Source organism: Glandiceps talaboti, chromosome 2, assembly GCF_964340395.1.
Source record: "Glandiceps talaboti chromosome 2, keGlaTala1.1, whole genome shotgun sequence".
Taxonomy (NCBI): Eukaryota; Metazoa; Hemichordata; class Enteropneusta; family Spengelidae; genus Glandiceps; species Glandiceps talaboti.
The window spans coordinates 10,027,815-10,099,903 of record NC_135550.1 but is presented as its reverse complement, the minus strand read 5'-3'; the positions used below and the strand labels follow the sequence as shown (position 1 = coordinate 10,099,903).

The 72,089-nt window shown below is 35.5% G+C and overlaps 1 protein-coding gene across 1 annotated transcript; it reads left to right on the top strand.

Moving 5' to 3' along the window:
* The first annotated feature begins 42,396 nt into the window (after positions 1-42,396).
* Positions 42,397-71,031, top strand: LOC144443881 (bestrophin-3-like). Its single transcript, XM_078133474.1, has 7 exons — positions 42,397-42,880; positions 59,947-60,101; positions 66,598-66,675; positions 67,489-67,641; positions 69,851-69,931; positions 70,287-70,438; positions 70,695-71,031. Exons 1-7 carry the CDS (start codon positions 42,397-42,399, stop codon positions 71,029-71,031), a joined length of 1,440 nt encoding a protein of 479 aa, XP_077989600.1.
* Positions 71,032-72,089: the final 1,058 nt, after the last annotated feature.

Here is a 72,089-nt window from a genome sequence, read left to right as displayed (position 1 = left end):
CATCACACATCACCAGTTTACGTTCGTTCTTTTAAACAGAATCGAGTATATAATGAAATCGTTAACGTTAGCACCGGCAGAAATGTGCAACAGAACACATCTGCAATAATCTGTAATAATCAAGCCTTCCGGTCAATCACACGCATTACATTGACGTTTCATGGGGATGTTATTTCAAATTTAACCCATCGAGACGATTCTCAATACTATGACAGACGTATAGTAATGCTTTTTGTTAAATGACTGAAATGACATTATCCAGGAGTACTTCGAGCTAAAGCTTGCATGTGTTTATCATAGCGAGAGGCGTACATATTTTTTCTCAAGCATAGATCGATTATGTAGATTTTGCCATGCATCTATCCATAAAAAATACTTCTATCGTGAACATGGGAGCACTAATCCCATCAATTCGTCTTGCTCAATGCCATCGTCTATCGACATCAGTTATTTTTTGGCATGTTGTGTTTCCATCGCAAGGGAAATTACCAACACAATGTATATCCATATAAAGCGCTATTTTTATTGTACGTGTCTCATGTTCCTTAGTTGAGATGTACGTCTGTCTGCTTCACTTGGCGTAGCATTAAGAATTGAGTGGCCATATGAATTTCTCATGTTTTCCTAACCCAACCGACCCTATAGCTATGTTATATGGAAAGCCGGTCTTAGAGGGCGTCATTTTGTTTTACCTTTTGGTGGGATAAAAAGTTTATGGCAGTGTCACTGGTGGTAAGATAGCTGCACCATAAGCATGTATCTGTATGTATACAACGTTCATTAATTGCTGAAATTCAGGACAATTGATAAATGAAGTCGAAATGGTTTGTAGCATCCATTTCACATTTCTAAGGTATCCAGAAAAGTATGCTTTTACCAATTGAAACACAGGGATTGAAATTGACTATATCTGTTTACAATTTTTTTTTTGAAAAGCTGATGTTATGCTTTTTTCTAACTCAATTTTAACATCTTCCTTTGCTGGTTTTGATAAACCAGCTTTACTATGAAAACCTTATTAAATTATTTATGAGTTAGTCCTACTAAGCGCCCTCAACTGGCGACCCTTCCAAACTGTGACCCTTCCACGTCCCACTCACCATGAGAAGAACCATGGTGAGTGGGACGAGGAAGGGTCAGTTAACATTGATTTAGAAAAAAAACACCAGCTTTTCAAGTCATTACTTTTTACATGACGAGGAAATGATTAACAAAAACAAATATCTTTTTAAAAGAAATTGTAAACAAATATGGCCAATTTCAAGACTCTGTGATTGAAAGCATCACCAAGTCTTTACTATTCTGTATTTAGATCATCTATATATTACTTTTATATATAGGAACAAAACAATAACATGAAATGTACAGGGAGTATAAATTCACATGGGATGCCTTTCTCCTGTTATGCCTTTGGCACTTTTTCTTTGATTGACAAGTGAACACCTGAGTAAAACTGGTACTGACGTATGGTTGGGTTGTTTCTTGAGCTTTGAGTCGTGTGGGCTGTGAATGTTACGAAAATGCAGTTTTCCTGTGTCATCTCCACCATGAAGCCGATTTAAAGCATTCATTGCACCAAAGTATGACTATCTTCGCCCGTGCACCTCAAGTTAGTTGAGACGTGAGAAGGGGTGATGAGGAGACTGACACCAGATTGTTATCGTTACAACACCCAGGTATGAATACAAACTAACTGCGCGGTAAACGCGGTCTCATGTAAAACCCCTTATTCTCTATATTATACAGAAAGAGTAACGTTACTGTAATTTGTTTACAGAGGATGAATATTAAAACCGATTCATAAAGTAAGGTATACAAATATAATCAAATGGTTTCAAACACACTTTTAATGAGCAACATAAGCATGAGATTAAGTTTAACGTAGTCATTTCAACAGACACGTCTCTGCAATGACCTTGTAGATAACATCTGAGGTGTACTTGGGATGGGACGGCTGCACGAATCAATGGTTTCACGAGACTCAATTAAAGATATATGATCCGTCGTAGTCATGACTTACGACAGAACCTAGATGTCATGCCCCACAATACTCTTCATAATTAGTAATCTAAATTAGTTATTTGAATATGAGTGACCGACCGCGCACAAACGATGCATGACTGCCTTCCCACCTAGATAGTGAGATTAGCAGAAAAAACCACATACTTTACGAGGTCCGAGAGGCGACGTAGAGTTTGTTCACCCGATATTCATGTCCTCGTAGTATATGAATTTATACAGCCGCGGCTTAGTCACACGGGTAGCGAGTGACGTCATTAAAACATTATGTAAATTAATGGCCTGTCAGGACAAACATGGTGATCACAGAATCTAATCAAGAATGTATCATGCTATCTGTGAACCCTCTGCCATGTATTGATATCCTTAATGTGACATCTTTAAAGGCTTTTAGTTATCCGATACCTGTTGAGATTACTCAGAGGAAACGGGAATAATTGTAGTAATTTATTGCTTTCTATACTTCCATGTTACTCCCGGAAGGGTCAGCATTTGCCTGTCAATATGATTGCATATCCCTATTCCCTATTTACAAAGCATTGGGCTCGTCACTTTGCTATGTCTGGAGACCGCCTTTCGTATGCAGGAGAAAGGACGTCAACGAACTGTACAGTTGCTGTAGAGGTCGCATTTAGGTTCCCAATATCTGCCAGCAGTGCAAAACAAATATTTAATTAGTCTTCAAGCTACTTTGTCCAAAAGTATGTATTTTAAACTCTGACCCGAGTTTTGTATATCTCATATTTATATTGCATTGAGGTTTAGTATTATAATTATATTTCTATTAATACTTAGCAGTTGAGAGACCGTTTGTTGTTGATGTGTACATATTGAAGTAATCTACTTTGCAGTCACATAGGCGTGTCCCATTTTATAACCCCTGTGCAAGGTTTTGAATAATATCAGCTCATTTTAGATTGTATTCCCCAATATTTTTCGTCGTTCAGCCAAGGAAAATAAGAGTGACCTAGGGCAGTGACAACACCCTTAGGTCACGAGTATTTTGCGGCTGAATGAAGAAAAATATTGGAGAATAACAATAATCATACCATCGCCAGAAAAGAAAGATCGGGAAAATTAATTGCAATTTTGAACGTTTCGAACACAACAGAACCAATGACGTAGACATGCGTTGTGGTAACATAGACGTGTGTTGTCATGACGTAGAACGACCAGAGTATATATTGCATATTTTTTGTTCAACTTGGTATAATTACACTTATACTGTCGTTCGAGGAGATGAAATGACTACTATTTGCCATTGTAATGTCAAAACCATGGTAGTTGCGTTCTAGCACTGGAACGGATATGTATGTCTAATTGTTCTTTTAGCTATTGTAACAAATTAATAGTGGCTTTTGCTACGAAGATGGCAACACATTATTTAAAATAGATATATGCCCTGTTAAAGGTATAGTTCATGTACATATTTCCTACAAGCCCATGTTCAATATAACGTGTGTACAAAATATCGAGAGAGAGAAAAAAACTGCTGTAAAATACTGCAAATTATCCGCGATGTGCTCGATTTCGACAAATCTGACCCTGATAGTTGAGATGAAGTCAAACATAATGATAGTGGTGGAAAGGTATGTGATAATATGGCGGTAATCTAGTAAACGAAATTAACCACTTGAATACTAGTATACCAATAGTATGTGATATGCAATTAATAGCTTGATTCTGACATTTGTTTTGGAAGGTCAAAGTTGAGGTCAGAGTGTAAGTCTTATTTTACAAGCAGATATATCACATCTGATAATATGAATATAGACACTTGAACTTGATATCTAAGCTGCACAGTTCCTAGGCTGTTGTACATATGTGGAATTGTACAAAAAATATGGTCGCAACCTTTTCAAAATTGATAGGTTCGCGAAAGCCGAGAAACTGCTTTTGCCCACTATGCACTGTGGCATGTCATCTTTGTGCCACGTTTGTGCATATCACAGATATTGCTTGACTCATCAGAAAAACGAAATGATTGCCGATAATGGGAACCCATTTTGTAAGGCGAGGGTTCCCTAAAACTACTTCTCTTCCATCCGAAATGCCAAATTGTACCATCAAATGAATGGCAAATCGACAGATTCTAATAAAATCTTCTGTGAAAACATCCGTAGAGACGGTATAGTACAGTGCAGTACCGGGGTGCTGTATTGTATTAAAAGAAACATGTCTCCTACTGTGGAGGGATGTCTGGGGTGATATTTGTTATTACATGTAAACTAAGTCAATGACATAAAGGGACGTTAACACTTGGACAACCATTATGAATGCAGCTGTGTCTATACTCATTTCCAATTCAACTATTAACACACAACTATGCATGGATATGACACCTCGAACTATGACTATAAACAACACCCTTTAGCATATACTAAGTATTCATTTTGTGTTAAACATTCTCTCCTTAGACACACCAATTGAATTATGCTGCCTCAATTTTCCATACATCAATGTAAACATTAACCGCATGTATCTCTAGACCCCAGATTTATAGGTTGGCAATATTATGCAGTGCAGCTAGTCACATCTAGCACTGCGTGAAAATCAAGTATCGAAAACAATTGCTTCACGTTCCTCAATCATTATATCTTGTTATGGGCATTTCCCTATGAATGTAATAAATATTTGATTTTACCATATTGGGAACCAAAGAGGGCGCCAGCATGACTAGCCCTATCATGACTAGCTTCAATGAGGACGAAAATGATTTCTGTCTAAACATGCAACAAATGATAATTTGAAGTACTTATGTACGATTATATAAGAAAAAAGAATACAGGATTTGAACTCTGTTGTGTTAAACATCAATACCGTGTAGGTGTCTTATTATTTAACATGCCATTACTTATAATCACAAATACATATACTATAGTGGCATAGCCACTGTTTGGGGGTTACATTTCCCACAATTAAGGAGATGTAAAGTATGAACTGTTTCTCGAGACCTGAAGAATGAATTTATCAGATTAATATTACTTACAATCGATGTTTGTTTTCAATAATGTGCTGCTCTGATCGGTACCAGTAAATGTTCTTATATGACAAACCCAACACAAATTCCAACACACATTCCGACATAGGTAATCTCTTTTTTTTCCACATCCCTTCCCCTATTGTCAAGAGGTGTTTTCTTAACGCAACCGAATGGCAAGTCCTTTAGAAGTTTAACATTATGGTCATACAATGACGCATGTAAGTACATAAATTGAAGTTAAATAAACAGTCAATGTAACTGTTTTGAAAGGTTCTATAACTTTCTGTTAACGATTTCCTATAGATAGTGGATATTCTGTGCAAAATGTCAGTGTGTGTGATCGAGATACAAGCAAGCTAACCAGAAAATATAAGACATTGAATAATACAACATAAATGCTTTCAGGAAAATAAACATGATAAAGTGGTTTGTTTGTAGCGCTCTCAAAAATAAATATGTCATTAGGAAACGTTTGGAGTGTATATGTTTGTTCAACTGTAAAGCCATAATTTTTCTTTCGTTAGGATAGATTAGCGTAATTAAAGGTAGGTAAAAGCCGACAGCACTATGTATTCCTAAGGACATTTTGATTATTAATAAAATTATTTTATGATGGTATATCTTGAATAATTAATCTCCCTCAAACAAATCGTCTACAAGATATAAATCAAACCCCCAAATGACGTCATTCATTACTAGATGGCCATACATCAAACAACTTTGCTGCATGTCGAAGACATTCACCTCTGGGGCGACCTTTCAGTTTGTAAATGTTCACGCAAAATATCTGTTCACCGGACACCCTTATTTTTAGTACTTCGATGTTTTTTTCCATTTAACATGGTAAAATGATTGGGTTCGGCTTGAAGAACTTTTACCATTTACTATGGATTTGAATTGAAAGGATGCAAATATTTGATTTGTCTATGCCAGCTAAAGCTCAAATGTGACCAGTTGATCCTAAAAACAGTTGCTTCTAAAAAGTATTTTCAGAGCACAAAATTACTATGACGAATTTGACCTTTGGTATTATATCATTAAAACAGGTAACACCACTGACACTTATGCAAATCATTACGTCTTTACATTGTCAGTGGTGCAAACAATGCAAGCCAACCGTGGAATCTTTCATGACTGATATTGTAGATGCGGATAGCATCGACCTTTACCTAAGGTCACACCATTCATAAGTGTTATTAGATGACCCAACCTATCATGTTTCTTCATTTAAAAGGGAAATTCCCTGTAACCATTATATCTCTATGTATGGTGGAAGCGTTATTGAGGATTTTAGTGTCGATTGCGTTTTCGAAGCAAGACGTCAATTGAAACCAATATACCTAATGAAACATTGGACCCATGTCTTTGAAATTCCTTGTCATCATCCATAAGTGTCTATTCTGATGATTCTACAGTTGTACGTAAGTTTCCATTCACCTAGTATACCCTGATGTATGTCATAAAAAATCATTCCTGTTAGCAAATTAAACGATACGAAATTTCTTTTAAAAAGCCATTGTTCTAAGCAAGGGTATTGTAGTGGTAATGATTTATTTCGATTTATATGCGGATCCGAAACAAATATGTAATTTTTTTACATTGATTGGTCAGCTTTGTACGCATCATGCGCCCTCTATGCCAGCATTTTGGGCAGTATTTTCTCCATAAGTCTTATGTGGCTAATGTATAGTAACGAGGGTCACTTGCACACCTGGCACATGGCCATATATGGTTATCTTGTGAATGCATCTGATACAATGTTTGTTTTCGGTTCACCCTGCATCTCAACTTACAGAGGCCACACACACACACACACACACACACACACACACACACACACACACACACACATATATATATATATATATAAAGTTCGACATCAGTAGTAGGTGATCATGATAGTTGAATATGCACGGAAAGGTTTAGAGACTGGAGTTTTTGTAACTTGTGTATACCTCTGGGATTGTAATATCTAATGGTATGATTTCTAAATTCTTGGTTGGTCAGCACTCTAGTTGCTAGGCAGTATATTTCAGTCTCATAATGTAACAGTTCACAGCAAACAACAATAAAGTTAAAAGATTGTGTACCATTTACTTTTGTAAGATGCTAAAAAACAAACAAGTACATAAAAAATGCAATTTCCTGTCCACTTAACTTTCCATGTATTAGCAGTGAATAGTCAGCAAGGAGTAGTTTCAACGTAACGGCATTCATTGTGAAACAGGGTATAAACTTGATATCACCCAATTAAATGAATATAATACATACTATCTCTTTGACATGTTGAAATAAACCATTGGCAATTTAAACATCGTAATTTTAAGTTCTACAGAACAATCCAAATTTACTAAGTTTATACTCGCAGGAAAGGTCGAACAACCGTCATGAGCAATAACAACGTCATAATGTTGGCGGTACATTAAACACAGCGATGTGATATTGAGGTACTTATATAAGTCTGAGAAGTAACATTTTTAATGTCTGTGAAGCAGTATGAGGATTAGTGGATATGACATAGTTAGTCATAAACAAACCATTCACGTGCAACATTGTTTTTGCTTGTGTGCAAAGAGTATATTTTAAACTTCATTTAGTAAAAGTTTAGAAAAGATCATGGCAATCCTTTGTGCAATTGTGCGTACGGTCGTGTGCTATTATTAGGCCACAGTCAAGCTCTAACTGGCTCTTATTTCTTTCAAGGCTGAGAGACATAGGTGACATTGTTCTGTGACCGTGAGAAAAATGTTACCTCGCTGTCCTTAGAGGACATCAAACCATTATGGCTGTGTAATATATGTACGTAAAGTAAAAGTTACGAAAACATCCAGTATTATAGAATTCTACAAATTGTAAACAGCTTTATGTGTAAACTGTTACCCAAAATTACTGCTTGCTCCAAACTTTGAAGTTTTAAATGTCTTTCTGTACTTACTAGAAAGTCCATATGAATACACACTTAATTGTTTTTTCCAACACAGAAAATTATCTTAAACACTTAAAATGTCAAGAATTACTGAAATGTGACAGATTATGAATTAGACTTCTTTATTTATTTAGGTAACATGCAGCTTCATACAATAACCTTGTTTGATTATCTACTAATTGTCGAAGCAATTTAGTGCTAGCTGTGCGCTGCGGCTGGTATTTGAAACTTGATTGAATTGTGCATCGACTAACGATAGCGGATATATCCGTCCAGAAGAATCGAAATTAAAATGACCAAATGAAGTAAATCTGCTGTAGGCAAATGAATCCCTGTTACACTCCAACAGACCTTAGCATTTTCCCAATTTTCAAATCGACGATACCAAAGCACTTTTTGACCGACAGGAAATGGAAAATGGAGAAATGCTATTTACTGCCATGAAGTTTCCATTTAAAAAGAATGTGCATTTCAGTCTACTAGGATGATTGCATGCAAATCTACATATTTGAAAAGTTTGCTATTAAGGTAATGGTGATGCACTCTACCATTAAAGGCATTTTTGCACTGACCTGGAGGGGGAAGTCGTTCTCAAAAGGCATACTAAAATGAGGTTGCTAAATGCATTTCTAACAAGGTAGATAAATTGAACGGAACAAGAATCTAAGTATTAGCTATCTATACATCCAATTTTGTCAGATTAACATGCACAGAACGAATTATTTAATGACACAATCAACTAGTTTGGATTGATTAGTAATGATAGTTGTCATTATGCCACCGACTGTTTCTGTAAAGGTATTGATTCGAAATACTTCCACATATTGCAACTCACGCTGGCATTGACATAATTCACTGTTTGGTCTAATTGACTAGTGCATTGGAGTGTGAGCCAACGTCGTGACTATTAACTCTGTTTAATGCCTACAAAATGTAATCTATAGTAGGAATAAGAGGAAAGGCACAGGGATAAGGAAGGGATAAGGGAAAGACACAGTCATCGATAGATAGATAGATAGGTAGATAGATAGATAGATAGATAGATATATATATAGATAGATAGATAGGTAGATAGATAGATAGATAGATATATAGATAGATAGATAGATAGGTAGGTAGGTAGGTAGGTAGGTAGGTAGGTAGGTAGATCGATCGATCGATAGATAGATGGATGGATATATACATGGACAAATAGTTCGAAAATTACAGAGTGGGAGAGAAAAATTTGCTGGTGTTTTATTTGTATTGTCTACTTGATCCTGACCAATAATAAGAGTGCATCATACAGCAGATTACAGTACTTGGTATTATGTGTTTTGAATGATTTTATTTAACCAAACAGAAAACAGAAAACAACTTGATAGTAATTACATTATTAGGAAAGGTGTAAGGGCATTTCATGAAGTGTCAAAACTCATTTATATACCATGTCTGGTACATATATTGTGTTAAGTGTTCGAAGTGTGAATTCCTCGATATATAAATTGAAATTCCGTAGCTAATTATATTTATATTTAGCAGACAGTTAAAACATAACATCGAGTGATAGTTTCCACCAACTCAGGCGATGTTACGTTAGGTTCTACCAATTATTTATCGACATATGAATATTCCATATTTATGCCGTACGGATTGTCATAGCAACTTCATATTGTGTGCATTAACAAATCAATAGTGAATATGCAAAATAGTGACATTTCTTCATTATATTTTCTCTGGTATGTATGTATGTATGTATGTATGTATGTATGTATGTATGTATGTATGTATGTATGTATGTATGTGTGTGTGTGTGTATGTATGTATGTATGTATGTATGTATGTATGTATGTATGCATGCATGCATGCATGCATGCATGCATGCATGTATGTATGTATGTATGTATGTATGTATGTATGTATGTATGCATGCATGCATGCATGCATGGATGTGTGCGTGCGTGCGTGCGTGTGTGTGTGTATGTGTGTGTGTGTATGTATGTATGTATGTATGTGTGTATGTATGTATGTATGTATGTATGTATGTATGTATGTATGTATGTATGTATGTTTGTATATATGCATGTATGTATATGTGTGTGTGTGTGTGTGTGTGCGTGCGTGCGTGCGTGCGTCCATGTGTGCATGCATACGTGTATATGTAGATGGATGGGTAGGTATGTGCATAGGTCGATAGGCAGGGAGCTATAGATAGGTAGGTAAGTGGTTAGGGAGGGGTGGATGGATAGATGGATGGAGGAATCGTGCTCAAGACCATGTCAGTCATCAGCGAAAACATGAGAACCTCTGTACAATGTAAATCTCAGAATATGTATTTGATCAGTCACATTCTTTATGGTTATATAATAATGACGACTGTTGTCTTGCCAACTGTTCAGTAAACGACACCTGAATCATGTAAAACAACAAAATTATTGGTCATGAGAGAATCGGTAGACAGTATACGGTATACCAAAGATGTTGACAACTCATTTAAAGATTTTGGCGTCAAGAGAGGGTCTAGATTAATATTAATATTACGTTGAAGTAAAAACAAACAAATAGGCTAATAAAAGAATTCAAACGGTCATTCTCAATGTTGGAAATTCATAGAAGTGTAACTTTGCAAGCGTTGGCATTAAATTGAGCTGTGACAGTGGACATGAAAAAAAAAGAAATTGGCTATATTTATTTTATTATTCAATTATGCAATTATCAATTACTGCAGGCGTAACTTTAATCTTATCGATTCCGGCATTCCCAATATAATACGTATTTTCGATGTATATGGTGAGAAGTAACTGATGAGTGTCACAGTACATGGTGACAATGATATTTCCAATTCTCAAATATGAATCTCATATCATGCTATAAGCTAGTTATGCTTTTACCCATACCCTGTTTCAATAGCAAGCACTTATGGAAATGAATGTAATAAAATGAGCTATAGTTATGATTATGAAAATATTGCAACTATAACAACAATGGAATATGATCTACGTGTCCGTGTAATCTGAAGCATTTCTTCAAGCATCGTCTATGGGACAAAGTATTACGTTCACCAACATCAGGTTATAAGAGATACTGATGTGTCTCTATACAGTGTAGTGTTATTAGAAGTCATTTCTCCCCTCATTTCCCGTTTATCTTACATATAATTATTTTTCAAACTACCTACGGTATACAACATATATATACCTGTGCACATTCTACTTGTTGCATCTCGGACTATAGAAAATGTTCTATAGTGGTCTGAGGTTCATTCAAAGAAAATATCATCTTGGCGAAGGAAAGGATCACTAGAAAAAGAAACAGATAGAATTTCTTTTCTATATATTAATATATGCCACGTTACGGTACTTCAAGGAACATTTTTGTCAAACGTAATCAAGAAAAAATGATGCGACTAAGCAGCAGGTACATAGAAAACGTCTATTATAAAGTAATCTTAGAGGTCAAAGTTGAAGGTTGTATACCTGAAATGCCAAGTTGTGAGCTCTAAAGAAATGATTAATTTGATATTCTTATATGCCTCTTAATATTTATATTCAAGGATTTGCATATATAATATTGAAGAATTATATTCAGAATTTGTTTCAACTGTGAGAGAAGAATTAACATGAAGGCTACCCAATTATACCGAAGTGCTTCTATGATTACTTCTGTCAAAGACATTTTGCATTCACGTGTTTATTAATTGACAAAACAGGCTCCAGTTATTTAGGCCTTGGGGATTTTATGATGTAAATGTCAAATAGTCATGAAAATAAAATTGTTGGTTATATTTCCACAATGGTTCCAGTGACCTGGAACAATGTAAATACACACATAAATGCAGTGTCTTAATGATGACATTCCTAACGTTATCCGAGTCATTCAATGTATGCATTTTCTATGCATTGTTTACATTAAATTATACAGAATTCGGCGATGCATGGATTAACCTAGTTACATTTAAAACGCTGTTAAATGTGACTACATTTCCATGGAAACGCTTACACTATTCCGATAGAAGCAATAATGGAAACAGGTGTTCTGCATTCGAAAGCATACCCTATTTCTAAATGTGCTATTGATGTCTGAAATATGGTAAAGACATCCACTGTCAAATTCATAATATGATCCGTAGCAATGTCAAATCATAACATAAAGTAATGTTAATTGACCTAAATACACAAGATGAGAAAATGGAGATCGACACAGTACAAAGCATTAATATATTGGGGCAAGGCGAATGTGAATAGACAGCTTTTCTCGAAGAATGGGGATGTTGACATGCATTTAAATGTTGATGCAATGAACAAAACATTGTTTTTTTTCATGAAATGTCTGATTGATAGTCAAGGTCAGTTTTAAACCTACGGTTCCTCTCTAAAGTTTTGCATGTACACTCTTGAATTGTGTCTATACTAATATGTGCATTCAAAAGAATGGAGTAAATTGCTATATGACCTTGAATATAAATACCAAGGTCATGGATTCCTGTCTTATCAGAAATGTTACCATGAATAATTACCAATAGTGTGGACAATTTGAATGTCGAGCCTTTAAAAAACTGCCAAAGTTATTGTACAAATTACAAAGTTATTGTATATAATATATGCATACATACCAGAGAGAAGGTAAATTATGAAGAATTGTCACTATTGTGCATGTTGAAGGTGAAAGTTAAGGTAAAATAATCAGTGTCTGAATAGTAACACTGTGGGTGTACAAATTTTAATGGTGTCTATAGGTATAAAATATCTAAACTGAACTTATACGAAGTCCAATGTCAAAGCCTTGTGTCAAACATGAAAGGTTTTCCATATAAATATAGGTGCAAACACTTGAATATGTCTCTAGATACTAAACTGTCCAATAATTTGTTATGTGACCTTGAGGATGAAGGTCATTGTTAAATTTCTAGGTATAAAATAGCCACTTATCTTTGATAATATAGGTGTAGATATTTGAATACAGTCTCTCTGAGTCTCTTGAGTTGTAGTAGAAAGACCTTGAAAATTATGTTCAGGGTCATATGTCAAGTCTCATTAGAAAGCTTACCATTGACAAGGTGTGGTAAACTCGTAAATGGTGTCCATATTAATTAAATCGTCGGATGTAAGAGGCAATTTGTGAAATTCTATTCCAAATATGGCTTTTATTTTGCCATAAAGGGCAAGGTCACGAATTCCTGTCCCTGTACAATGTTTGGTTGAAATTGAGTCATGGTTCTCAGCGATATGGCTGACCACGGACATACAGAGACACGCACACAAGGAAGGAAGGAAGGAAGGAAGGACATGGATGATTCCTATAACCCCCAAAATAGAGATAGTGGTGTCATTCTTCCTTTTTGCGCATTAAAGACGATGGCTATCAAAATGTCTTCAAAGAGTGTACCTTGCTGGGTTTAGTATATTGATGCAACCGTTACACAGTTGACATTTAATATCGATGTTTACAGCAAATTCAGAAGAGCTACGTTTTGGTTGAACTTTACAGTTAACAGTCTAAGCCATGTGCATGAATTCTTTTCGTTTTTAAACGTTCTATAAAGGAAGAAAATTCTTACGCTATATTAATAGTTGTACTTTCCCTAAATAAAATATTGATAGTAGTGCAGGCTTTTAAATTCAAGACCTAGCGAGAGAGTCGTTAATGTTATTCGCTAGACCATTATTCTTTTGTTTTACGAGAATGGTAAGTAGTCATGATGTCACCATGCAAGGAAAACTGTATTTTCTTTATGAGCTTAGTAACTTTCCAAATGTGATACTTTGGAGAAAAGTGCTTTACAACCAGTCCTGAAATTAGCGTAATAAGGAATCGCTTGAGGTAGTCCATGGCAAATGTATTTCTGTCCAGACTTAATTTTCTAGTCCTTCTTTAGCCTACAAAAATATCCACGCGTATTGTTGAAAACTACGTTTAACTAGTCACGTCCACAAGCATTATTTTAGTTATCCCTCACGTGTTTATGCAAAATTAATAACTTAAAATAAGTTCGCAAGGTGTGTAATTAAAACTCAAATAAGCAAATCATGACCAACGATGTACATCAGCTTCAAATGAAGCTCAAATGATGATAAATACAAAAGTAAATCATTATTTGTTCAGGGTAATGAACTATTTCCTGGTGACGTGACGTGACGTGACGTGACGTGACATATACTAAGATCAATTGTCAGTGCTTAAAAATCAAAAATAACTGGCAATACATTCTTTTAAATTGGGTTCATGCAACATAGTGTGACATAAAGTAGAGACTATGTGGTTTAGAAATGGCAAAGAAGGGGAAGTGTTGTACTAGGAAAACCGAACGGTCTATTAAACAAACACAGCTAAACACACCCATACCCCACAACCACATCAAAACACTTACACGAAGACGCATGTGTGTACAACAGTAACTTTTTTTTATACTAGTATAATACATTTACTGTATTTGTGACAAGCATTAACGCAAGTAATTCCCTGCAATCAGTCAATTTCGTCTTTTAATTTGCCTTACATTATAATTTACAATATGTTTGCAACTTTCGATTTCGAACGTGTAGTCGGTTACGTTTGATTATTTAATTACGTGACTAATTATGATCTTTCAGCATATATATATATATATATATATATATATATATATATATATATATATATATATATATATATATATATATATATATATATATATATATATATAGAAAGAGAGAAAAAGAGAGAAAGAGAGAGAGAGTGAGAGTGAGAGAGAAGTGCTCAATGCAATATTAGTAGCACAGCATTATAGACTTAATCCAAAAAAATGGGAGGTCATAGCTTTCAATTTTGGGATTAAGTCTCTCTTAATATGCCTATGTATTGCACAGCGCGATGTCTGTAGATGTGTTCTTTATGTGTAATCTATTTGTATTTCAAGGTGCGTATCAATGTATTAGGGTAGATTAATCAATCCAGACTGGTACACGAGATTAATGAACCCCTAAGCCTAGAAGTAGGACTAGCACTTATTGTGTGATATTTCTTATCTAACTCAAGAACGCGTTCCCACGATTTAGATATTAAGAATAAGTAAGCATGCAATCAAAAGAGGACAGAGAAAGAGACCAAACGGCCATTATAATAGCACCGTCACAAGCAGCTGTTCAGCCTGCTTTGTAGACATCTACGATATATGTGTGTGAGAGATGACGGCAATGGAATATTTCATTACACCTACTGTATGCGTGCATGTGTAATCTAGATAGATAGAGAGAGCATGGTTGATTCTTCTATGAGAAGATCTTTTCTTGTCTTGCAGCCCAAGGTACAAGAAGTCAGCAACTACTTCAAGGTATTGTTTCGCTGGAAGGGTAGTGTTTATAAACTTCTCCGGAAAGAATTTCTAGTGTTCTTTGGTGCATACGGCATAATTAGTCTTATATACAGACTGGCGCTGACACAACCGCAACGACACACCTTTGAAGCTATATGTATCTACGCAAATGACTTCAGTACTCTAATACCCGTCAGCTTTGTATTGGGTTTCTACGTGTCCGTTATTATCCATCGTTGGTGGGATCAGTTTTTAGCCATACCATGGCCGGATAGGCTGGTTTACAATGTTGCAGCTCATGTTGATGGAGAAGACGAGGAAGGGAAATTAATGCGGAGGACTATGGTGCGATACGTCAATCTGTCAATTTTGTTGCTGTTCCGTGCAGTTTCCCAAAGTGTACAGCAACGGTTTCCAACCCTGGATCACGTGGTCAACGCAGGCAAGTCTACCCATTTAACTAATTCGTAATCTTGAATTTGTGAATTGAAACTCATGGGCTAATTGATTTATTTTCGTTGATAGGGCTTCCGTCAACTAAGCGTGTTCTAAACAAACGAGTTATTTCTTGTTAAATATCCGTTGACAACTGCTGTTATATACAATGCACGTCGACTGAACAGCTGTGTCACACAAACACACACACAAACATGTACAGGAAATTATTTATTTAAACAATGTATGTAATGCATATGTCGTTGTGCTGCATAATTTTACGAAAATATTGTTATAATTGTCAACGTTTCAGTGCGTCGTTTTGACTTCTGATTGCATCAGTTAGATCCCAGATACGAAATCACTTCAATGGCCCACTCAGGTTAAATTTTAACATGCAGAGCATCATAAGTATTTAATGATGGAGTCGTAGTTCAGATAACCACTGTGTTCGTGTTGAGAACATATATATATATATATATATATATATATATATATATATATATATATATATATATATATATATATATATATATATATATATATATATATATATATATACACACACACATACACACACACACACACACACACACACACACACAATTGGTCAATATTGACGATGGATGGATTGACCTCTTTGCGGTTGTACTATCCTGTGCTCTAATGATTTGAGTATGCAACTACACGTATACGTACAACCAGATGGATGGATGGATGTACATTGTATGTATGTATGTATGTATGTATGTATGTATGTATGTATGTATGTATGTATACGGATGGATAGACAGATGGTGGATGCATGGCATGGTTGGATGGAAGGATGGATGCATACATACATGTATGTGTTCTGTGTATGTGGGAGTGTGGATTAATATAATCTAACAATCGAAAACTTATATAATGGAAGGCAACTGTCATCTGTAATTTCTTCACAACTGCATCTATCTCAGATAAATGTAAAAACGATATTGATGCAGCTATCGGATTGTTTCCCACTTCGCATGCTCAGTTTATCCTGTGTAAATTTCTGACAGGATTTTGACATGCACCGGGACGAGCACATCGGAAATAGCTAAAGACAGAACATGCTATGCACCTCTGCTATGTTTTCATATGCATTGTAATCACAGTGTTATCGGGGTGACTAAGTTCGTTGAACAACATTGAATCACACAAAACGACTTTTTCGGTCACTGTTTTGACTTTAATGTGGAGATATATGCTTCTAGAAACCCTTGCAGTGTTATACTTTGAGTATAAATCGAGAATATATTACGTGGTCGCCATGGTAACATGATCAATTATAGATAATTCATGTGCTATAAGAAGTTCAATGGCAACACCTTGTCAGAAACACTCAGTTGCTGTAGTGTCCAGCTGTTATGAATTTCTTCACTCCAGGAGTAGAAGTTAAGGTATTGATTACCATTTCTGTAATTCCACTAAATTTAACTTTATTACCAGTCTTGGCACCTTTTCGATTCCTATTCAACCGAATGGCTAACAATACAATACTGGGCCAGTTACCTGGTTTGCTCCTGATAAAGTTTTAATTTTCTCTAATTGCCAATGCACACGCTTAATTATGATTGTCTCGGCTGGTCGCATAAACAACTTTCTGGTAACGAGACACGTCTTCTTTTTTCAATATTAAAATTGTTGTTATTAACAGAATAAGAACCGAAGTCAATGTATACAGCCCTATACAGTATTATTATCAACACATATATACAAATACACGTCAAACTCATCTATACAAATGCATTGTCGAAGTGTGCCCTTGAGGTTAGGATAGTAGCATCTTTATCTACTTTGGTTGTGATGTACAGTTCCCATCAAGATTGACTCGCCCCAAGCTGTATACTTACTCCATTAAACACAGCATCTATACGCATGTTGAACTCAGGAGGGATGTTGAATTAACAAAATGTTACCCAATATTGAGTGACTCTAGCCAATAAACTGATGAACGGTTGCTATAAGAGACGGCAAGAGAAACAAAAATGTCAGCTTCTGCGTATCGCCAACACTAACCGACAATAGTCGTATACTGCGTTAACTCTATGGAAGAATAATATAGGTGAATTCCTTGAAGATAAGATGATGATCCTCTGCATTCGAAGAGGAAATGGGTCAAGGACTTGTTTAACCACCACCACCACCGCCTCCGCCGCCACCACCACCACCACCACCACCACCACCACCACCACCACAACAACAACAACAACAACAACAACAACAGCAGCAGCAGCAGCAGCAGCAACAACAACAACAGCAGCAGCAGCAACTGCTGCAGCAGACTTCTTCATTTACAAGATCATCGACGAAGGCTAAATACTATTAGTTACATTCATTAATAAAGACACATTATGATTTGATTTGAAAACTTGCATCTCGGTAACATGTCAAACGTACATGTAACTTAGACTGCGTAAGAGCTGTAAAATGTCCATTAATAAGCAAAACGGTGCATTTGCAAGGCAACGCTAGTGTCCAGATGAAACTGTGGCAAATTGTTTTAATAATTGAACTCGACATGCAATACATTTATTTTTCTATTTAAAGCGAAAAGAAGAACTGTTCGATTTAAATGTACTATCTTATTTCTCTTTATGTATGGTTTTATTCAGGAATGACAAATAACGCCCTTTAATACAAGATGATCACGAAATGGTTTGTATAATGTTAAAAAAGTATATATGTTTCATATGTAACAGTGGTATAATATATAAGTAGAATTTGGTCGACGAGTTCATAGTCTTAGGTGTGGGTCAGTATATATGCAAGTCATAAGCTAATTACAGTCACTAAGAGTGGGGGGTGGTTACAGGAAGTGAAGAGTTGGGGGAGTATTATAGTCAGTGATATGTTGTTATATCAGTGATATTCACGTATACATACATATTGCATCAAGAACGTGTGTTAATTGACATTCGAACATTCAACGTTGTCAAAAATAGGTTTGACCGAAATTACTTTGTAATTACCATATTATAAATGAAAATGACACTTTTCAAATTAAAAACGTGAATTTATGTTAAAAAGTGTAATATTTGCAATGGTTTATCATAAAGTGTAGATCATGGCTTCCCCTCCACTCCTTCTATGGATGTCCGCCCTCGCTTCCCTCGTGGTAGCTAAGGCGCCTCATTTACCATATATGGCAAACATAAGCACGGGTGATGGTCGACAGTATATTCGTTATCGAATTAAACATGTAGACGATTGGTAATGTTTGTAATGTTTTGCAATTTATTGAGTTACCAAAAAGGTGTTCTTTTACATTGAGGGTGCTAGTATAAAAACATAGGGTTGTCTTATCAATTAAAAAAAAAAAAAAATCGTCATCGATATGGCCAATTTAATCATTTTTCGAAGAACGGAAGAACACTTTTTCGTTTTGGATGCGGGATTTCATTTGACTTCGGATTTCATCAACATGGAACAATGTGACTAAATTAACAAGTTTGTATATAATGCTCCTATTCAGGAAGAATACATATCCGTATAGCATGTCCAATGGTATTCAGATTGGTTGCTATGGAGATGAAATAACATACGATTTCAGTAACGGTTTAATATCCCGGCATGTACTATTTTTTAACTTTTGTATATGAAAGCATACTGTATTAATCATTTTTCCAATATTTCAGGTGATTTTCAATTTTGCGTAGAAATTTTGTGTGTACATTATACAATGAGTTAAAATATAATTGTTGGAAGCACACACCTGCCATGGATAAAATGTTATTGACCTGGTTTAATAACCGGTACACTTACGATTTATTGTAATGAAGTGTAATTTTGGTGAACATACATTATTAATCGTTCTGAACTGTAAATGGACAACGTAATAATATCCAAGGTCTTTGTAATGTACAATATTGGTGCGCGAATTTGAAGTGTACTTGAAAGGACATTCTACCCATGTTCTTAAAGGGGTACCACTGTTATTTATCACCTACAAATAATAGACCGCCACCCTCCGGCCGCCTGCCAAACTCAAAAACACAGTATCATATTTACATCACCTGCACGCGCGATAGCACAATGTACTGCTTAACAGTACACATGGTCAAGAATGAAATACTCGGTTAATCAGTTTCTACTAATTCTTGTTCACTGTCGCTCGACGAACAGTGGGTTATCGTTGTTGTACTTCTGTTGTTGATGCACATGTAGAATTCTGATGGTGACACTAAATATATCATTTAAAATGTCATGATAGTTTGTAGCACTCGAACTGTTATTGTGAACGACTTTCTGAGTGGTTTCGAAGTTCTTTACAAGGGGAGAGACAGTGATCACGTGATACAAAGATCAAATGCATGTTTGGTGTACAAAGGATTTATCAGGATCCGAGGGATCAAAACACGATTCTTCTGACAGGTGACAGCTACATTATCTATCAGACATGTGTTGCGTTAATAATAGTGTTATCAGTGTAAATTCGGGAGAATGTTACAATTCACCTTGATCTTGACCTTCAAGGTTAAAATGCCAACATGCAGGCAGCACATTACTTTAATTTATTTAAGCCTCGAAGTCCAATGCCTCGAAAACTAAAGAACAGCAAGGGCTCATAATTGCAATGTGCATCAACGGTGCTACAAGAGCACCACCGCACTTGCTCCTTCATCCTTGCTTCCTAGTACTCACTCTCTCTCTCTCTCTCTCTCTCTCTCTCTCTCTCTCTCTCTCTCTCTCTCTCTCTCTCTCTCTCTCTCTCTCTCTCTCTCTCTCGCTCTCGCTCTCGCTCGCTCTCTCTCTCTCTCTCTCTCTCTCTCTCTATCTCTCTCTCTCTCTCTTCATCATCAACAGCGCATTTTGTTTTCGAATATCTCCTATACACACAGTTTACAAATACCCTCTCCCCAGTTCAAATAGTTTTGAAGTAACCCCCCCCCCCACACACACACACCCACCCACCCACCCACCCACCCACACACACACACACACTGACCTCTGAATGAAATTATTAATACTATGGATTATTTCAAAATTGTGTTGTTCAAGACAAATATTTCTCCTTCAGTTTTAGATTAATTAAATATGGTCCTATAATCTTTTAAATTTATTTATAGACATATTTTAATAAATATAATAACAAATTGTGGGCAATTTCTGAGTACTTTATCCTTATATATATCCATAAGAATTAATTCATCAACTGAATTATGTGGTTATGTGGTTCAATAATACGATAGCTTACGTGCTTACGACATTATTTGCGAAAAAAAGGCCACCTTCATTTATCTACACAACAAATGCACTACATCATTATTTCGTTTCATATACCCACGGAGTAACTGTTGTAGTATGGGCTTTATACTTGTAATCAAAGGAACATTGGACGTTTGGAGTTACTTTGTTACTTACAGTTTGCATCATTGATATATATATATATATTGTAGTTATCACAGTTCCTTGATTAATTCTATGTAGGTATGTCTTATGATTAATATATGTCCTTTCCTGTTTTCCATGTTGTCGCCTTTCTTCCTGGTCTTTTATACAAATAGACGTCAGTAGACTGTCTTCTTCTGAAGCAAACTCTCCTTCTACTATGTCTGAATCAGAATTACTTACTCTGCTGTCACTGTCATTACGTCTATGACTCTAAGGTATATTGCATTTACGTTGGTACAAACTTTGCCTCATTTGCATCAGTCTTTTGCATGCCATATACGATGGGCATATCATATATTCATACGGATATTTCTCTAGTTCTTGAACCTTGGCAATACCATCAGGTTATAGAAACTCACCACATTCAAAATTTCCAGATGTCTTCTCAATTGAACACGTTGGTTTCTTTCCTGTAACCTCTGGTTTCCTCTCATAGCAGTCAGAGAGTTTTGAGACATCTCTACAGGAGATGGAATCTTGATTAAATTGCTGTTTTATTTGCGCTCTTGGCTTAAAGTCATCAGGTGGTCTTTCACTGCCATCATCCCTTGTGGGTGGTGTTGAGGAGACATGCAAGTAATAACCAAGGTTTTCTAAATCATTCCGCACAATACAATTTATTTCAACGGAAGAATTCGAGACATTTTCAAGTAGCACATCCTAATCACATGGCCTCTTGACATATTCTGGAATTTTTCGAGTACTATCTCCTCAATTCTCCTGACTCCCTCCCACCCCCCAGAGGTGTTTCTGAATGCAGCCTTAGTACTGGAAACATTTTATGTATATTTTATACTCAGATATTCCAAAATTGCTGATTTACTACTACAACTGGTATGTCATGTAAAAGATTAACTTGGAAAATACAAATCAATTTGGTTTCAATTTTCCCTATGTAATTTGAGTTTCAAATTACAAGCCATGCCAACGTTATCAAGATGGAACGAATTGATTATTACGTGTGTATCTTCTGGGTTTTCTAGAAGTTTTCTAGCTTTACCCTCACCAGTGGGTGGGCTATGGAAGTTGAGTGTTGTTAATGTTTCTACTACTGCTGGCTGTTTGTTTGTTTGGTTTTTGTTTGTTAGTTTGTTTTTGTTTGTTAGTTCATTTTTGTTTGTTTGTTTGTTTGTTTGTTTGTTTGTTTGTTTGTTTGTTTGTTTGTTTGTCTGTCTGTTTGTTAGTTTTTAGCAAGATATCTAAAAACCTGATGGATCCACGAAACTATATGGAAAGCTTGACAATGAGACAATGACCTATTTATTAGACTTTGGTGATGATCAGTAGTTATGATGACAGCCCACATATGTGAAAAAGACATTTTGTTGTCATAAATGTATATACATTACATGGTTCCATGAGTCTAAATTACTGAAAGAGACAAGTACATCCCCAAAACATATTTGCTGTTGCCAGGTAACCCCAATTGATAAATATGAAATTCTACCTTTTTGCTAAACTGTGTCATAGTTACACATAAATGCCATGGGGTTTTAAGTGTTTCAAGAAATGTCTCGAGAAATATCTGCCGAACTAAATATATCCAAAAATAGAGATGGTCGTTACCATGGCAGCCTCAAGGCAAAATAAGAATAACAAACACATATCCCGGATTTATGTGATTGATTATTCATTCATCATTTTTTCATTCATTGATTATTCATAATCCAATGATATCCCTAAAATGTTCTTGTAAAATTACCATAGTAACTAAAATGTTACCTCTGCTTAAAGATGTTTTCATCCTGAGAACTGGTCAGTGTTGGTGCAGGTACGGACTCTATCGAGTACCCTCCAAGTTTACCTGTGTATTTTATACATAAGGACCAACGACCCGTATCAACTCTCTCGTACTCTCAGTACGAATACATAAAAAAGATAACCATATCCAAACGACAACTCCCACGCAATTAGTCAAAATAGCTAATCTTTTCATTATTTAGTAAGTACAGTTCATACTCGATGCGACTCAAATACAGAGGTTTTGGGATATGACGTTGCCTGAAACATTCATTAGCTAAAACCCTTACAATTTTAACTCCTCTATTTCCCAACGGTCTCATTCCGACACACAGCTGCAACTGCCATTGTTTCTTTCACCAGGGGAGGATATCATGTATGTGCTCTGGAATCTAATCAATAATTCATGACAATACAAAGCTTTCATTAAAATTAGCCATCTAAGGTTTCATCTTTGACTTAATCTCCATAAATTGTGCATGTCGCCATCTAAGCAAATTTCGTCTTGTATAGTATTGCCGTTTCCGTTTAAAAACACTGTGCATGCACAATCAAAAAAGTCAACTGACATTGTATATTTTGTCAAAGGTGTTCTTATAATTTTGTATAAAAATAACAACACGTCGTCCTTATAAATTCGACCTCGTCGTCTGCTGCTAAGTCAAGTTATGAATATTTAATTCATTTACTTTTCAATTTTTATCAAACTGTGAACTTATAACCAATATCATTTATCATTCATAACACGTCAAACGTCGGATCATTCCAACGCTTTTAGCGTTTTTTTTTTAATTTCAAGAATTATTGTATGTTTTATTCGTTTGCTGAGTTTCATAATGAAAATTGCCGTGTAGGTACTCCGAAATTGTTAATTTACGCTCATTTCACAAATGTCGGCCTTTAATAGGTGATCTTTATTTAGACTTCATAGTAAGCTCAAATAGGGAGTTAATCTACTGAAGGAAATGCAATGAAATTCATAAAAAAAAAACATTTACTGTCAAAGATCAAGGAATTTATCAGAATAGAAAGCAAACAATGGTGGGTCCCTAAGGACGTGTTCAGAATATCAAATTAGGTTTAATGTAAAATGCATGGCAATAACGGATGTAGTGGAAATATCTGCAAAGTATTGAAACGTATAATTTGGTTTCAATCTGACGTTTTGCCATTAGAATTCTCGATGTCATTTCGGGAAAATACGGAATATGCATTGTTGAGTGGTGCAACAGAAGTTTGTTTAAGCAGCCCTGAGGGATTGGCACCCCAAACCATTCATAAACGATAGAGGGAGGGGGTGGCATCACAAAAGTGTGATGTCTACTCATTGGGACTGTGGTAACACAAGCAAACAGTGATAAAGAAATGTTGGGCTACATGTCACTAGCAACCAGTGGTCGAATATCACGATGCCAACTCGTTTATCATGGACATTTGGGATTGGTGTCACAAAACTAACGCAAGCATACACCTGTAAAGTATTGATGTCACACACATAGAAAGATAAGCAACCATGGTAATCCATGTCTTAATACACAAGTGACGTTTGGAAGATTAGTGTAATCATGAAACACAGATAAGCCACAATGTCAATTGGAGTCACCGAACATTGATAATCGGCATTGGGAGTGGCAACATGAAACATTGCAGCAATTGGCATTGTTGATGCATACAGAGATACCCAATGGCACCATTGGGATTGCGGCAAGGAGACATAGATTGTAGCGCTACTACACAAGCAGAGTCATATTATATATAATCATTCTCTACCTGACGTTTTTAGAAAGCCAGTCTACTTCATCTTCTTGATGTTGATTTTCAATCGTTGGCGGGGGAGGGGGGACCTTTAAGCAATAAATGCCGTCAGGTCTGAAAAGGTGCTCCTATTCATACCAAAGTTAAACAGGATGTTTCCAGTTCGGATGGTAAAGATCAAATGTGAGTACCCTCGACGTTAATCAGTAATGCTAACAAAATTTCATTCATGTTTACTATTGCTCCAAAACTATAGAGCAACCAATGCATTAACACATTCACAGGCATGTCAAAATATACCAGACGTTGGGCTGGTATACCAATGGGTCAATAACAATACTTTTGCTTTGGAGGTCTGCGTGGAGCCTGCAGTTAACGTTGACGTGGCCCGTAAGCCGGTAGACCTATGAAGGCGGAATGAATCCTATTCACCCTCACCTGTGGTAGTGTCCAAACCGGTTTAATGTCATTGTATATACAAAACCATCCTGACTTAAGGAAACCTATACATATTTTCTGAACCCCTATCTACGCCATCCTACACGTGACTCCCACGCTTTTACTTTCCCACATGTAAGGATGATCCTATTTTTTTTTGTTTCTCATTACCCAACCGAACATTTTCAGCTCCCACATAAAAATCCAAAAAAATATTTTCGCCCACCCTTAAAGTTTTGCGTATCAGCGCCCTCTCTGGCAAGAATAAGCAAGTGTCTTGACTGCCGACGTCATCTACAGTCATGACGGTGGCAACCACACTTGTTCACGATCAGAGCATTTCTTTCATGACTCCTGACGGAAGTTATTCAAGTGGGGGTGGCGAGAACATGCCATTGTGTAGAGAAGCTTTGAAAGGACATTTTTAATACAGGAATCCAATAAAAAGAAGACAGAGAGGAGGAAAAGTAGAGGCAGAGAAACATGAAGAAGATGATATTTTGTTCTTTCACTTTTTTTTAAATCGGCCGACCGATCCATAGTAGCTATGAAAAAGTAATGATAAACATAAAAAAAATAGGAACATAACTATTTCATTGAATTTTCCTAACGGAGGACACTGGAGGTTTAGGATGTGCTTACGTGTCCATGGAGCTAGTGATGTTACCAAAATGTATTACTTGTGACAAACATTGCATACCAACAAAGAATTGCCCATACAACATCTACCAGGACAGTGAATCGTGAATGGTGCCAGATTATAAAAGTTGTCTCATTTCCTCTATTTAGAAGAGTTAAACTTCTAATACCTGTTAGAGTGTGTCATAGAGAGCAAATTGTTTCATAGTCATCAAAGATACTCCATACGTTTTGTTATATGGGAGAGGAAGTCACGTCTAGGTGACTATATTCCTATTACTGTGGTGTATTGCTAGCATGACGTTATAATGTCAGCCCAAGGGAACCAAATGACAGACGAATAGGTTAGATTGTAATAAGGAGTGGGAGATAATGGTCTTTTTAGTCAAAACGCCCCTGTATGAAAACTTACATTCTTTCCGCACAACGCTAAAATGAATATTTGATAACGAAAGAGTGCGAAAAAACCAACGAACCCTATCAAAGCCACGACAAAGAAGCTTACAATGGCAGCTGCGTACTGTACTTTGAAAGAGTAAATTTTTAAAAAGAAGGTAAGTTAATCATGGATATTGCGGATGAAGTAATCCCATTGCCCACGCCTACTTGAGTTCATACCCATATATTTTTACATGCATGATGAAACATCACATGATATATCCTTTGACGACTAATCTCTTAATATGCCCTTCGATTTGTCAATTTGAGATTTGCGATCGTTTTTTCATGTGATATGTCTGCCGACAGTGTTACTATATATGGACCCTGTTGTGGAGAGATTTGCTATAAGCAAAGTTCTGTCGACAACCCTGATAATCCACGCACTACAGCCAGATTAATGTTACCAACAAGATGCTCCAAATGGTGCTACACCTTAAGCCACTCAGACTACTAGTTTTTTTTTTAAACTTCTACACACTGTCTTAACGTTACCTAAGACCAGTACATTTGACAATAGTCTGGTGGTCTTTGTTCTGTACATCTTTAGCTTGACCGATTGATGGAAAAGCTAAGACCGATTTAAAAAAAGCTTGTAGACAATGTGCAATACTTTGACAACTAGAGATCTAAGTCCCCGCAATAGTACATTATACTTATGGGAATCAATAAATCATTGCCTTTAAAATTAAGGTTTTCCTCTACGTTTGTACATTGACATTGATATTCGGTTGCACGCTTCTTTTTAACACCATCTACGAAACGATAAGGTATATCACAACGCACATGAACATTTTACCGAATGTAGTTATCAACCAACTGTTTAATGTATACTCACTAAATGTCACAGAAACACGTTTGAAAATGACAATTATTTGAAAAAAAAATCTTTTTAACTATTATTTCTGTCTTATAAATTTAAACTCTAAAGTTGGGGGCGGGAGGGGGGGGGGGGGTTATTCGCTACATCACAATCCCCCATTGGCATTGTGCTAATGTAAAGCAAATACTCTATTAGCTTCTCCAAGGAACGTGGCTTTGAAAGGTTAATGATGTGGACAAGAAAGTGGCTTTGAAAACAAGAAAATTTGTGGCCTTCAAACGTCAATGATGCGCAATGATGTAGAAGACAGTTGGGTAAACTTCCGCAATGAACAGTAACATAGCCTGTAAGTAACTGACGATACATGATGAAGTAGTTTGTACTATGCTGCAAGAAATCAATAGCGACAATTAAACTTTAACAAAACGACATTGCCTCCTGATGCAATTGATGCATTTGTTTGCAAACGTCTTCTGGCGTAAGAAGCAAGTCGCAACATTGGATGTGCATAATAAACATACAAGTTAACTTTCAAAGAGGAAATGTCACCACTGGCACTGAAGTACAAACTGATTGTACGATAGGAAGTTAAATATTTAACATTCACACACGTGTGGTTGTAAACGAACGAACGGAAACAGAATAACACTACATGTTATGTATAGTAGCTGTGTTTGTAACTGCCGTGGATATGGTCATAGGAGGTGGGTGGAATCTAACCTATATTTACAAAAAAACAACAGCCACGTTACATGTGATACTCTCATAATGATGATTCTTGTAATCGAAATCTCCTCAATCATACAGTAAGTATTGGCATGTTAACAATTGATGGGATATTTAGTATGACTTAGAAGCCTTAGTACATGATACATATCAAAGTGTCTATTTATCATTTTAAGCCTAAAATAGGTAAACAGGTGATGTGACCATATACTTAGTTCCCTAACTTTATTAAGGTAACGCTGCTGTAGTTTTCATCGCTATAGCTAGAGTCTGTAATCATCATTTTCCAATATTTACCATGTCACTTCTATATGTATTATGAGCCAGGTTTGTTTCTCCTTCTGAATGTGTCACACAATACACAACGGTTTCGATTATACCCCAAGATCATGTTTGCATTATTCATTAGTTGGTAAAACTAGTGTTACCGATGACATCCTTTTAGTAAATTCCATATTTAGACCATAATATGCTCTATTTTGATTTCACTATTTCCTTATTTGAGCTGTTAACATTATGAATGTATTTACTATGAGGTGGATAAAAATAAAACCTAATCTAATTTGTATTGATACTAAAACCTAACATATATAGCAATGTTTTATCGGCATTTTGTAAGGTTTGCTTTTTGAAGTATTTTGACCCTTTACATATATAGTTTCTTTTATACAATGTTCAATGATTTTCGTTCAGGTGTGGTATATCTAAAAGCGACTACGGTATAGTAAAATATTGTGGTCTAAGGGTATGTTTAGCACCTGTTTTGTGGGTAAGAGATTAGATGGCCGTAATTAATCATGAACATTTCAGTGTACAAATTTACCAAATATTGCAGATTTATTTATGTGTTCTTCTTGTAGTATAGGAAATGTGTGCTATCGTCTTTGAGTTAATGTATAAACATATATAAAGAACGATTACTCCTGTCGATACAAAACCGTAAACATTGTTGATTATCAAGTATGACCCTCACAAACTCACAAAATGTCTTCTCACAACCCAATATGTGCTTGATCATCCAAACTGACTGATTTCCATTATGACGCATATTTTATTTCATATAAATGTATAATATTTTCTTCAAAAAGTGCAAGAGTCACAACCTATCTTTCCCACACAATGAATGCACAGAACAAATATCTGCCTGTTCTCATCCTAAACCTTTCTTATCATGTGTACACGATTTAACCTAACAGAATTCATATGGTTCAATTTATTTTGTTTTTCCGATGTCTGTATTCATGCTCTGGGTATGTTGTAGTCGGTGTTAGATTATTCCAATCAATTAATAATTTGAATAACGAATACATGCCATACATATATTGATCGACGATTAAACCTGTAAAAAAAAGTGTTTTTTGTAAAAGGTTGATATTTTTCTTTGCTGACCTGGCACCCTCATATCACATAAATATATCACGCTGTGGGTTGGTATACAGTATAATTGGTAAAATCAATCACATATTTTATTACAATTCCCGAATCCTCACTTTTCTCTGTCTTTGTCGCACAAACATCAACCCCGTCTATGCAAATTACATTCAAATCAAGGTTATGAATATTCAAAACGAGAGGGTCTAGACCAATCAGTTGATAATGAACTTTGGTAAATTATTGACATCATGCAAGATTGTGACCAGGATAACTCAGGATAACTCTTAATCGTTTAAAGTACAGTGATATGTGGCTGCTTTCGTAGACAGAATTGTTGCCGGAGATCAATAAAGAAACTCTGTTTAATTCCGTAAATAGGTATGTTTACCTCTGAGAAATACTTGTGTCTCAGTGAATTCCCATGGTACTCGTCCGATGGTCCAGGTTTTATTTTATCCAAGAAAGGTCGTGTTAGGTATACGAAGTGCCTTTTATTCTATATGAAGACAAATTTATAGTTTTTCATAATCAATTTTTGTCCTCCTACGCGAAAAAATAACGACTCACCTTAGGGATATGGTGTCCAAAACATCTCCACACAGCTAGGACATTACGTTTAAAACAACTTGCGTCAAATTAAAATAATCATTCATCAGATGGCATTTTCTTTCCAAATAAACTGGTCAGAGTGGTTAATACGAAATTAAATTGCAATTTATTCAAAGGTGTTAGAGTTTCAATCATGCTCAGTGAGTCAGTTTGTCTTGATCTCAGTTGGGAAATTGAAACTTCAATCTGTTTTCATCCCAGTCGGAATACGAGGAACATAATAAAGTATTTCGTAGACAGTGTTCAGAATATCAATATCATCATTTAACATTCACCAGAGATTGCTTTATTTGGTTGAAAACAGAGATCACACACATTTTGTATAATGTCCCCAGTGAATATACGCTGTACGAGGCTGACATATCGAAATCGCTCATTCTTATGTGTGTTTCCGTGGACGAGGATGGGAGATGCAGAAGTCAATTGAGGGATCTCCTTCCGGCGGTTTGTTCATCCACAACGTGTTCGATGTAATACGAAGATAGCCTAGCTGCATTCGAAGCTTGTAGTATGGGTCTCCTCCACGTCAAGGGAAGCTTCGAAATTGGAACATCGTCAATTTTACCGCAGAAAATGACGACGGTTTTGTGAGTGTGTAATCGAATATCGTCCTCGGTTCATGAGCAACACCAACGCGAAAAACCCTTCGGAAAGTGTTACATCTGTTCAACCATTTGCAGCAGGATAAAAATATTCAATGTTACACGGAGATGTCACTGTATCGGAATGTGAGACGTATGACAAACACGATTGGTGTATTTCATTTTGTGATTTCAAATGGATTTAAATCTTAAGATGTACTTCGGAACACAGAGGAGATTCGAAGAATATCTATGTACAGTAAATTAGGATGGATTGATCGCTTTAAGTCCAAGGACGCGGAAGGTATTTTATAAGCGTATGTATGCAAACTGAAAACAGACATCAAGTTAGCGGGTACGCCGGAGAGTCCAAAAGCTGAGCGTAAGGTAATGATACAATTTTAAATATACAATCATGATTTCAACAACGGGTCATTTATAATAGAAGTTGATATTGGGAACGAAATAGGAATTAAGAACATGTTCACCAATACAAGATATTTTCATTATATAAAAATGATTTCAAATACCTATAATTTATTGACGATAATGTATATAGTGATTATGTATATATAAATGTATATATATATATATATATATATATATATATATATATATATATATATATATATATATATATATATATATATATATATATATATATATATATATATATATATATATATATATATATAGTAAGCCGGGTAATGTTTTGTATAACTACATTACAGTATAAAGTTTCACAACTATATAGGTCAAATACCATTATAGACTAACATGTTTAAGATAACGCAACCTATTTCATCAGCCGAGGCCTTGAATTTGATACAGTCGTGTATAATGTATTACACGTACAATCGAAGCAATTAGTTATGAAACCGTTCTTTGCTGATTTGTGTAAGAAAACCCATCAAATTTGTGCAGCAATGTCTGACATTACTACGCCCAGCTCGGCCATTTACCTTTCTTTATCTGTAACTTATGTACAATCTAACGTTGACTTTTTTTGGAGATATGCAAGATAGTTTTTGTCTCGGTTTGTTCTCTTTGACTTCACTGGCGACAGTAAGTTGTCATATTTGAATATTAATCGGTCTTTATTTTCTAATTCTTCAGAGATCTTTAGAGATCAAGCGACTGCATAAATCATATATTATTGTTTGTGTGGCCATTAATCATATAAAAAAGTCCGATAGACGAGTTTGCTTAATAATATATATTGAACGTGCTAGACATGAAGCCGTGTTTGGTAGGGTGACATTTATTTATCACTTCTAATACACAGCGTCAGTGACAGAGTGGACAACAGGAGTGAAGTCCGTCGGTATGGATTATTTGGTTGGCAGCCACTGCAAGGAGTACGGCCTCGAAATAGGATCAATTTAAAGATGAAGCTCAAATATACAACACGGAATATAAAAAAGGCAAGCTGAAGTTCTGTTTTCTAACGAGATGTATTTGTTTCATTGATATTGTTAATGCAACGTGTGCATATTAAGAGAGCATACCCGCTCAAAGTTTGCAAAGTGGCATAACTGATGGCATGTTTGAATCTCCGTTCATAAGACATAAACAGGACAAAAACACACTGATAAACAAAGAAGAAAGAGATATAGGACTGATTGTCAAATATATTGCATACATACACATATTTATACGCACATACATACATACATACATACATACATACATACATACATACATACATACATACATACATACATACATACATACATATGATAGAAGGCTAAACATTGCAATGCTGCGTATATGATAGCAGTCATACAGATCGGGTTCTCCGTAATCATTATCCCATTCACGTCCAACAAAGATATTGTGTCATTAGAAAGCAAACTCATATACTCAGTGAGTGAGCCGCTTGTGTAGGATACGCAGTGCACGACATATATGCTGATAGCTTTATCTATACTTATATCTCACTCAGAATATTTAAATATTGGACTTTTCGGCGCAATAATGTCTTTTTCTCGTTGGCATGTCATCGATACATAGAAAAGTGAAAATTGTATGTCAAAGGTGCAAACGCTTTTAAATGTATAGTAGACCTTGACATTTTCACATCAAAATCAGCACTAACGCTTCAACTTCTACACCGATGATGTTACTTTCGGTGTCAATCATGTGCTTCATAACCAACTTTGAAACTCTGTGGGGTGTTTTTGCAATCATAAACAGTAGTCGGTATTATTATTTATATTGGAAACCATCCCTAAGAATGGTTTATACGCCAGGGGATTCAATATATGATGTACGGCTATCCATATAAGCATTAAATGTCCATTCTGGGTATAGCACAATCAAAGCTGCTGTAAAATGTCATGTATGAATTATCAAAATACTCAAGTAACAATATCACCTTGACATAAACTACACGGATCTTATAAATCAAGTTGTAAACTTTCTATGAATTCAGCAAATATATTATCTTTTTGTGTTTTTTGTGAAGCAAGTAGTTTCTGAAGTACACTTCGTTGCTGACATGACGTCTGGTGAAACTGCGTTTACACGTATTATTTTTCAGAAGTTGATCCTTTGTCATGTAATTGATAAGAAATTTAAATGGACTTAGATGTGAGCAAGCCAGCTAAATTTTAGCCTTGATTTTACCATGCACAAAGATGTGTATTGCAGACTTGTGAAAATGTTATTCGCTTCTACGGTTGTAAAATGCACTGCACTGCACGGGAATGTCTAAGGGTGCAAACTTCATTTAAATGCCTCATTCAAAAATCCTGTATTGACATTGTATCTTGTTTCTTCTTTAGAATTGATTTCTGACAAGAATGAATCTTCAAGTTTGGTTAATCCATTTAATGACAAGTGCAATATTCACAGTGAACATAATTTGTCAATCGTGATCAAATTAAGACACCACAGGTCGCTTGAGTCCACTAGAGCAAACAAAGAACACAGATTATATGAGAAATGCTCGATGCTTGATTGTCATGGTGTAAAGGGTGTTTCTTATTTCTTATTTACCCGGGTCATGAGCAGACTAAATGTCTGCATATATACGCCGTAGTATTTCCTCTAAGAGATGAATCCACATTGTACAATAATCGCACAAAGAAAAGACAACGGAAATAGAAAGACTTATATAACCGGTTGATTGATACAGCAAAGTCTCCATATAAATATAAGCATACTGTTGTAGATCTCCGGTCTTATTGTTACGTTAATACATCTGATACAGGAGATATCCGTGGGAAATAGGCATGCTGTCTTATTTATGTGTTCTACTGCGTCGTCAATATATATAGCATATTCACCACAATCACTCAAACTGCAGGATAAAACTTAGGATATTAACTGGAAATGATTATGCATCCAGCCAGCTAGCTATCCATCCATCCATCTACCCGGCCATACGTCCAACCAACCATCCATCCAACATTCCAACTCAATTGTACATACATACTATATACGTACGAACATGCGTACGTTTACGTACAGACAGACAGACAGACAGACAGACAGACAGACATACATACATACATACATACATACATACATACATACATACATACATACATACATACATACATACATACATACACACACACACACACATACATACATACATACATACATACATACATACATACACACACACACACACACACACACACACACACACACACACACACACACACAGTCGCCATGAGCACGTACAATTGAAATTGAGTGGGATGGTCGTGGATAAGGATGTCATATTCCCTTATCTTATTTAAATATGCTAGTGGGATCGATCCGAAAGCCCGTAATTCAAAACAAATCATAGGCCCTTAGCCACTTTAATCTATCCCAGGAGAGCAAAGGATATTTGCATCTCACGTTACGGGTTCAGTAATGTCTCATGGCTCTAAATAGCTGTAAATGGGATATGATTCTGAAATAATCATGCCAGCATACAAACATTCAGAGAAGAGCTTTCCAGAATATATACGATTAGAAACTAGAAATTAGAACATCTGGGAAAGTCGCACTGTTGGTAGAAGATCGAGTGCCCATTACAGGTTCATCGATTGCCAAGTTGAAAAATATTGTGATTGACTTGTGTTCTGCTTTAGTGTGGAAGCTTTGCAGTGTCGACACACGAGTTCATGAGATAAATGATGAGATTGTAGTTTTCAAAGCAAAACACCTTTCTCAGTGCTAATATTTTGTGTGAATTCCCCCATGACGCTTTGAAATTTCAGGTTTTACTAAATACGTTGAGTAAATAAATCATCTCTCTGTTATTTACTTATTAATTGCGTGTTAGGAACACATATTCCTCAGTCTTTATTTTTAGAAACATTTTTATAAATTAGTGCACATAGTACACAAGATATGACAAATTGCCTTAAGCAATCATCTATCATATCAGGTTTAACATTCTTAACTCGTCAGTTATATTGATAAAATATTACAACAAAGTACTAAACTGCTAAATGTATGCACTTCTAAGGATGGTTCAACCTATATTTTTAGTTAATAATATCACTTTTCATATAGTGGTAGCGTACGAATCGATAAATATTACATATATACTATATCAAATGCGTGGTGATCAATTTTGGGGGAGGTCAAATTACTGTTGTCGTATCAAACATCAAAAGAGCTAAATACATCCATGTGAAATACTATGTTAACTGCAATAACTGTGTTGATGTATTTATGACAAAGGACTATGTGTTATATCTTAATATTATTGCAACTTAGGATGAATCATGACTGAGTGCGCTGTGAACCTTAAGGAGGGCTTGACAAGTTGTGTCCACTGCTAACAGGTTCTTGGCATCGCCCGTTTGCAGTGCTAGGACAGTGTATTCCTACGCCTATTTGTCTACTTTTCGCAGCGTTAAGTTTATGTTGCTTCAGAGTGGAAAGTACCATATCAATGCTTGAGTGTGTTTCCAGCCATATCTCGGACACAAATGTGTCGATTTTTATTCAAACCTAGCACAAATGTGACATGCTATGCACAGCGCATACTATCGCGATATATGCAAATTTGACCAAATGGCAACAGTATTAGTCGCAGATATCCATCATCATCTTAATACCTGGAAAATCCGTTTAGGTTCGAATATCTTCCATTATCGGATGGGATCTTTCTGCATGTAAGATTAGATTTCATGTGACATTGATTGACCTCCAAGGTCAAATACTGACATCATGCCAGATTGTGTGTCTTACAAGGGTTTTATAGTCTCAAGGTGTGGATGATTTCTTTTGAAGCTTGGGGAAAGTGATACATAGAACGTATGTACCGAAGTCTTCCTGTTACTCATATAATTTGTGACGAAATTGAAACGTCTACGTCCATATTATCGGCTTTCCCTTTTTTGTCCACATTATTTGATTTGACCTTGACCTTTATCTTCGAGGTGAAATGATAAAGGTGAAATGTTTTTCTTGTATATTTTCCTGCATGTTTCATACACTGTGTCGTAATTCAGTGTGGTTGGTTTCTTTCAGTGTCAATGCTTTTCATTTCTAGCTCTTTCCTGTAACCACCATTACATATTTCACGTACTATATATACCAGCTTAGTGATATTTTTAAATACAATATTGTACATTTTTATCTTTATCTCGACGCTATCAATGTAGATGCATTGGTTTAACAGGTTATGGAGTTTAAATAAAGTCTAATTAAAAGTCCATTAATGATGATAAGAAAAACTACATGGCATTTTTGTACCACCGTCTACTTCTACTCTGTAACACACTCCACATAATAGTAGTTGTAGACCGATTTGGTACCATGATGGCCAAATAATAGGTAACCCCTAAAGTGGTGCAGTTCCCACCTTGTTCTGATAAGGTTATTGCATAACATTATCAAAATCTACTTCTGTTCAGTGCATTATGTCACTTATGACCATTTAGGTGTTTTGTCCACTTTCGTTGGTTGAGTTACAAACAATGTGAATAATCACATCGGCGTATCTCAGTTGTAGGAGTGTACATGTGTGCCATGTAGCAAAGACGTATTTACTATAAAGAAACAAATATTTCCTGGAAGACATTTCATGTTATTTATTGCATAAAGCTTCCACAGTGCAATCAATATTAAGTTTCCTTTTACGTTATGCTCTCGTTAAGTTTTCTTGACCTTTTATTTTGATTGTGGAAATTCCACACGCAAGATCGGAATGAAAGATTGGAGTGCTCTTAGTTTTAAAATATACACAAGATCTGAATGCTTTCAGTTTTAAACACATACTCATGGCTATGAGGAAGTTGTCTGCTGGATGTTTTTCACAGAAAAAGAGCAACACGGACGTAGTGAGTGGTCAAAGTAGCATTTAACCACGCACGACTGCGCTTTCATGAAAGTGCGATTAATGTACGCTTCGAAGAATAGTTTATTAAAGTTGAAAGGGGCAGGGGTAAATTTAGTCACCTGAGATTATAGAAGAGTTTATGTCTTCAAAGCATACAATTCTTTACAGCTGCTAACTTTGATTGAAGCAGTGAATCTGTCATCATACAAATTGCTCCAAACATTTACTACCTGTCGCGGTCGATATGTAAGTTTAATATGACAAATACACCTTACTCGGGCTATAAATGTGATTTCGTAAGTGTTATATTTTGTTTTCCTCAGGCTTCGACACACCAAAGGGATGGAAGATGTAACATCATGCAAAAAAAAACTTCATGGGCAAACCCAACTCAATGTGAGCAACTGTACGTTAAAATGTTCAAACTACTGTACATAGTACACTCGCCAACTAATCCGTATTTTTATTTATATATGTATATGTATACTTTACGAGATATTTATTCATTAAATATCCAGGCTAAGGTAAAGTAGCGTTTATCGTAGAGTCATGATCTTTCGAGACTGCATTTTCTTCAAATCACTGTAAATTGTATATTGTAAAATTATTTTTAAAAAGTATTACACTGTATCGACCTATGTATGTGCATACAGATTAGTAGCATATAACACGCTGAATGCAGGGAACATGTATAGTTAAAATGTACCATTCATCAAACGGGCCTTGAGGAGTTCAGAAACAATTTAATTTTGAGACACGGATAATACATCTTTTGTCTCAAATATATTTAACTGTTTAATGGGTTTATCTTTGCATGAATATATTCTTTGGCGTAAATGAAGACATATCCAAAACAGCACTCGACACAACGGTGTGCTAACGAATACAAATGAACACAAAGGCCTACCAGTTAATAGCAAAGACTGAAATATTATAACAATATCAAGTGCTGGATTATAGTGCACATAAATTTAACAGTTAGATTATTAAAGTTGGTGGAAAGGTGGCACAGATACAGCATTCTGACCTTTCAACTTCAGCATCTACATCAACTTGATCACAGCTGGTTACAACAAACTGCTTGCTGTAAGCACTGGGACATAAATTTAGACGTTGACAAAGTTTTGAATAATTAATTCCAATCAAACATGACATCCACAATAAATAAATCAAATGGTGTATGACGTCATTCATTATAGCCAGGCATGACGTCTAAATGCTGCTTATTAGAGGGCTCTTTTCTGCCGAATATTGTGAAAATAATTGTACGAAATCCGTCTTTCAATGAGTAATTTCTATAACATCAGGAAGTGAAGGCCCATTTACAGGGGTTGATTAATGCCTGCAATGTTGTTTGTTGGTTAGCAAGCGGAGAATTTAAATGATGTTTTCGAGGGTCAAATGTTGAGTTATACGTGTAATGAAATATCGGTGGCTGAAATACTCGATGGTAATTACATTCATTTGCATCAGTTCTCTTCCTCTGTATAATCGATTTATGGCGTGTGTGTGTGGTCAGAGTGTAGTTACTGTGGTGTAATTATACACAAATGTAGCTTTATCCCCTTGCTTTGCCGTAACATTAGTAATAACCTGCATAACGCGTAATACTGATTTCAAGGCATTGTGGCTTTCAACACAATTTGTGTTCAAGGATTATTTTTCACTCACAAAAGTTCATTGAAATGGGATGAACAATTCGCCATACGATAGCAGTGGCCGAACATTGACAAGAAATCAGCTTTTGAACACACACACACACACACACACACACACACACACACACACACACACACACACACACACACACATATATATATATATATATATATATATATATATATATATATATATATATATATATATATATATGTGTGTGTGTGTGTGTGTATGTATGTATGTATGTATGTATGTATGTATGTATATATAATAGTTTCATTCTTTTTTCGCCAAGTACAGTGCTCACTCTCCATGGAGAGCATTTCATACAAAAGAATGAAAGAAGACGAGTATGTTATTCCATTACAGATTTACACTACGGTCCGTTTCACCAAATGATGATCCATTAGGTGAAACGGACCGTAGTGTAAATCTATGATGGATAACATACTCGTCTTCTTTCATTTATATATATATATATATATATATATATATATATATATATATATATATATATATATATCTGCTATAAAATTTATTCATCTAAGTAACCAGCTATATACAATGGGAAATGTTGTGTCATTTTTCACATTACGTGTATTTCCTATTTATGCTTCTTTTGAATCATACTCTGAGCTCAAAGAAAATAATAATACGCCACAAAATTGCACAAAACTAAACAAAAACTCAAAAATAGGGCTTAGCGTAAAATGACGCTCTAGTGGCTACAAAGAGGAGAGCTTTGATAATAATTATATCGCAAACAATATATATGTATATATATATATATATATATATATATATATATATATATATATATATATATATATATATATATATATATATATATATATATATATATATATATATAAATCTGTTCCATGAAACAAAATTGGACAAATTATATATAACCAATTTTATTTTCGTTTTACAATTTTGTTTTATGTGTGTAATTATCGTACGGCCTGCATAATTTGTTGATGATTTATACATGACATCGCTGGACACGCTTAACGTTGTCGCTGTTATATAACGACAGTCATGGATGGTATATTGAGAAAGTCATTGCCGTTCTTTCTCAGTTTTCCTTTTGCTTGTCGTTAACAATGTGACCCTTCATGATAAACACCAGATGAGACCTGAATAACTTAAAACCAGATTTGAATGCTACTGCGTGACAATTAAAATACAGAAGCCATATACCTAGTGACTGTTTTATTACCCATGACGGTGGTAAATGTCCATGACTATTAAAATCACTATTAAAATATTTAGTTTTCGTATTTGCATCTTTACGGTCCTGCTTCCCCTTTCAAATATATACATTATATACTTGTATATTCAGGAATAACCAAAAATGTCAGAAGAGAAACTTCATTCTAACGTGATATTACTTTCCTGAATGTAGTATGTAGGTAGTGCGATTTCATATTGGTCAAATATACATGGCCAGCGGGTGAAATAATTTGTTGCTACTCCGATGTTATTTTCCCGACTCCTGCGCATGACAAGATGTAGCCAGATATGTGCAGTCAATCTGTATATCGAAAGGGTCGTATAAATTTATCCTTAGGAAATCCCTCATTGTCCCATATTGCTAGTAGACGGTGCTCAGCTTATACGTTTTATGGCATTGGCTTGTCTGATAGCAGTAACTAGGAAGTGATATATATTCTTTTATAAATAGCTTCTTTAGAAAGTATCAGTGTTTGATTATAGTTATCACACTATACATTTTACTTTGTTAGTTTTATTGTCGCAAGTTTTCGTCAAACATAGTACTACCGTGCTACATTGTTGCTATAATTTTAGCTTCTAGTTAACGTTGTTTGTGGCGGTGTGGTTTGATTTCGTTTCGTATGATTCAGTGAAAGCTGTATATTTGGTCATTTTCTATGAAAAAAACCAAATTGGGTCATAAACTTGTCTCGGCGGGCCATACAGTTTTGATAACCCAACCCGAGCCCATAAGACTGAATCCGCATAAATGAGGTCTCTAAAAATAACTGACCTTGTACAGACTGTGAACCATGGCTATATGTCTTGGGAATAGTTATAGTACATGATGTGCGTGATAACACATTCACCTCATGTTGAAAAAAAGTATCTGAGGATAGATAAAGATCAGCTTTGTTTATTATCATTTTAAATTGAAATTTTGACGGGCAGGCTTACTAGAACTTTGATCGATGTCGTTAACCTTCATCTGTAAGCACAGTTTTTAAGGCAAGATGTATATGAGAGGAGAGGAGAAGAGAGAGAGAGAGAGAGAGAGAGAGAGAGAGAGAGAGAGAGAGAGAGAGAGAGAGAGAGAGAGAGAGAGAGAGAGAGAGAGAGAGAGAGAGGGGGGGGTGACAGTTTTCTCAAAAGATAGAGTTCGCAAATATGCATAGCTATTTATCAGCGTTTTGCGTTTGTGAGTGTGTGTATATTATTTCTACCTCCAGTAATGGAAGGAACAGGAATACAGGTTCGATCTTAGTTTCATTCCTAAATCCAAGATTTTTCATTTAACTCACATGTTATACCCAGACACTATCATCTGGAGCATGCTATAGTCCTGCTACCATAGTAGGAAGACTTGTTTATATATGGGCCTCGAGCCTGATTCAAACAATCATTTTCTTTTGAAGGAAAAATCAGTTCAAATGCTATATGTTTTGTGGTAATTAGGGTTCGCACGCCGTCTCTTGAAGTTTCATAAGGCTGTAGATCAAAATTAATGAAGGCGATGGGTTCCCTTTATACTGTTTACATATATCCGATCAAATCCTTCAATAAAGCCGCGTCCCTTTGTGCATACGTGAATTGACTGTATAATTTGTTTTCAATGTTATCTATGTTTATCAACCGATCACAACTAGTCCAAACCATGTACCAATATCTACTGATGTTGGACATAAACATCCGTCGTTCATATTTTCTTTTTGCATTGCTCCATCCTTCTAATAATTTTCAGATGTGTTGACACTATATAAGCATTCAATATATCTATAACTGCACAGAAAGTGCATTGATGAAAGAAGTGCGCAGATTTGCAGTTTTTTGTGTATATTTTTATAATTAAGCATGTACATGATTGAAAAGGCAAAAGCTAAGTCTATATTTCTTTTGGGGTGTGGGGTGGGGGGGGAGGTGTTGGTAGGGTCATTTCGGTCCGATAGTCTACATGTACCACTTGTTATTGGCAGAACTCAAATCTGAGACGCCTGCGTAACACGAACGATTCGATGACGTAATCTAATAGTAAAATGGCTAGGAAAACCTAGTACACCATTAACTATACAAACAATGCCAGAAGGTGGTGTAAATGTCATCTAAGACACACATCGACATTAACATTATACTAGAATATTTTAATCACGGTTTTACATTTTCATTTGCGTAAAAAATCTTATAAACTCATCCTGCGCAACGTTACACACTTTCCATTGGGAACAAAAAGGAAATGATTCATGAAATGTGCCTTCTTCTGTTATGTGCCACACCTTTTCAAATAGAGCTATTTACCGTCTTCACTGCTTGTAGTCCTTCTAATGCAATAAAACCTCTGCTGTGTAACATTACACACTGTATGTGACAGAATATTGATTACGTTACTTATGCTACACTGGAATCACAAATTGAGCCTCAGGTTAGGTATATTTAAATGTTACACTAGTGACAATCTGATTGAAAGAGTGTCCATTGATTCATATGACATCTTGCAATTTTTGAGATTGTGAACACTAATTCAATTCAAAGAAATTATGCAAGCTTGCAACCTACAACACACAAAAATATTGTAAAAACCAAGCAAATAGTGATTTCAAAAATAATGATCTTGATGTGGAACAGAAAAGTTTGTCGTGAAATAGGAAACACGGTTTAGGTTTGTCTAAGGTGAAAAATAATATCACGATGTAATAACTACATCCGAGAGGACAAATAGTAAATAACCATAGAGTGATTGAAAGATAAAATGGAAATTTACAACAACAAAAAAGAGAAATAGGTGGATGTCTACTGGAATTTCTAATGATAATGTACTAAGCAAGTACCAGATAATAGTTTCATGTTTGAGAATTATTGAGATTAAACGAGTGTATAGTAGACAAATAAAGAGATGATCAAACATGCCATCATACTAGCGCCGTATAAAGCAGCTGTTCAACTTGCTTTCCAAACATCCATGATTCATGTGATCAGTTGAGAGTAAAGACAGGGACCTCTTCATCAGTCAGTCACTGTGTGTACGTATGACTGACTTGAGGAGTTGTAACGACCTTACAATGAGAAAACCTTTTCTTGTCTTACAGCCCAAGGTACAAGAAGTCAGCAACTATTTCAAGGTATTATTTCGCTGGAAGGGCAGTGTTTATAAACTTCTACGGAGGGAATTCCTTGTGTTCCTCGGTGCCTATACCATTATAAGTCTTGTTTACAGACTGGCGCTGACACCAAATCAGCGGTCTGCCTTCGAGGCGGTATGTATCTACGCAAACGACTTCAGTGGTCGGATACCCGTCAGTTTTGTGTTGGGTTTCTACGTATCTGTTATTATCCATCGTTGGTGGGATCAATTTTTAGCCATACCATGGCCGGATAGACTAGTTTACAATGTTGCAGCACATATTGATGGAGAGGACGAGGAAGGGAAATTAATGCGCCGGACAATGGTGCGTTACATAAATCTTTCAATTTTATTGTTGTTCCGTGCTGTCTCGCAAAGTGTTAAGAAACGGTTTCCAACCATGGATCATGTGGTAAATGCGGGTAAGTTTATGATATTAATTTTAAAAAACCAGTTCAGTTTGTTATAAATTAGTTGTAGCCAAGGCGACGATTTGCCTGGCTGTTAGCTAAAAATGAATTTGTTCATTTGACTCCATTCTTCTCTCCATCATATCATACTCCTTGTTATGGATTTTATTTATGAATTTTCTTATAATTGTTGTACAAGTGTGACATCAACGATGACGAGTGTATCCTTATATAGAATCACGAGTTAATAATGCAATGCATCGTGAATCTCCCGACATATCTTGACACTCACAGAGATCTTACAGGTGTATTAGCTTACACATAAAACATTGAAACATCAATCACACTAAAACCGAGATAATCTCCGATACGTAAATTTGTTCTATTAGTATAAACTAGATTGTGTAGGGATTCAAACGTATATATATGCTGATGTCAGCAAGTTCTTTATTTGAACAGTTAACTGATCGAGTGTTATTTGCTAACTTATTGTTTTCCACCTAATGTAAAACGCCAAACAATCGATCTAAAAAAACTACCAGGGAAGAACGACCATAGCCAAGGAGAGATACCAAATCTTCACTGGAAGTATCAAAAGCGTGAATTTTCAGGATGACTTTGGAGAATAAAAGAAAGGGAATAAGAAATGTTTCAATGTTTACACCGCAAAGGTCTTAACATCTAAAAAATATTTAGTGCTATGAAAAGTTTGTTCTTTACAATAAAGCACAACATTATTAATTCCACGCTGAGAGTGTGTTGCCTCCTTTATTCCTTTACATGTATTCAACTGCCTTGTCATTTGCTCACAACAAGCATTTAACAGCCCCAGACGCATGTATGACTGTGTTTTCACGGTGTATTTATTTTTCTCCATTTTTAGAATAACAGCTTAAATGTACTTCTTACAGTTTGTTAGCCCTGTTCGAACATACTCCTATGTACAGATACAGGAAGAAGTAAATTGCTATGGTAAATTCACACTTTTTTGTGTCAAAGACCAAGTAGGATAGATATGACAACCAGCATCTGTGACGATTGTTGTATTCATCTACACCATCAACACCGTATGCAAATAGCATGAACATGCAGTCAGTGAGCACTCAGCATCAAACAATCCCTCTTTCCTTTGCATATATTAGTAGACGTGTTTAAGTACACATGACAGGGCAATTCTCACCAGACATATATGAATAAAAGTATTCCTCAGTAGCGTTCATGTTTTAAATTTGTCATTCAAAACGTCGCTATACGGAAACCACTCGGCCGGCCCACGTAAGTTGTTTTAAAATGCAAGGCATTAGCACAACTTCTGGTTGATCGTTGCAATTCAGATTACTATTGCGATCGTGCTATGAATACGTGTTCATAGTTGGTCAATACTGGCGACCTCTTGACCTATTATGATTACCCTAGCTGCGCGGCATATAAAATTGATCAAAAGCATTTGTATGGATATTATATCATCATTAAAACTTATGATGCACCACATGTGGTTTTGTTTTTGTTTTACATGAAATAGTGCCATCGATAGAGTTTTTTCATTAATAGTGGAATTTCTATTTAACGTAAAAATATATATTTGAATAATAGGATAAATGTAGGTATTTTGTGACAGGCTGGGATTTTGTTGGTAACAACCATGAAGCGTACTCATGTTTGATGTACGTTAGGAACCAACGTGACAGTATTTGTTGCCATATTGTAGGTGTGAATTTGGGGAACGCAATTCTGAAATAATCATAATGGTATTGGAACTTGTATGTATGTATGTATGTATGTATGTATGTATGTATGTATGTATGTGTGTGTGTGTGTGTGTGTGTGTGTGTGTGTGTGTGTGTGGAAGGGTGGATGGATGGATGGATGTTTGGATGGATGTTTGGTGGATGTATGTATTTGCAATAGTGCTAATATCTATCTGTAACATCTGATGTATTATTTTAGGATTTTTTTAATTTTCTTACACGTTTTTGAAATTTTGCTAATAAAAATACAACATAGTTTTTCAAAAGCCTTGGATAACAATTGCAGTACTTCAGTTGTAAAGGTGTAAGTTTTGATAGAGATAACCAAAACGTGAATACTAATACGATGTAAAATTTATCAAATTTCAATTTTCTAAGAAAATAAAACCCCAAAATAGATCAGGTGTTGTGTGCCCAAATCTGCGTTTGTGTCAACATCATATATATTATCTACTGTTATTATAAAAATCTGCTTTCTACATTAAGCATGTAATGGACGTAAAGTTCCACACCAACCACTTTAACACTTGATGAAACCATAATCAACATCGACAATACTACCTTTTTAAGTTCATGTATGTTTTAAGGCAGTTTCCCCATGAGTATAAATTATCTGTCGGGCATATGTTCAGGTAGCTTGGACTTATTAAAGTTATTGAAGGGAAAAGAGAAAAATAGCAATTATCTCAACAAAGTGCTCAACTGACTGTCCCTACATGCAGAAAGTTGACAAGAGGGAAATTATAACATAGACGACGAGTGGTTAAAATTAACAAGGTAAATCGTGATTTCTTTCAACGTCAAATGCAGCATTCAACTGACCCAATGTATATTATGAAATCGTAGTTCAAGTGTTTACAGTAACTCTGTATTGTGCTCTCCATGAATTTACATGACTTTCTGAGGACATGGGCAATTTGAGTGCATAATAATACTTGAAGATTAACTGAATGCAAAACCCGATATGAGCTGGGCTTACAGGAGACTAGAAGGATACCTTGTGAATTTACGTTGTATAATAAAAGCTTGGATAGCTAAATGAGATAATATACGTTGGGTTTTAATTACTTTTACTTATCACTACAGAGCTGGCATCAATCCTATGTTGCAAGGCAACTTCTGTTTAATGTATAAATGTAGACTACTTAAATTGTTATCGTAATTGTAAGGTGTCAATGAGCAATAGAAACAGTCGACAATTCAAGTTGCCATTGTAGTCTCGTACGTCACTTCCGCCTACGTTCAGGTCGGTGCCAATTCCATAATGGTATGCTAAAGTCAATGAAACCAATTAATTGTATCTTATTTACCTTTTGTCTCAAAGTAGCCTTCCCCTTTAAGATTTCTTAAAGCCATAGCATAGTATGATAACTACTACTATTAAAGCCTTTCTCTAAATTGCTGTACTTACCCTATATCTTTGCTAGTCATGTAGTATTTGTGAACAATTATATTATCTAATATTTTCACAAATATTGCCCTTTTGTTTCTCAATGTACATTTTATTAGTTTACCCCTTTATTAAGATGTAATCTATTATGTGAATTAAGAAAATACACAGTAAATGTATATTGAATTCAATAGAACTACGTGAAGTATTGGGGTTACAATGTATACGCCAAGGAATAAAGGAGAAACTTACCAACAGCAGTGACTACCTGTCCGGAAGGCTATAAATTCATTGCTGCTTTGCTCATTCATTTTAAGATATTCCAATATCCTGGCCATGTAAGAACAGGTGTCTTTTCGTTTCCGAAAAATAGTAAATGTAAATTATACATTTTCCATGTCACCATGAAGATATGCACAAACAGAACACATGTTGCAATTTTACAGCTAAACTCACCCCAAAGAATGTGAGAGTTTCACGTGAACTCGTTACATGTATTATTATTACATTGTGAATAAGGTAGACCTTTCTAACATACGAACTTATAGTTAACCTATTCTAAGGATTTACTATTTTGCAGTGTTAAAATATGCTGTGAATGTCTTAGATAAACAGTTGAGGGTTACAATGATGAGTTACATCGCAGCAGAGGTGTGTGTGTGGGGGGGGGGTGGCGTGACAAAATTATGTTATTCGCACACCTAGATTAATTGATTAATTCAAAGTCTCACGAACATTACTCACAAGTTGTAACCTATATACGTATTTGCATGGCGAAACCACAACTCTATGCTTGATGAACCTACATGTCTTCCACCGTAATGTTCAGGATGTGAAACAGAGTCATTACAATCCGTGAATCGATTTGTTAAGAACTACATACTGCACAACACGGTCATAGAGTATATGTGTACGTCGTTTGAAAAATAATACTTCAGAGATAACCTGGAGACAATGTTAGCAAATGCCACTAATCAGATGCAAATATTTTACAGACGGAATTTTCCAATCATATTCATTGTTTATTAATAACATTTGCAATTGCAGTCTTTAGAGAATGAAAGCTTCTGACCTCGACCTACCCTCAGAGTTAAGTGTCTGATATCGGTTTCATTTCATTCCAATAGTTTGGTTACGTTGATAATATTGATTATTATTATTATTATTATTATTATCAAGGTGTTAAATTTGATACTTTACAATTATATTTGGCATGTTTTAATCGTGCCTATGCAGCACTACTGTTAGACGTTATCAAATTATGGATGTTAATTTATTAATCTTTTGACATCTTCAAAACTGAATTAGATTAATCATCTGCAACATTGATGAATTGGAAGCTTAAATATTGCAACACATGTCACTTGGTTGAAAATAAAAACACTTTTCCTTGTAAATTATTTTTTTCATTAAAAATGATTTAATGTTGGAGAAGCAATTATCAATCATTTAGGTAACTATATTGTTTCAGACATGTGAACTTACAGTAGCTGTCAACTAACATATTAAGCGTATGGTTTTCCAGCTTGTCTTGTTTGGAATAAGTATGTTGTGACTATGGTTACCAGAATAATGATCCATTGCGTTATTCAGAACATTTACGGTTGGAAAAAATATTTCTGAGTTCTTCCCTGAAATAGATGATGAAAGTACATTCATTCGCATGGAATAAGCAAAATAATTCTGGACCATAATTTAATAATTTAATGGTGGACCATAGTTTAATTTTTAAGTCAGAAATACTGATTGACAATTTTAAAAGGCAAGTCGTATCATATCCATAAAAAGATATCCCGACCACTTTGTGGTGTTGAATATTTACGACACGACTATCTCACGAAAACGGGATGTTACAATTAAATGCAATGAAGGCATGAGGGAATAACCCCAATATTAGCAATGGTACATGACTAGGGCAAAATAGATCGATGTCATCGCTTCAATCCTGTAATTTCAATAAAAAATCGAACACTGGGGCAATCATCAAAGACTCCGTGTGACTGTTAAGTCGAAGCTTGACGCCACATCTTCCCTAAAAGACGACTATCAACAAGGCTATTTTACTGGGGAAGGCTGTCGCCATGCCTGGATATCATGAAGAATGCAGGGGGATTGTTTCATTGACTATTCACCCACACTCGTCTCAAATCTAGGCTTCTACGGAAAATTGACTCTCTATTTGTATGTCTCCTTATCAATAAATAAGGTCATGTGGGTGACCCTCTTATTGATAAGTAAGGTCAGCTAGTTGACCGTTTTATTTCTATCGCGAATCGAATCGTAAATCATCAACATTTTGTCCGTGAAATCTTCATTATGAGCTGTCATATTTCCTTGTATTTATTACAGGCTTCTAATCCGCAAGGAATGTGAAATTGCTGAAGCAGTTTTTCACGTCAAGTAAACGGATGTTGTATGGCGTCAAAGAGGCCATAGTAACTTTTACATTAATTGTAGATGATCTTGTAAATGAACTAACAATAGCAGCACGTGCAAACTTAATTTACAGTAAGTGTCTGTGCCTAGTGTACCTTGTGATGGCCAATACGTTTTAATTGCTTAAATTCAAATAACAATTCTTCAGTACGTATGGAATACACAAATACAAGAAATGTCTTTTAGCGAGATTAGGGGGGGGGGAGATCTACTCAGTTCAAGGCGTACAACACAACATGGAATTGTTTTGATTAATTGTCAGGGAACAAAGTGTTCCAGATTAAACCTTTCTTATAGACAAAATGCAACTCACCATCTAAGTATAAACAGAATTGATAATGCATTTCTCTGCGTGCTATTTTAAATCTTCTTGCCAAGGTTGTTATAGGAAAAAACAAGTCCCTTCTTGATTTTGTACTTGTTACGAGTAGATCAGTGTAATTTGTCTTGCATTAATGACAATCCGTATTTTATTTGCTAATAGGTTCAAGCGGTAGTTTCTTACATTATGTATTCTTAATTACCCCGTGGAAATTACAACTAGTCCCCTAATCCGGCAATCAGGTCAAAGAAAGATACGCAAGGGGTCTTTTTGAAGTAAGGTAATAAGTTTTAGAATATATGCTATAGGTAATAAGTCCGTTCAAAATGGTTAATACAACCCGTAATACTCAAGTATAGTGATTCTACTGTGTGCCACACTCGCGGATTGCCTTTTTATCAAATGTAAAATGACACGTTCAGTTGCCCAGGACATTGTTGCTGTAAATGTAACCAATCTGTAAACAATGTTACAGTGCTAAACTACATTATTGCCAGTGACTGGAATGTAATTTTACATCACAGCTATAGTGTTACAGTTGTATCTCTTTTTAGTGTTGTATTTATTGCGCTGAAATATTTTGTTGTTTTAAGTGCTCTATATGCATAGTCCTCTCAGATCCAGAAGAAACTATTTTAGTAAACTTCATCTGCCTGTTGGTAAGAAAATATATATAGCTATCACTGTAAAATGAGAGAAGTTATAACTCAATTTAGAGAGTTATACAACCAAGTCAAAGAACCATTCATAGCAAAGAAAAATCAGAAGCTACTAATCTCTTTCTTAAAGAAATGGACTTCCCTTATACCATATGTAACATACGTTGTTATATTTTCTCTTTCTTTTGTTATGTGATTATGGAATGTAACATATTACAAAGAGCTTATACACTTTTATACACCCAAAGACAAAAAAGTGATTATTATATCATAATCCCCGGAACATATTTATGTAGGAAAAAGAAAATTATATAAGCATAGTCCTCATCAAGCTCTTAAACATTACACATCTTAATATAAGCTAGTTTGATATAGTTACTCATAGCCTAACATTGTATAGGGAAAAATGATTTTACAAGTATTGCCAAGCTGATTTTCTTTCTCGATCCTTCCATAGGTATGTGGAAGCTTTGTATCAAGATATTGTCTTCTAAATCATATTTTGCAATTATTATTTTAAAAAATATGTATTCCTAAAATAAGGGTTATTAGATTCGTTGTTATTTTGTTCATTTTACCACACTCTTTAGAAAACTTCGAACCGAAGTTCATTTGATTACGTTAACGGTTCCCATGAATTTTAGAATCTCGCTGGTATTTTGACTGGTCTTACTTGTGCAACATTGTACATCAGTTTCCCTCTGATTTGTGGTTAAACCCAATACAGCTTTTTGGGAAACAGACTGTGTTTGGGCGGCACACATAGTCCCACAAGCAAGCAAAGGTTTTATGTTGCCAAAGTATATTCATCGGCATACATATAAAGGTGGTTCAAGTAACCACATGCCTTTTATATCGATCATTTAAATATATACGAATATATATTATTAACAAGAATCTGTGCATAACATAAGTGTAGTTTGAAATGATAGCATTGTGTAATTTCAAATCCATTCGCCATCACATGTATCTAAATTATAACATACAGTATAGTCCAGGCTATTTATAGGCAATTTCCTTTTCAGATTACTAAAGCTGCTATACGATAGCTACTCTATGCATAACATAGCAAAAGTAGGACACTGAGATGAGCAATCATTACATTACACTTCATGTCCTGATGATAGATGACAAATGGCTGAAGTAAAGATCTGAGATAAAAGGAAAGATTTTAAAATACAGTGACCTGGATGTCATTGACGATTTATCTTGTCTTTGGTTTGATCATGAACAGATTTCAATGAGATACAAAATGATATCTTGCCGTCGGCATCTTGCAAAGAAACACATATCTATAGACAGATGCATCCTTTAGCTCTTAAAGTGATAGTTTATGGATTATTAATATTCAGAAATAGCTGCATCGATAATGGTACTGATTTTAGCACTGGGTTTTCTGTCATGGATTTTCCATCATAGTTAGCATTACATACATACATACATACATACATACATACATACATACATACATACATACATACATACATACATACATATATACATATATACATATCATAAGCATGGTTGTATTATCGTATTTTAATATCATTTATTATATTGTATTTGCTGTCATGAAATTCTAAATGCTAAAAAGAATTTGTCAAGATAGTATTCCGTTCATCTTTTTAATAGTATTGGTTGATAAAGTGGTCATTTTCAAGACCCAGGAAACCCTCAGCGAGTATACTCCATATATTTGTGGTACGGTCTTAGGATTTCTCTTAAAGTCGTGAAGAATAACATAAATAGCATAGACTTGTCATAACTTTTGGAAGAAGTATCGTCGAGAGTTGTTTGTTTGTTTCCAGATTTGCATGTTTGTTTCCAGATATGCATTCATACATTAGTTATATATCTTGATCTGTCTATGTGAATGTTGTTATATCGTGGAGTATAGAGCCTAGAACAGAGATTTAACGGATGTAAAACTATTCATTCTTGATAAGTACCATGATAGTCCCATGGGAAATTTCCCCAAACATGAGTGTCTGTTACCTTTGCCAGCTTCACGCGCAAATTTTTTTTTTTTTTTGCGACATGGTTTTGATTGTGATATAGGTTATCAAGTGATCGAAGCCTTATACAATGTTTACACGACTCTGCACTTTCCAACTTAGAAAAGATGATATCATAGTCAAACACCAAGTGTTGAACATTTGCCAGATTTGTGTCATTTATGCATTGATGAGGGCGGACGTAATCCTGGAAGACATAATTCGGAGATTGGATCGTGGTCACAGTTATCTCAATTTTAAATAGTGTCTAATAAAGAAACCAAGAACTTAATTTGCTTAAATGCGATCTGGGGAGATTTCGGTCGAGTTGCTTAACCATTACTTTATCGGTGTTTGTTTGACGTACTAGTAATCATTATATGATGTCTGACGTGATGTAATCGTCTAGACCGAACAATTAAACAATTATTTATAGCTCAAGTGATGAAACTTTCAGTGACGTCATAGCATTTGCAAATTGTCTGCACACTGTACGTGTATGTATTACTGTTTTGAAATATTTCGAAATTTGAAGCATTGCCAACATCACTAAGATAGCACAGTGATGTAGGATTCTACACAGCAGAGTATGTTATAGAATTCATATACACTAGCTTATATGGACATTTAGAGAAGCTTAGGTGAATCTTTTTTAAACCCAAACCCTACACACCTCTATTGCTTTAACATGCACAAGCCAATTTCATTCAAGACCTGGTACAACAGAGTCATAGCGTGGCGAAGAGATGTAAATTCCTTGCGCAATTGCTTGTACGACCTTCTCAGATTGAACGGAATAATGGTCACGTTTACAGATCCACTGTGTGTGCTGAGTCAAAATCAGCTCAAGTGTCTTCTTCATTATTATCTGACATAACCTTTCTGCTGACATCGTTACATTTAACCGTCAATCAAGTTATTTCGTTCCTTTTTACAAACCCGAGTGTGTTGGATATATCTACATAATTTTTTGTTTGTCCTCATATCACTTGTGACAGTATATCAGCTATATTTTGCATATAAATCCACTGACTTGTATCTATTTGGGAATACATACAACATATAATATATATATATATATATATATATATATATATATATATATATATATATATATATATAACTATTACTGTTTGCTCCAGTATAGACAGATTGTATATGTTGAGTGTATGTATATATATATATATATATATATATATATATATAATATCATTGTTTCAATGAATAGTATTATAGTATTTGCGTAATATTCTTTTACCTATAAGGGTGAAAGATAACATTTCCAGCTTTCAAAGTCTTATACCAAGATTAATCTAGGGTTCGCTCTATACAAAGGCTATGTAACAGAGAACTTTGACGTATGTGTCTAGATTGTGAGTTTGTAATTCATGAATACCTTCATGTACATTTGTGGCTGAGACTTTCTTCTTTGAAGACTTGCTTTATATGCAAAGGGGCCTACAAATGTTTAAGACAGTAACAACTTCAAAATTATTTTAGATTGGCAAAATGACCCAGATTTTAGGACCTCAACAACAACAACAACAACAACAACAACAACAACAACAACAACAACAGTGGCGGTGACGATGATGACGATGACGATGAACCAACTTTAATCTGTTAGACTAAAAACCTACATCTATATGAATTAACCTGTTTCCGTCATCAAATACGAAAGTCCCGTGGTTGCAAATGGAATTGCGGAGCCGGTCATAATAAAAAACGAATTCGATTATTTGAGAACATAAAGTCTTACATCAATCCAATAAGACGTATCGTGTTTTTCTACGTTTCAATGAATACGAAATTAGATCATTTGAATTATATCTGTAATTAAATCACTACCATATCCCAATGGTGGTAAATGAATCGTTTCAAAACATTGGCAATCTTGACGGTAGCAAGTAAATCATAGGTCTTGACACTGAAGCAGTTCATGTCAAATGAATGGTTAAGTTAACATGGCAAGTTTATATTACGGACACAGACAGTAATAACTGTCAAGGAATTCTAGATTATTATTAGGACTAAGGCTCGTGGAAAACTATTTTTGGAACTGTATACATTGATCTTGCCGTGGCAAAATCCATAGGTATAGTATTGAAAACTTCATAAGCATATTCGTTTACGCTAGGTACTATGGAATGGAATTCTAAGATATGACCCGCATGTCTTTGTTGTCACAACACCTAGACATGTTTCCATACAACACTTATTGACATTATGTTACGACAATATGAAAAACAAGCCTCAGCTCAATTAGTGATCTTAAAGTTTCCCTTGTTATTACGTGTTCTAGATAGTTGAAGAACTCATAGACGTATTTCAGTTGTATACGTATTGGATATTTAGAGAATATCCTGAGGCTCCTATATGTTTCTTCGTTCAGCCAAGGAAAGTACGAGTGACCTAAAGGGCCGTGCCACCACGAGTCGATTGACGAGTATTGACAAAATCATTAGCCTAGGTCACGAGTACTTTCAGGCTGAATGAAGAAAAATATTGCGGGGTGACATAATCATAAGAGAAAAATAATTTCGAGCACCTTGGACATAGTGACGTAGACCTGAGACGACTAGGGTATAAACCCCATATTGTTCGTTCGAACGCGTTCAACCTGGCTTGCGGAAGGTATAAAGACATAAAGGCGGTTAATCACAAAGTACAAAGCGGTTCTTGTATTAGACTGGAAACATCAAAAGCAATGCAGATGAGCAAAATTATACACGAAGCTAGACTATTGATCATAACAAGACAACGGTGAACGAGTCTAGAATGTATTATCAGTCAAAGATAAATAAGAGGACCAAAGAGACCACAGTTGTTCTTTATTAAAGTCGTGTGGCAATATTCAAAGAACCACAGGGAAGAGTGGATCGATAGGACAGAAAGGCCGTCGAGGGTCGAGTTTTGTTTGCGTCAATTGCAATCCTAAGGCGACAGCCCCTTAAAACTTGAAAACATGGCAAAGCTGATGCATAATGCCTTGATTTCAAATTCTGCTTTGAAAATGAAGAGGTAAAACCTGATGTTGACCCATATATACTGTCATGGATGATAATGTCTTTATAGACCAAGTGTAGTTTGAGATTCTAAAGGTAGTTTGAGATGTATATGAATGTGTATGTAAGTCTATTATAGGCCTAATGTGTATGTATTTGATAACTGAACAGGTGAATTAAACTTATACTGTGAACAATAATTAGCTAATTTTTAAGCATTTTATAAATCGATATTAATGTCATACATATCCATTATTATTATTATTATTATTATTAGACTTTATTTAAACTCGGTAGACTGTTGAGCCAAAGGCTCTTCTCACACAGTGTCGAGATAAAAATTAGCGGTCTGTTCAAGTTCTCAAAAAACAGCCTCGTAAAAATTCGCGTTAAATCGTGGTAAATAGATAAGGATATACAAATACCTCTCACCACATTGTTTGTTGATGTTGTGAACTTTGGGAGTCATGTTTTCGGGTCAACTCTCCAGACAATGAGTTTAGCCGTCGACAAGGTTTTTTTTGTAGCATATTGCATTACGTTCAAGTTGTATGCTTGGATGCGCTACGTTAGTTGATTTTGATAGATGTAACAAACTTCGTTTTATCATGAGTTCAATTGATACAAACGATAACCCGGTTTCTCTACCGAGACGTATCAATCACTCCATATCTAAACTGTCCAACTTTGACTTAAGACACAGATTTAATATATAAAACTTTATAAATTCGCAAAAGTGTATTATTTGTATGAGAAATGATTTAAGTTATCGGAGACCACTTATTACTATGTCATGAATCTTACTTAATTTGTCTCAACAACACGCATGCGTATAGTTTGTATCGATAACAGTGGAATTCATTTTGGAAGTGTTTGTAACTCTGGCAGTAATCTCATGAGAGAAATCAATCATACAGTAAAGGGTGTCTTTAAAGAATTGACTTCTATCAGATTGCAGTTGGGAATATCCAATAAAATATTTGGACAAGTTATATCACTTAAGGAATTACAGTCGTTCACAAAGTCAATACATCTATTAAAGTCATTTTAGAGCATAAAACTTGAAACAACATTGTGCTAAAACGATTCATGTTAGAAGTAGGAATAAGCGTAGGGTATAGCTAAAATTTGATCAATATAATTTTGACGGTAAGCTATCAAATTATTTTGATAAAAATCAATATATATAAAACGATATATATATATATATATATATATATATATATATATATATATATATATATACCTCGAGTGTCTGATGATCGCAATATGCGTGAAACTCCGAGTTACACCCAAGAAAGAGTTCCAGTACTACCAAAACTATATATATATATATATATATATATATATATATATATATATATATATATATATATATATATATATATATATGTTGAGGGTAGAAGAAAATCAAGTCGGGTTTTTCGTCTCTACAAGCCTGTTTCGTGAGTAAATCACTCGTCAGGAGATGTTGATGTATATATATATATATATATATTGGTATATATGTATGTATGTATGTATGTATGTATGTATGTATGTATGTATGTATGTATGTATGTATGTATATTACAGCCCATTTCAATTTACCGTTCACCGACTGTGTTCGACATAACCATGCAGAAACCAAGAAAAAACTACACGTGTTCCACTTTAAGAGAGCAAGATTGAATGATTTCAGGCTTTTGCTACATTTTGTCTAAATGAATTGAACTAAAGTGCCACCATGCAGATGCCAAGTGTGGACGTCAAAAAACATTGGTACCTACATGTCTGCGCTTAGTTGAAGTACGTTTAAATGGTGTGTTTTGTGTAGATAAAATGTAGCAAAAAATTAAGATCTTGCTTTCTTCGTGTAGAATATTCAATTTCGTATTGATTTCTGTGTGGTTGTATAAAACAGATCCGGTGAACGTTAACTTGAAACGGGCTGTACGTCCATAAAATATAATAAGTGTTCATTCACATCGCATACTAACCAAATATATCAACACAAAGTAATTACAAACAAGTCAACCTCAGAATCACGATCACGGTCAAAATCTAGTCAATTTTTAAGGAGGGCTATTTATCAGTGGTTATACTCCAACGATTAAAAGTACGGCATTTTTTGCTGTTTGTGCGATTTTGTTTTATATAGATAAGCAATGTATTGAATGATTCATTTTCATATTTATGCAATGTAGTCTGCATTCTACGTCTATACAGATGTCGAGAATGTAGTTGGTACTATGTATTCAACGTAACAATCTTCTAAAGATATTACGCTAAATAATGACAAGGTAAGAGAAACTAAGATGAGGCAATATAGAGTATGGATTGTATGTATTGCCCACTGAAACAACATAGACTATTAAAACGACAAAAAATACTGAAACCTATGCATACAAATGATAAACAACAAAGCAGTTGCGACATGTTCAATGTAGATATAGAATGTATATTTGATTTGATTTAAATTTATTTGGCAATATAGTAAAAACATACATTTAAAAGTATTGCCGAGGATAACACAACAAAGTAATTAAAGCTTATTTCCATTGTGGTCCTCGATTTCAAAAATTCAACATGGCGGTAGGCAAAGAAACTCTGGTCACGTGATTGAAGCAAATATAAGATACAATATAAACTGAAAGGAAAATTCATAGTTCGCAGTTCGCAGTTCTCCTGTGTAAGGAAACCTTGCTTTGAATATTTGATATATCTTGTCTGAATCAAACATCTCAAGTCAATTATTTTTACGCTTGAATATAACATATTAAAAGTTTCAGATTCTTGTCTAATTTCTAAAAATGTTTAGACTACGCTTAAGATATTAGGTTGAGATCTGATATCGTTTTCCTGCGCACAAACTTTAGTTTCAAACCCTGAGTCAAAATAATTCCATCGATAATAATAGTTTCAATGTGAGGGTCGTGAGCCCATTATTCAAATCAGTTTTATAATTAGAAAAAGGTAATAAAAGTTTCATGTTGATGTCAGTTTATGTCATATCCTATCAAGATTGTCAGTTACACAACAAGATATCATTAAACCTGTAAAGTAGTTACAGTTAGGTTTGCTTCTGACAGGAAGTGCAATCACTGTTTCCAAACATTGAGGTTCAATGCACATGGACCTCTGTTGGTCTCTGTGTGATTAAGCTTATGAACCGGTGGACGCATAACAACGAAAATGCCGATGTGTAGAACAAGGGAAGGGAGAGGAAGATTGTACTGGAGGAGGGGCCGGGGCCTATGCGGTTTCAATCTCTCTCTCTCTCTCTCTCTCTCTCTCTCTCTCTCTCTCTCTCTCTCTCTCTCTCTCTCTCTCTCTCTCTCCTCTCTCTCTCTCTCTCCCTCTCTCTCTCTCTCTCTCTCTCCCTCCCTCCCTCCCTCCCTCCCTCCCTCCCTCCCTCTCCCCCCCTCTCTCTCTCTCTCTCTCTCTCTCTCTCTCTCTCTCTCTCTCTCTCTCTCTCTCTCTCTCTCTCTCTCTCTCTCTCTCTCTCTCTCTCTCTCTCTCTCTCTCTCTCTCTCTCTCTCTCTCTCTCTCTCTCTCTCTCATACGATATCGTAAGAAAGGTTTTAAGCAATTTAGAGAGAAAGACTGTAAGCCTTGCTGAAAAGGGCTCGTAGCGTCATTCTTGATTAAGTTGTAGTATATACACTCTGCTCTTCTATAACCAAGTAAATGTAGAGAGAGATCTCAGGCCAAGAGGGTAAGCGATGTTTATAGTACAGTTGACATTCTCGTTAGATTGGTTCAGTATTTTAAAAGGATCTTCAATAACGGACGTTTCTTGTAGCACAGCAGATGGTACAATTAAATCCATTTAGCCGGAAATGGATCGACGTTTGGCTCTACTAAAACATTACTCACATTGCAACATTTCATTGTCTGCTCGACAAAAATCTAACCATTATCTTTCAGTTCATTTTATCATTCTCAACGGTGCACAAATCAGAACAAATAATTCACTATGTAACTGTATGCTAAGACAACGGTGTCACATTTTTATTGAGCCAGACAATGAAATATAGCACAATGCATGTTAGTAAACATGTTGTCGAGACATCATAAAATGTAACAGTGTCAGTAAGATTTTTGTCAAGCCGGGTAAAATGTAACAATGTTACATGAAGTAAGATTTTTATCGGAGACAGACGATGAAATGTAGCGATGTTAGTAAGATTTCATCAAGTCTGATAAAATGTAGCAAAGTTAATAGGAATTTGTTGGGCAGATTATCAAAAGTGGCATCCTTTAGAGCCAGCCAAAAGTTGCAGGGTTGTAGTTGATACACAGTAGTCGTGTAGCCACACAGTTTAGATTCAGTTGTGGTGTTGATGTCGATATGTTCGCATAGCCTGATAATGCATTTGGGTGCTGTTGTCAGTTTGAAGAGTTCATATGTTAAAAATCATCTGTTTGGTTTATTAGGAGCTATTGTCCCTTGTGAATGCTAAGACTTATTACGTAGTGAGAAGAGTAAATGTCGCTACCAATGATCCCTGGGTTTCCGCTATCCAAGTGACGATTTGCGTAATACAAAATGATGGCATCCTGCTTCGGAGAATACCGTAACAGGAATGCAGTAATAGATATGCTATCATTGACCATTTCAATGTTTTGCTTGATAACTTTTAAGATTCATTGAAATGATAATGATAAAATGCACGACCCATGTGCACTTTAAAAGTACCCATTGTTCGCAAAGAAAGGTGAAATAATTAAAAGTTTTGAAACCCACGATACATAGGCAGATTTGTCAGTGGAACTTGATATATTTCCTTGTGTAAATTCTTGGAACTATATTTCCTAGTGGCCTCGAACTGCGGTCTATCCCTTCGATGAACTGTATGTATGTATGTATGTATGTATGTATGTATGTATGTATGTATGTATGTATGTATGTATGTATGTATGTATGTATGTATGTATGTAGCTAGGTATGTATGCATGCATGCGTGCGTGCGTGCGTGTGTGTGTGTGTACGTACGTACGTACGTACATACGTATGTATGTATGTATGTATGTATGTATGTATGTATGTATGTATGTATGTATGTATGTGTGTATGTATGTATATGTATGTTTGTGTCTGTGCGCGCGTGCGTCTGTCTGTCTGTCTGTCTGTCTGTCTGTCTGTCTGCAGATCGATGGATAAATGAACCTACTTTGAAACTTACTTATCTACTATTTATTCAGTTTTTTTATTATTTTAATGATGTGCTCCATCCACATTCAATAAGATTGTAAAATACATACATACATACATACATATATACATACATACATACATACATACATACATACATACATACATACATACACACACACATACATACATACATACATACATACATACATACATACATACATACATACATACATACATACATACACACATACACACATACACACACACGCATACACACACGCATACATACACACATACACACATACACACATACATACACACATACATATCTTCGTTTGCCAATTGTTGAATTTAATAGAACTTCATGTTATTCATTGCTTGCAGGTTTTATGACAGAAGAAGAAAGAAAGTCCTACGAAGAGATACCTTCACAACATGCCAAATATTGGGTACCCTGTATATGGTTTATCAGCCTTGTACGACGTGCACGGGTTGGTGGTCGTATTGCTGCAGCACCTGCCGTTAAAAGTATTATAGACGTAAGTCCATATAATATACATCAATTTGCATTTAATTCTCAATAAGCAAGTAATTCAATAGCAAGCTATAAATAATTTTGAGTAGATATGATTGCAGTTTAGCTAAATATTTTGTCATTTTAATGGAATTTACGTACTAATCTATCAGAATATCAGAATGCACATTTGAACGCAGGTAACATTTATCAATTAATGTACCAAAATGAAATATTGTACGAAATTAGTGTAAAGTATCACAGATGTAGAAAGATCTTAAATAATCCTAATATATCCTACTCAGGCAAATAATGCAATCATAAGGGGTAGACTGTAAATCATAACAATATATCACAAATCTATCAAAAACCGTTGGTATTTTACTGTTTTTGATGTCAAAAATTAGAAATCCTTCTCGTAGATTACATAAACATTTTACTAAATTTTAAAGCAGGTACTTATGAGCAATAATACGTAATCGCTATTTTGATTAATGGCATGAGCTACGGTGTTTGAAAACGTTATATGTTTATAGTGCGTATTTGCTTGTGAGTTCAGTCAGTGAAGATAAGGCTTATAATAGCAGCCAATGGAATATGTATATAACCGCGGTGACAAAATATGTCAATCAAATTTTATTTACAATACCGTAGACTGACTCATCGTACTCGTCGACAAACACACTTCCATTAAATGATTGCAGAGATGGAAAGTATTTTAAGATAAATTAACATTTCTGTAAATGACGAGAATATTAAATGCAATCTGCCTTTTTAGTACGTTTTTTTCTTTTGAAAACCTTTCGTGTTGGTATATATATATATTGCTTTGAATCTTGTGTTTGCACTGTTTCCCTATGGATTAGGGCCTTGACATGGCACGTTACCGCTGACTAGATTTATCTTCTCGTTGATTGTAGGAAAATGAGTGACGTCATTGTCAAAAGCTAACATATATGTGAAATATCGATTTAATAATTGTAACATAACTAACAGTTAAATAATAGGACGGACTTAATGAATCTAAGAACACATTTTGGGTATGAACGTCTGTTATTTTGTCCGATTTAGACGCCATTTTGTTGCAGTGCAATGTGGTCAATCTTGTACACTGGAATTTAGTGTTGCAAAAAAACTGTCGTATTTGCACCTTTAGAACAAAATGTGAGATCATGGTTTTTTTTTTAAAAAATCTGTACCAGAGACCTGCATCTTATGTCATTTGTACTGAAACAAGTGTGTAAAAACAAATTAACGTTTTACGACTTATACCAACATTACCTACCATAATCCTTCGGATGACCTGCATAAGAAAAAAAGTTGGTTTCGTGAATATCCGTCACAATCTGTTCACTGAACAAGTTATTCCTAGCAATTATTCGGTATTCAATGTGTAGTGCAATCTTCATATTTAGTCGATAAGTTTTTGTAGTGGAAGAGAAACTACCCCTTTTGTCAAAAGACACAGACACATAAACTCTAACGCACACAAATAAACAAGCAACACAGAGAAATACATACAACTAAACAAACATAAAAACTTACAGTCACAGGAAAACTCTCTCACACACACACACACACACACAAACAAACACAAACAAACAAACAAACAAACAAACAAACAAACAAACAAACAAACAAACAAACAAACAAACAAAAAAAACGCTAATAAACATAGAAACAAGCAAACAGAAAGAGATATGCATATACATGTACACAGACAGACAGAGAGAGACAGGCAGATAGACGGGCCCACACACACACGCACACACGCGCACGCGCACACACACACACACACACACACACACATACATATACACACACTCACACATACACATACATACACAGTACACATACACACACATACATACACAGTACACATACATACATACATACATACATACATACATACATACATACATACATACATACATACATACATACATACATACACACATACATACATACATACATACATACATACATACATACATACATACATACATACATACATACATACATACATACATACATACATACACATACCACAAATAAAATCCACATCCCTGTATTAATTCATGTGTAGACATATTAGCTATAAATCACTTTGACTGAGTACAAGAAAGCAAAGACGTGGACGTCATTTAAAGATAATCTATTTTTGTATCAATTCAGTATTCACTGTGTAATGAAGTCAGTTAATCGTTGCTTTCAAGTATGAATTACGGTGTCTGTCGTCTATGTAGGTTAAATGACGTAACATTTACGTCATCACCTAAATCAACTGTCGTGCTCTGTATGTGTATATTAATTCACTGTCTTGCCCTTCTATTTTACGTTTGTTCAGCTCCAAGGCGTTTGATCCTAACTATTTTGAACTTAATAGACAGTATGTTTCCTTAATGGGGGCCGTCCCCTTGATGGGCCATCGTCAATCGATCTTTGTAAAGAGCAGTATTCTGTGATCAGAAAGTCAGATGGGAACATTGGAAGATGGTGGTCACGTGATACTTGCTGAACGCCTTTCGCATAATGATGTTGATGGGGGGCCTTTTTTTCGACATATTCGTGTTGAATTATTCAAATGCAAGAGGTATACAAAAGGGATAATAAAATATTGTGCTTATCTTGTGACCTGACAATTCTACGTTTGGCGTAGCTGGCAGAAACATTTCCAATATATTTTGTATGAAACATCGGTGTGATAACGCTACCAATGTGAGATTGATTCCTCGTCTGTCATAAAATTTCATCGTGATTTCACAGAATCTCTCAGAATCTGGACGATTTCTGCAGATATCGCCATTAACCTAATTCACAAATAAATTCAGCAAAAGTTTGGTTGCCCACACCCAGAGAGTACATGGACTGAAGTCAGACGTAATTGAACAACTCCAGGCTAGGTCTAAAATTACCCACGTATTGCTGAGGTTAGAATAACATAAAGAAGGTATTTTCAATTTGTGTCAATCACGCATTCCTTCAAGAGAACAATATCTGTCAAGTAAATATTCGTGTACGTAGCCTGCACATTCTCTCCATCTGTGATATATCAAAACGTAGCCCTAATTCAAATATATATATATAACTCTAGCAAAGTACATTTCCAGCTTTAAAAAATAATATCAATTTCTTGTTGAAAAATATATCCCTCGCCTGATATATTACTAAGTATTTGGTTTGAAAATAAATACATACACGTATAACTATAACGTGAACTGGATGCATTTGATGATAAATCTTCGTTTGCAAAAGATTAAACATCAAATAAATAGTGTTGTGTACTGTATACATGAAATTCATAGAATAAAAGGGTGATGGCGCAGAGTATACGTTAGTAATGGATAAATAACTTATGTAGATTCATTTTATTTTAATGAAATCATTTTAAATGACACACCATTAATAGACTGTGTTTATCATGATTCCATACTTTGGCTGAATATTTTAGGATATTTTTTTAAGATTAATTTTTATTTTATTTTTAAATATAAAACCGAAAATGCGACTCCGTTCGATCCCATTGAATTAATGGGCCCGAGTTCATCGCAGTAGTATCTAAAAATAGCTTGGCATTCTACGATGGTTATCAGAGTTGATGACGTCATTTTGAGATGTTAGTAATGTGACTGAATATTGAACGTGTTAAGTTAACAACTGCGTCTCTGAAAATATGCTCCCGGTTGCATATCCGGGGAAAGAAAAAATAGAGTGATCTGGGGAATGAGTCGTAGTCGGAAGGATTAAAAGGATTGGTGAATGCTTACAATATAATCGATTTTTTTTTTAAAAATCCTTCACGGTCTATGTTGCTAGCCGTGTCGGCATGGTTGAAATATATTTAAAAGGACACAAGAGTTTTGAGAGGTTTTTTTTACATCATATTTTAAAGGGACTTGAAGTATTCTGGAAACTGAAGCACACTTATAACCATCACTTGATATAGACTGAACTCAAACCTGGTATTAAGATATAACTCAATATGAACGACGATGTAATTTAGTGTATACATAAACTTGTTACGGAAATCCCTGCTATGCAATCATACAAGTATTCCAACAATGCCAGAAGACAATTGTAATGTTATAAAAAGACATATATTGATATTAACATTATACTAGAATAGTTTAATCACGGTTTTATTCAAATATTTTTACTTGAGTAATCTAAGGAATAGATGGGAAACAATGCCGCAACGCAAGAGGTTTGATGTCTTTGCATAAAGATAATTATGTAGGCTTGCAATTAGAATAATTAGAATAATCCATCACCATTTACTATGACGTCATCCATTAGGGTGACCCTATATTTTTATGCTTTTTTATTGCAACTATGGTTCTATGATAAAAATCACCTTCTTCATGTTTCTCTGCCTCTCCTTTTCCTCCTCGCTATCTTCTTTTTATTGGATTCCTGGTAACAAGTCCTTCCCCAGCTTCTCTACACAATTGGCATGTTCTCATCCCCCTACATTGAATAACTTCCGTCATGAAAGCAATGCTCTGTTCGTGAACAAGTGTCGTCGTCGCCACCATGACTGTAATGACATCGACAGTCCAGATATTTCATCATTCTTGCTAAAGAGGGCGCTGTTCCGCAAATTATTAAGGTTGGGCGTAAATAAGAAGAAAAAATTTGATGTCGGAGCTGAAAATTTGAGTCTCGAATAATGAGAAACAGAAAGAAAAAAATAGGATCACCCTAACGATGTAGGCTACAACATATTTCATCGTCATCAAATTATGTATACTACGCACACCAGGACCTCAACAATAGAAACGTTTGAATTGTTTTAAGCACGAAATATCAGTAGTAATTGTTTAAAACCTACATTTTCAACGTTGGACTCTTTTCCACGTTAACGTTCATTTGATACTCTGACCTATTGCAGGTCAGGTCATTTGAATGATATATACATATTTAACTCATACAATATCTATCGTAAATCTAGATACACTGAATTTGTACTCAAATGGTGTACACCACTCACATTTATCATTCCAAAAGTCAGAGATAAATCAAGCAGTAGTTTTTTTTTAGTCGTGGTCGAATCGGTACTCAAATTAGAATATCAGGGTATCTCAGTCGATAATAACTTACTGTTTTTCTCTCAGGAGAGTTAGACATACATAAATGAAGTAATGACTAGGATAATGTCTTCAGAGAGAGTTGTACATGTACACCGTCTTTGATTATTTATATGCCATGAGAGTTCAAGTACGGTTTATTGTCTAATAGTGCCTTGAGAGTTGATCAGAAATCCAAGGTTAAAGTTTGATGCTAACGTTTACCAAACGTTTTATTTTAGATAGGCTTTATCGACAGGCTTTTAATTTTTTACTGTTGATTAGTCTTTGTGGTTGATGCTGCATACACGTACACGTGTGCTACACGTGAGTTCGGAAGATAGGGGAGTTTTAGGAGCAAGAGGATTCTCATACGATTTAGATTTTTTTTACCAGCAGAATGTGCCTCGGAAATAAAAGTTACAAATTTTAGCTGTTACTTTGCTCAAGAAAACTCAAATCCCATTCTGAGTTAAAATCAAGCAGGGGTGTTGGGGGGGGGGTCGGGTTATCGTACAAATTTTGAATTAGAGGTCAAAGTGATCTCAAATGTAAGCCACTTTAGATAACATCCAATATGGCCGCCGAATACTGTCAAATGTGAAAACAGAAGATTGTCAACATTCTTGAAAACAAGAATGCGAACCCCCTAATTTTTCATTTATTATTTAAAAGAAAAACAAGAAGACGCTTTCATATCTTAAATTATTTGAGAGATTTTCAGAATTTTGATGGTAAATTGGTCCCGTGGTGCAATGCAGTTATCGACAACGGAAATCTATGTGACTGAGATTTTACGTGACACAATATTCGTCTGGTTATTCTATGACGAATTTAAAAACTGGGCATACATCGCCATCTATAAAACAAATTAACATATCTAGATTTTTTCTTGGCAAACAGACAAGTGAATATAAATAAAAGAAAGATGGGTGAAGAACAATTGATTTAATGTCCCAAGGTTAAAAGCTGTATCTGTCAAGGATAAAATGGCGCCAATTAATCTTTAGAAAGGCGTGTAGTAAGATTCTGAAGGTGATACAATAACGACGACAAACGTCTGGAAGGATTTATGCAGTGCATTGGAGGTCTGCACACACCCCCCCCCCGTTTCATTTTACCCAGAGTTCAGAGTTGCCCCCCTCCCCCTCTGGATGTTTGGAATATAGTGTTGAAGTCGTGTGTCTGAATCAACCTTTTGATCAGTCAATTTGTTAGTTTATCGCTCCTCAGTCGCTCGATAAATAAATAACTCAATCCATTTAAATATATCGGCCAAACTATCTTGATATTAAATTCGGTCAGTTGATCTAGATCTCTTTATCAATTTGCCAGTGATGATTATTTTGTGTTCTTCCCGTTTTCCCATCTTCTTATTTCCATCCTTGCTTCCCTGTTTTCCCAATTTGTCCACATAATACAACTCATACACGGATAGTTCTGTATTTGTTTCAGGAAGTTAATCGTTTCCATGACCAATGTGATGAAATATTTGGTTTCGATTGGGTCAGTGTTCCATTAGTCTACACACAGGTAAGTGTCTCCAAGATGTACGAAATAAGTGTTGATTTACTACCAAAGTAAAGTGACTACAGAGTTTCGGTACGATGTGGTGTTCACAACGACTCACTCACTCACTCACTCACTCACTCACTCACTCACTCACTCACTCACCCACTCACTCACTCACTCACTCACTCACTCACTCACTCATTGACTCATTGACTAAAACACCCGTCAACTCTTTCAAAGCATTTATTCTTGTTTTGTTTGTACATTCACTTCATTCCCAAACAAACAAGTTTGTCCAAACATCTCTATATATGTATGCCACTAATCTACCCTTTTCTTTATTACACAAACTGTTGATACCTGTTCACCACAATACATTACTTTGCAGCCTTTACTTGTCACAGTAGGGATTACAGCAAAGCAGTCGATCTGTCAAACTATTTGACTGGCTGTCAAGAGACACAATTTAATAGCCAACATAAATTATAATGACAAACGTTATTTTAATACAAAGTACATTTCGCTGTAACAATTGCTCGCACTCTATAAATTGAATTTGTCTCCCTTGACCTTTCTGAAAATGATCAATTTATGAAGTTGTCTGGCGGCTGCCACTTTGTAGAATAGATTACAGTAAGAACTGACGTGAACTGTGACCTTGAAAATTATGATTTTGTTTGGGATAATGTTTATAAAAATAACAAACCGGTGCTACAAGTGATCGTGTGTATCACAGCGTCCTATGGTCACTCGCGCCACCAACGTTGATTTTGCAGAATTAGTTTTTTCGCATGATATTTTTTTTCACTGAATACTCGTTTACTTTCATTACAGGTTGTGACAATAGCCGTATATACGTTTTTCTTGGCGTGTCTTTTCGGACGGCAATACTTAGACCCTGAAGCAAAATACGAAAAAAACAGTGCCGATCTCTACATTCCTGTATTTACACTATTACAATTTCTATTCTATTTTGGGTGGCTGAAGGTAAGTCTCTTTCAACTGGCATGGCATACGAGTTGATGGACGGTCATTTTGATTGATGGCTGATTTTGACGAAATGTCATATATTTATAAGAATAAGACGTGATATTTTGTAGATGCAGACACATGCACTAACTGACGAGAACACCCCCTCCCCCTCGGGTCCTATTCATCCACACGATCGTATCTCTTTAGTCCATAGACCCTGCACGAAATGATAGACCGTACACGTCTATGGTCTGTAAGATTGTCTAATCGGTCCCCTGTAGTCTATGAAACTATACACTGTTGAACTATAGATGGTAATGGGAACATATATCCGTACAGAGACCAATGATGTCAGCAAGTGACTTTAGCATATACGGGTGTTATTTGTAATATTCTTACTAACTTCAGTCAAAATCACAAAGCCTGAAACAAAAGGTCGTCTAGCTCAACAAAAATCTTACTGGCACTGCTACATTTAGTTAAGTTACTGTGCGTACAGTCTCAACGATCTCTTTCTAATAACGTATTGCCAAACGAACAAATTCTATCGAAAATCTAGCTAAACCTCCTGCTGCTGGGGAAAGGATGAACATCGCATGTCAGTAGTAATCCATCAGTACACGTACAGGTGGTTGTAATTGGTTACTTCATTCAGTTTACTACAAACTCAACCTCCAGTTTGAAATCTATGCGACATGAGGACGCGATATAACGTCATCACATTCATATCGACGTTCCAATAGCATAAACCATAGACGGTGGAGGGACGCTGTCCATTTGACACTGTCTATACATAAACTTTCGCTGTTGGTGGTAAAAAAGGGAAATTGTGTGCTAGAACAATCCATTTGACTATATGGTCAATGACAGTAACGTGCATAGGACCCATGATCGTAACGGGTATAGGACTAGACTGCATTTTTATCGTCTGGCTCAACAAAACATTTTTTCTATTAATAGTAAATAAACCATTGAAAATACTGCAACGTGAGACGCAGACACGTGAGCGTGATTTTACTTTTTTACTTAGCCAACCCAAAATGTCACAGGAAACTGTATTCATTCAATCTTAAAGTGTAGCGTGTGTAATTTCTTATTTGGTTTCTGTGTGTTGTGTCAAGCAGAACCACTGAACAGTAACTTGAAACGGGCTGCATATATATATATATATATATATATATATATATATATATATATATATATATATATATATATATATATATATATATATATATATATATATATATATATATATATATATATATATATAGGAAGTCAGTGGTAAGATTTATCCGTAGTACAGTGCTCGATACGTCTGCACGCAGAGCGGAGTATATGTTGAGGGTAGAAGAAAATCAAGTGGGGTTTTTCGTCTCTACAAGCCTGTTTCGTGAGTAAATCACTCGTCAGGAGATGCTGATGTACTGAATATACCTCGTATATATATTATAATATATATAATATTATATATATATATTAAAGAGAATGATGTCTGGATGATGAATTAGTAAAAGAAGTCTATTATACACTTATTCAGTTAGTCATAGTGCTCTCAGGTTTATTGATTTAATTTATTGAGTGCAGTTCAAGGTCTCGGTGAATGTTGGTCGTAAATCTTTAAACGTATAATGTTCAAAACTACGTTTGAAGTTGATCTGTCGAATCAAAAGAGTGTTGCAATAACCACAACATACCTGTACTTGATTTGAATGACTAGAAAATTGTCATGATCAGTTATTGGAGTAGATGGAACCAATAATGAATCACCAGAGGACGTTAAAGCTACACCAGCTGTAACTGGAATGTTTTAAAAAAACAAAAACTAAACATGTTTTGTTAGGTACATGTTTGTTTTTGTTTTTTTAAAACCTTTCAGTTGCAGCCTATCATACATCGTGAACTGTGTTGTATTACCTGTGGGTAGCTGTAGGCTCTAATATAAATCATATCAAATTTAATTATTTAGGGTCCAAGAAATCAGCTCTCACGATTTCAACCTGTTTCTGTACTGCTTATGGATAATATTGACCACTAATTAAATCATTAACATGTACAATGTATATTTGTTGGTATTTTAACAATTTTTCAGTGAATTAATACAGTGTGGTTGTCTGATCGAAAACATTACCGTCCAGTTACAACTAAGTACAGTCTTAACATGGTGAATTGAACCTTAGATATAGTATTTGGTCTTTGTTCATATATTTAATTAATTGTACTTCAGGTAGCCGAGGACATTATGGATCCGTTTGGTGAAGACGACGATGACTTTGAAATGAATCTTATTGTTGATAGGAATCTACAGGTAGGCCTGGTAATCTGAATAGTTGTAACCCGCTAAGAGAGGCCCGTTAATGTGTGTATTAATCTCCATTAGTCAATCTTCTTCTACCAATTAGGTATTGTGCCGTGTATGGTAATTAAAAAAAAGGTGTTCGGTACTTCCACGTTGGAAATTAATTAAAAAGAGATGCCAGATGAACTTTGACCTAGTTTGGTATTGATGAATGATGTACGGACGAGGTTGGTTGAAGTTGATGGCAAAGGCGAAATTAAGTGAACCTTTCATTTAAATAAATTATGTAATAAATTGTTCTTGTAATCAGTTCGATATTCAACTAAATTGGTCGAATCACATGGTTATTGTTATTTTGTTTCAGTTAAGTTATCTAGCAGTCGACGATCTCTTCTCAGCATCTTTCCCACTTATAAAGGATCTTCACTACGGGGACCCCGATCCTGAAATTCCATACACGAAGGCTTCCATCAATAGTAAAGTCAACCCTTGGCCAGGCTCTGCCGAGAGAATGAAGTAAGTGTACATGTGGATATAAGTTCAATGCCAACATTTACAATGTTAGCTGTTGAACATGCACATTGTCATCAAACCATTCTGCTGTTGATTGATTTCCCGACTAGCGCCATCACAGGCATAATTCAAATGTATTTTCTTCCTTTGTTTTTGAGAGGGCGTTGGATTTACGTGCATGTAACTGTGACCGGCGTCAATTAGAACCCGTCTTCTTCTTTTTTTTAAAATATTATCCACTTCCTCCATTTTCCCCCAGAATTTCCAAAAAAGGAATGGCAATAGCTGAGTTATCGGCACCCCATATACGACTCCACCACAACCATGACAGTAGACGGGACCACAAAGTGCCACGGTCTTCACCGGCATCAGCTAATGCCATCCACCGCGACGACACTGAATGCCACCATTGTCATCAAAGTCGTGAACTCTTGAGAGATACTCTGCAGCCTTCTCGTAAAACAGAAAGTCGGGACAAAGAGAAAGCAAAGCCAAAAACGAAAGCTGAGGGTGGGGAGTTTGTCAAGAAAAAGCACGTTGATGTTTCGATCTTGTCTTCCAATGTTAGTAATGATGATCACGGATGCAAAGCATGACAATATACTTCATTTTAAAATTATCACATTTTGAGACGGACCGGAGTCACGGTAGAGCTGTAGTCATTTTGAAGCGTGAACGGTTCGAAAATGACTACAGCTTACTATTTTGGTTAAATTATGCTCATTGTTGACGCTATACACTACTCCACCATTCAACTCCAGGTGTGAACGACATCAATCAATATTTCGAGAGAGAGAGAGAGAGAGAGAGAGAAAAAAAACTACGTCATATCCTGTCGAGTTTTTTTGGGTTTGGCCTCGGCTAGTGCAGAATCATTGATGACTTCAATAACAGGCCGTGACTCCAGAGTACAGTTCGAGATTCGTCGAACTCTGCCGCGGGATGGGATTCGTCGGATTCCCGAGGTGAAACTAGGTCATCTTTTGGTGGACATGCTCGAGGACAGCCAGCGATATTTATCCTGTGCGCAAGAAGATGAATTTAATCGCGACACAAAATACCGTCGAAGAGAGATTAAACCTAGTGGTAAGATATACGGGAAGAGGAAGAAGTTTCCCTAAATAAGATATTTTACCAATGAATGAGGACAACAAAACACTTGGCAGCAGGCTATAGTGATTTACTACCACTCCACCCAGTATCCACCCAGTTACAGTATTTAACTGGACAAGTTGCCAAGGCGACAACTCTGTAATAACAACTCATTTGGGAAAGTAGAGAAGAATGCCGCAAGAACGGCAAACGTGATGAAGTTCAGGGAAATAAAAAGTTAAAATACACAAATCTAGCGATTACGAAGAGGAATTCGTACGTATGTGTCACGTCTCCAAAGCAATCCTCTCAACACTTATATATCAACAGGAGCGCTATGCAAGCGACAATACTACACTAGCCTTGGCTATAATGAGAACGGAACAGGGTCCGTTATAACTTCATGGAATCGATGGATGATCGATGCTCCACGAGTGTGGAATTAGGTCCCATATACTGGCAAATTGCCACAAAATAATCAAAGTGGTTTTTTTTTCTAAATATGTACAATGGATGTAGAAAAGGGGTGCTTGGGTAGCCCTTATCGCATCACAAACTAGTT

Bases quoted from the DNA above. Each gene is read 5' to 3' on its own strand.
- LOC144443881 (XM_078133474.1), top strand. From the start codon at position 42,397: ATGAGAAAACCTTTTCTTGTCTTACAGCCCAAGGTACAAGAAGTCAGC. The intron at 66,676-67,488 runs GTAAGTGTCTCC...CTTTCATTACAG, and splicing joins TTCCATTAGTCTACACACAG to GTTGTGACAATAGCCGTATA. The intron at 70,439-70,694 runs GTAAGTGTACAT...ATTTTCCCCCAG, and splicing joins GGCTCTGCCGAGAGAATGAA to AATTTCCAAAAAAGGAATGG.